The sequence below is a fragment of the Ovis canadensis genome, chromosome 2, assembly GCF_042477335.2.
Source record: "Ovis canadensis isolate MfBH-ARS-UI-01 breed Bighorn chromosome 2, ARS-UI_OviCan_v2, whole genome shotgun sequence".
Lineage (NCBI taxonomy): Eukaryota > Metazoa > Chordata > Mammalia > Artiodactyla > Bovidae > Ovis > Ovis canadensis.
The window spans coordinates 182,297,069-182,369,157 of NC_091246.1; the positions used below are offsets into that span (position 1 = coordinate 182,297,069).

The 72,089-nt window shown below is 42.3% G+C and overlaps 1 long non-coding RNA gene across 2 annotated transcripts; it reads right to left on the minus strand.

Moving 5' to 3' along the window:
* Positions 1-13,368: 13,368 nt before the first annotated feature.
* Positions 13,369-37,351, minus strand: LOC138434013 (uncharacterized). 2 transcript variants are annotated; one of them, XR_011254601.1, is made up of 3 exons: positions 36,791-37,351; positions 27,403-27,488; positions 13,369-13,526 (listed from the first exon to the last, which is right to left on the minus strand). It is a non-coding gene; the product is annotated as an uncharacterized lncRNA (long non-coding RNA). The 2 variants fall into 2 exon arrangements; XR_011254602.1 differs by lacking the exon at positions 27,403-27,488.
* Positions 37,352-72,089: the final 34,738 nt, after the last annotated feature.

A 72,089-nucleotide genomic window follows, 5' to 3' on the forward strand; every position in this document is an offset into this window, starting at 1 on the left:
AACAACAAAAAGACTAAGATCATGGCATTTGGTCCTATCACTTCATGGCAAATAGAAGGGGAAAAAGTGGAAGAAGTGACAGATTTTCTTTTCTTGGGCTCCAAAATCACCGCAGATGGTGACTGCAGCCATAAAATTAAAAGATGTTTGCTCCTTGGAAGGAAAGCTATGACAAACCTAGGAAGCATATTAAAAAGCAGAGACATCCACTTTGCCAACAAAGGTCCATCTAGTCAAAGCTGTGGTTTTTCCAGCAGTCATGTACAAAAGTGAAAGTTGGCCCATGAAGAAGACTGAGTGCCAAAGAATGGATGCTTTCGAATTGTGGTGCTGGAGAAACTATTGAGATTCTCTTGGACTTCAAGGAGATCAAACCAGTGACTATGAAATAAAAAATGGCCTCTATGTTCACACTGACTCAATGGATACGAATTTGAGCAAACTATGGAAGGTAGTGAAAGATAGGGAAGCCTGGCATGCTACAGTCCATGGGGTCGCAAAGAGTTAGATACGACTTAGCAACTGAACAACAACAAAGTTCACAAATTACCTGCTGATGCAATATTTTACCTGCTGATTCATCTGTTAAGATTCTCAAGTACTCTAAACTTCACTCTCTAGATGCTAAGGGAAATTAACTTGCTGTTATTTCTGCAAAGAATGCTGCTCTTAAAAAGACCACCAGCAGCCAAACTGCTACCACAGTCCAAAGGCATATTTTCCCAAATGATAACTTAGAAAAACTGGCTACAGAAGCCCGACAATTGACCTCTGAAAGGTGAAAAACAAGATTGGAAATCCAACAATTGTTGGTTGATAAAAAGAGAAAGCTCTGGTTTGGACAAAATAACACCCCAGTCCTAAAATCCCCACTCCTCACCACTGTACAAGCACTAAACCAGAGATCTACCGACACCATGATAGCCTCCATGAATCAATGCTGGTGGACAACGATAGCCTCCATGAATCAATGCTGGTGGACAACGATAGCCTCCATGAATCAATGCTGGTGGACAACGATAGCCTTCATGAATCAATGCCGGTGGAGACACATAGACAAGACTGTAAAAGTGCGACCACACTTGTTCCAGTTGTCTGAAGAATAACCCAGGGACGAGTGTTCTTACTACTCCCAGATGTTTTAAACTGCCTAATGGGCCATGAAAGTTCTGGAAAATAAAATTCATACCACGTTCTCCATCTTGTGGATATAAATATGTTTTAGTCATGATCTCTATGTTTTCACACTGGACTGAAGCCTTCCCTTGCAGACAGGGTACTGCCTGTTCTGTGGCTAAAGTCCTTTTAGAAAAGATTAGCTCTACGCATGGACCTCCCCTTGAACTTCATAGTGATCAAGGGACCTGTTTTACTAGTCAAGCACTTCAGCAAGTTTGTGCTGTTTGGCCTGTTTTACAATACTTTCACTGCTCTGGTTTAGTCAAATGTACTAATGGCATTGTTAAAACTAAGCTGACAAAATTTGTACAGGCGTTCTAAATGCTCTGACCAAAAGTGTTGTTGTTGATCTTTCTAAATCTTAAATTCACCCTCTTAAAATCTCACTTGATAGTCACAGGGCACCCAATGGACTTTGCTCCTGCCTTTTTTTTTTTTTGACCTAAAACTAATAATAAAAAAAAACAAAAGAGCTATTCCAATATTATATACAGAAGTGAAAGTCACTCAGTTGTGTCCGACTCTTTGCGGCCCCAAGGACTATATATTCTTTGGAATTCTCCAGGCCAAAATACTGGAGTGGGTAGCCTTTCCCTTCTCTAGGGGATCTTTCCAACCCAGGGGTCAAACCCAGGTCTCCCACATTGAGGGCAGATTCTTCACCAGCTGAGCTACATGGGAAGCCCAATATTGCAAAAACCTAATTGTTTCTATTGAAATTAACCATATTTTGATAGAGCACTCTTTACAGTGCATTCTCAGGAGATGAAGACCTGAAGCATCACATCTTGCAATCTGGAGATTTTGTCTTTTGGAAAAGATCTCTCCAAAAGTGTTCTCTTCAACCTCATTTGAGTGGCCACTCTCAGGTACTGCTAATCTATCCTTGGGTCACCAAACTCCAAGAAGCAGACAGATGGATTCACAAGACATGCCTAAAGAAAGCACTGAATCCTGACTGGACTGCATGCCATCTGGTGATTTAAAAGTGAAGTATTTCCTGGAGTTGAAGCAGGTAACATCTGTTAAGATCATTTTCCCTGGAGATCAGAACCAGGCCTGTTGGAAGTTTATCCCCACATCTTTGATGATGACATATTGCTTCAGATGATCTCCAACATCTATGATCTTGAAAATATATGGACTTTAGACTAAAAAGTGCCTGAGAATTCTTCCTTGCACCTTCCCTTTTAACTCAAATGTGACCTTCTTAGGTTTCCAATCTGTTAATTTTCCCTCTGACATGGACACTAACCTATGAAAGATCCCTTCTGACACTGAGGGACAAAAAGCTGCTGAAACTGCAAAAGCTAACTCTTGATAAGTGATGCTTTCAGAGAAAAATCTTAATCAAGAGGAAGAAATGCAAAAAACTAATAACAGAAACCTCAATTAAGCAGAAGGAAGAGCTCTTATGCCCTGCAATGGTAGCAGAACCCAACTGAAAGTACAAAGACTCCTCTTCTTTTCTGGCAACAACTTGGCCAGTGAAAAGTCCTGGAATCTTTGTTTACTACCGCACTCTCAAATTCCTTTCTCCCCTCTATAAAAGAGTTCTGCTTCTCCTGTAGCATGAAGACTTGCATGTGGCTCACCACAGTTGTGGACCTTGAATTGCAATTCTCTGCAAATCCCAAATAAACCCATCTTTGCTGGAGAAACACCTTGCAGACTATTTGTTTTAGGCCAACAGGACATAGAGGGCTCAATTTTCAAAAACTTTCTAAACAGATGAAAGATATTATTTGCAGAGACAGAGAGAAAAAAGAAAGATAGGAAGATAGATACTAAAAAAGAGATATAAAAACCATCTGAGTGTTCACAGTCTCACCACATCTGTCTTATTTTATATTCTCACAACCAGTATGTGAAGTATATGCTATTAGCCTGATCTCCCCTTCATGATCACTACCTTGTCATGGTGAAGGCGTTTGCATAACTCCATGAAGCTATGAGCCATGCCATCCATGTAGGGCCATCCAAGACAGATGAGTCATAGTGAAGAGTTCTGACAAAACGTGATCCGCTGGTGGAGGGAATGGCAAACCATCCCAGTATATTTGTCGTGAGAACCCCACGAACTACGTAAAATGAGAAAAAGATGTGACACTGAGAGACAAGCCCCCTGGGTTGGAAGGAATCCAATATGCTACTGCAGAGAGCAGAGGACAACTACCAATAGCTCCAGAAAGGATGGAGTGGCTGGGCCAAAGTGGAAGCAACACTCAGTTTCACATGTGTCTGGTGATGAAAGTAAAGCCCAGTGCTGTAAAGAACGGTATTGCATAGGAACCTGGCATGTTAGGTCCATGGATCAAGATAAACTGGACACGGTCAAGCAGGAGGTGGCAAGAGTGAACATCAACATCTTAGGACTCAGTGAACTAAAATAGAAGGGAATGAGTGAATTTAATTCAGATGACCATTATATCTACTACTGTGGGCAAGAATTCTGCAGAAGAAATGGAGTAGCCCTCATCATTAACAAAAGAGTTCAAAATGCAGTACTTGGGTACAACCTCAAAAATGACAGAATGATCTCAGTTTACTTCCAAGGCAAACCATTCAACATCACAGTAATCTAAGTCTAGGCCCCAACCACCAATCCCAAAGAAGCTAAAGTTGAATAGTTCTATGAAGACCTAGAAGATCTCCTAGAACTGTAGAAGGTTCTATAGGACTTCCTAATACCAAAAAAAAAAAGATGTCCTATTCATAACAGGGGATTGGAATACAAAAGTAGGAAGTCAAGAGATAACTGGAGTAACAGGCAAGTTTGGCCGTGGAGTACAAAATGAAGCAGGGCAAAGGCTAATATAATTATAGAGAACACACTGATCATTGCAAACACCCTTTTTTCAACAACACAGGAGACAACTTTACACATGGACATCACCAAATGGTCAATATTAAAATCAGATTGATTACATTCTTTGTAGTTGAAGATGCAGAAGCTGTATACAGTCAGCATAAAGCAAGACCTGGAGCTGACTGTGGCTCAGATCATCAGCTCCTCATAGCAAAACTCAGGCTTAAACTAAAGAAAATGGGGAAAACCACTAGCCCAGTCAGGTACAACTTAAATCAAATCCCCTATGAATACACAGTGGAGGTGATGAATAGATTCAAGGGATTAGATCTAGTAAACAGAGTGCCTGAAGGACTATGGACAGAAGCTCATAATATTGTACAGGAGGCAGCGAACAAAACCATCCCAAAGAGAAAGAAATGCAAGACGGCAAAGCAGCTGTCTGAGAAGGCCTCACAAATAAAAAAGAAGCAAAGTGTAAAGGAAGGGAGAGAAAGATACACCCAACTAAATGCAGAGTTCCAGAGAATAGCAAAGAGAGACAAGAAGGCTTTCTTCCATGAATAATGCAGAGAAGTAGAGGGTGACAATAGAAAGGGAAAGACTAAGAGATCTCTTCACAAAGTTGAAGATATCAAAGGAATATTTCATCCAAAGATGGGCACAGTAAAGGACAGAAATGGTAAAGACCTAATACAAGCAGAAGAGATCAAGAAGCAATGGCAAGAACACTCAGAAGAACTACACTGAAAGATCTAATGACCCAGATAACCATGATAGTGTGGCCACTCACCCAGAGCCAGACATTCTGGAGCGTGAAGTCAAGTGGACTTTAGGAAGCACTGCTGCCAATTAAACTAGTGGATGTGATGGAATTCCAGCAGAGCTATTTCAAATTCTAAAACATGATGCTATTAAAACGCTGCACTCAATCTGTCAGCAAATTTGGAAAACCTAGCCGTGGCCACAGGACTGGAAAAGATCAATCCTCATCCCAGTTCCCAAGAAGGGCAGTACTAAAGGATGTTCAAACTACCGGACAATTGAACTCATCTCCCATGCTGGTAAGGTTATGCTCAAAATCCTTCAAGCTAGGCTTCAGCATTACATAAACAGAACTTCCAGATGTTCAAGCTGGGTTTAGAAAAAGCAGAGGAACAAGAGATCATATTGCCAACATTTGCTGGATCATAGACAAAGCAAGGGAATTCCAGAAAAGCATCTACCTCTGTTTCATTGACTGTGCTAAAGCCTTTGAACTGTGTGGATCACAACAAACTGTGGAAACTCTTAAAGAGATGGGAATACCAGACCGTGTTACCTGTCTCCTGAGAAACCTGTATATGGGTCAAGAAGCAACAGTTAGAACCTTGTATGGAAGAACTGACTGGCTCAGAATTGAGAAAGGAGTATGATAAGGCTGTTTATTATCACCTTCTTTATCTAGCTTATACACAGAGCACATCATGTGAAATGCCAGGGTGGATAAGTTACAAGCTGGAATCAAGACTTCTGGGAGATATATCAACAATCTCAGATATGTGGATGATACCACTCTAATGGCAGAAAGTGAAGAGGAACTAAAGAGCCTCTTGATGAGGGTGAAGGAGGAGAGTGAAAAAGCTGGCTTAAAACTCAATATTTAAAAAAACTAAGATCATGCCATCCAGTCCCATCACTTCATGGCAAATAGGATGGGAGAAGGTAGAAGCAGTGACATACTTCCTCTTCTTGGGCTCTAAAATCACTGTGGATGGAGACTGTAGCCATGGAATTAGATGATTGCTTCTTGGCAGGAAAGCTACGACAATCCTAGACAGTGTGTTAAAAAGCAAAGACATCACTTTGCCAATGACAGTGCATATAGTCAAGGCTATAGCCTTCTAGTAGTCATGTATGGATGTGAGAGCTGGACAATAAGGAAGGCAGAGCGCTGAAGAATTGATGTTTTCAAACCGTGGTGCTGGAGAAGACTCTTGAGGGTCCCTTGGACAGCAAGAAGATCAAACCAGTCAATCCTAAAGGAAATTAACCCTGAATATTCATTTGAAGGACTGATGCTGAAGCTGAAGCTCCAGATCTTTGGCTACTTGGTACAAGAGCTTACTCACTGGACAAGTGAGTCTTATTTCCCTAATTCTGGGAAAGATTGAAGGCAGAAGGAGAAGAGGGCGACAGAGAATGAGATGGGTGGATGGCATCACTGATTCAATGGACATGAACTTGGGCAAACCATGAGAGATGGTGAGGGACAGGGAAGCCTGGCATGTTGCAGTCCATGGAGTCATGAAGAGTCAGACGTGACTTGGTGACTGAACAACAACAAGCCCCACTTTAGTACTAAGGAAACGAAAGATCCAAAAGTTTAGATCCTAATGCCACACAGCTGATAATAGAGGAGATCAAAATCTAGTACCCTCCACCTTTAAAGGCCATGCCCTAAAACACCGCCTAGCGGACTTTAACTCTCAGTGCTGGGGCACTGGGTTAATAGGGCAGGAGATATCTCCCTTGGGACAGTGTTTCTCAAACAGTCTTCAATGGGAGCCAATCTGTTTCAGATCAATAAGTGTGTTTATTGCACAGGACCCAATCCCATCTCATGCCACAAATGACTTACTAGCAAATGAATAACGCTCACTCTCACCCTCTGTTTTTACCTTCTTGTGACTTGGTAGCAAACCATTCACAGAAAAGAAGCACTTTGTGAACCACACTCAGTATCAGTGGTGCAGGGCCCAGCTCTTGCAGGGAATCCAGCCCTCCAGCAGGGCCCTGAGGTCAGGGAAGAGACACTGCCCAAGGAGCTCTCATTCTTCCTGCTAGCCACGTAGTAGCAATCTCTAGGCATTTTACAACTCAGCGGATGCACAGCTGGCTCTAGATAAATAATTTGACAATGTCCTCATTCATGGGGAAGAATATCTATGACTCCTTTGAGATGCTAAATGAAATATTTTCAAAGTTTCCTTTGCTCTCCGTGTGATGTTAATTATAGTGTATTTATGGCTGTTGCTATGCGTTTTTGCCTAGGAGGCAGTTGAATCATTTAAGAGCTGCCATTTCAACAAGGACTTGTTAAGGTGTTTGGACATCCTCACTGTTGGTGATTGTGCCTATAATTTTTCTTTTCTTGGAGCACCCGCGGGGATTTCTGTGTGCTCCTGGTAAACACGTGTATTTAAATAGTCTGCTTCTCCCAGGATTATGATTTTTCACTGGAATACAAACATTAGGATTTGCTGCTATCTTTTTCTGTCATCATTCAACACCTGAGGAAACGTGTTTTCCAGCCTGCTTCTTGGACCCTTGGCTTATTTCCTCTGGGCGGCTTTGCTCTCTGTTTGCGTTCGGTTCACCTCCACAAACGCCCCAGAGCAGAAGACCGCTGTACCTGCTGGCTTTTGTCTCAGACGTGCTTTTTTGGTGCCACCTAGTGGCCAGTTGGAGAAGGCAATGGCAACCCCCTCCAGTGTTCTTGCCTGGAGAATCCCAGGGACCGGGGAGCCTGGTGGGCTGCCGTCTAATGGGGTCGCATAGAGTCGGCACGACTGAAGCGACTTAGCAGCAGCAGTGGCCAGTTAGGTTGATTTCAGGCCTTGGAATTGTGACTGGTAAACTTGGCCTCACATTGTTTAAGGAACATCTCAAATGTTTGAAAAATGAACGTCTAGAATTGTCTGGGTCCCCCACCACCACCACCACCACGCCCCCGGCGAAAGACCCTACTGATAGCAAGAGTTTTGAGAACCTGAAACTCATAGTTTTGAGTCAGGTTTGGGTTTGAACACTGACCGAGAGTTGCTACCTGGGTGACACTGAACACATTACTTAACCTCTTTGGTCCTGGCTTACTCATGTATAAAAAGGGGATAATACATGCTGCTGCTGCTGTTGCTAAGTCGCTTCAGTCGTGTCCGACTCTGTGCGACCCCATAGACGGCAGCCCACCAGGCTCCCCCGTCCCTGGGATTCTCCAGGCAAGAACACTGGAGTGGGTTGCCATTTCCTTCTCCAATGCGTGAAAGTGAAAAGTAAAAGTGAAAGTGAAGTCACTCAGTCGTGTCTGACTCTTAGTGACCCCATGGACTATAGCCCACCAGGCTCCTCCATCCATGGGATTTTCCAGGCAAGAGTACTGGAGTGGGGTGCCATTGCCTTCTTGGTAATACATGCTAGTGAGGATTAAACAAATATTTCTGGGATAAATAGTGCTTGGAAGAACAGTCAGACTTGCACCCAGGAGAAGCCTGGAAACTTTGGTAGATGATGCAGATGAGAGCCCTGCTGTCAGAGCTTCAGTCCAATCTAAGAGCAGACCATCTCTGCCCAGGTAACCTCAGGCTCAGTGCATTTAGGTATATAGGGGTTTGTACACACGTCTTCATAAATTCAGGACAGATGCAGAAAAAGGAAGGGCATGGAATTAACTTTCCACACCTGCCTTCAAACTTACCTATTCAATTCTTGCGCAGTGGGGTGGTCAGAGGCAAGGAGGACTCTGCCTATAGACTTAATAAGTTAAGAAAGGGCTGAGGAGTTTCACAGAAGCATCAAGAGAGGTACCTTTGTCTCCCCCATCCCCAGTCCTGACCTCTCTACTTGAGGGGTTCATGTGACCAGAAGGAAGGGGCACTGCCCTAACCCAGGCTCTCCATGCCTCTGCCAAAGGTTCCAAGAATACATAGGAGCAGAAGTCTGTTACACCTGACACTGTGGGCTCCTCTGCAAGGAGAAGGGTGTCTGCAGGCACCAGGGGGGAAGACTCAGTCTCACTCCAGGAGCTGCTCTGAGGGTTCCTCTTCCATATCATTAAAAACAAAGTATGACTTCAGATGTGATGCTATCGGGCGGGGAGTGTACAGCTTCTTGCGTGGCAGAAGCAAGCTGCACTTTAAGGAAAGGACACATGAAACTGGAGATAAATTAAGGACTGGCTCTTTGCTCTATGAAAGGGTGCTTTGATGTAGAAAGAAGATTTGTCATGAAATTTAAGATACTGGATATATGACCTGAGCTACAAAATCTGTTTGTATGTAACATTACAAGAACACATGTCTTTTTTATCTAAAGCTCATCTAAATATTGGAAGCTGAAGAATAAGAGGCCATTAACATAAAATAATAGACACTGAGTCCAGACAGGGAAAAGTCATGGACTTTGGGTCATGCAGAAAGGTACTGAACCCTGTCTCTGCCCTTTACTCTGAGTCAAGTGGTCTTACAGAGGGTGCGCATCTAAAGGTCTTCAATGTGCAGGAAACCACATACCTCTGGGTCTCATAAGGAGTCCACAGCATGTAGCTTTAAACTGGCACTGAGCTGGCTCTTAGCAAAAGTTTATTTTTTTCTGTTCCCCAAGGAGTTGATCAGCATGGTATTCTTACTGCATTTGTGTCTGTGAATGTGACTGTGTATTAGAGTCTGTGTATGTGTCTCTAGACAGACTTGTCTGGTTTCAGAGGGAGCAGGGTAACAGACTGGGCTTTGGTCTATAAGAATCTCCTGTCTTTATTTTACAGCAGAGTGAGGTCAAAGTGAAGGCAATGGCTAAAATTCCCTGCCAGTCCAGTGGTTAGGGCTCCATGCTTCTACAGCAGGGGGCACAGATTCAATCCCTGGTCAGGGAACTAAGATCCCACATGCTGCACAGCACAATAAATAAATAAATGAAATAAAAAGTGAAGGCAATGACTTGGGTTGCTCTTCAGTTGCCTCTAGAAGGGCCCCAAGTTTCTCCCTCTCATGATGTTAGAAAAAAAGTACTATACATAACGTAAAAACATTAGTAGGTTGGCAAGTCCCTAATATTTAGTTACCAGAAATCATGTGAGATTGTACTTTATCCACAAAGTTGACCAGGAAAGTTCCCCTGTTCTAGCCAGGTGGGTGGGAGAGGAAGGGGTCCTAGAAGTAGCATAGCCTTCTACTGCTTCCTTGTCCAGGATCCTGGAGAGCTTGACCTCATCTGACCACATCCATCTGTGAATATGTGCCATAATGTCGTGTCAGACTCTTTGTGACCCAATGGGCAGTAGCCACCAGGCGCCTCTGGAATTTCTGTCCATGGAATTTCTCAGGCAACAATACCATTTCCTACTGCAGGGTATCTTCCTGACCCAGGGATCAAACACACATTTATTGAGTTCCCTGCATTGGCAGGTGGGTTCTTTATCACTCTACCACCTGGAAAGCCCATGTCCATGCTTCCCTAGAAAAAAAGGCTGGGAAACTAGCAGCAGAGTTCTGAACACTCAAATATCATTCTCTGCCAAAGATGCATGAATATGTTTTATTTTCCACCTCCTCTTCTTTAATTTTTTAAACAAATATTATTATTCCTTTTGAAGATTTTAAAAATATTTCAGATATGAATGCACTGATTTATCTCGTCTCCCCTTTGTACCTCTCTGTTCCTGCTCTGTCTCTTTGGGCGACTGACTTGCTCATTCCTGAATTGTGGAGGCCCCTCTCTTTCCCCTTCACACTTTCTCTGCTCTCCCCAGGCAATACAACCTTCACCTGCAGTTTCAGGAGATGCCACCTCAGGCCTCCTAAATTCAAATTTTTGGATGAAACCCATGTCCAGATACCCAATGGGTGTCCTTATGGGGTTGTCCCACTGACATCTTAAGGTCACCATGCCTTGGGCTGAACTTATTTCCTACATGGATCTGAAAGTTGCTCAAGCCAGAGACCTGCATGCCCAATTTTACTGCTTTCTCTCCATCAGCCCTCATAAAAAGTCAATGAGTGTAGCCTTGCTTCTGTCCCTTCTTATGGTCAGTTCAGGCTAGATCAGGCCCCTGCATCATCCTCTTTGACCTTCCATTTTGACCTGCTCCAATTTGTTCTCCAGAGAACCATCAAGTATCTTTTTTAAGAATGCAGGTTGGGATATTTCTTTGCTTAAAAACTTACAGTGGCTCCCACGCCCCATAGAAGAAGCCTCACTCTTCCTTGTAAGCCAGGAAGGGGCTCTGAGGTCTGGTTCATCTCCCTCCACCACCACGCTGTATCAGCATCAGTGGTCTCGCAGCTCCCAAGCTCATCATGCTGCTGCCAAGCTGTGTTCTGTTTCTGGAAAGTCTTTTTTCTGCTGTACACTTGGTGAACCCAAATGCATCCTTAGATGTTAATTTTTCCTCTATAGAGTTGTCTCTGCCTTTCGAAACTGAATTAATCACTCCCCGCTCTGGGCAACTGCTATAACTCACACCATTGTACCCCTATTGTTGCACTTGAAATTGCTTTTGATGAGTTCATTTTTCCCACTAGACTGTGAGTGCTTGAGGGCAGGAACTGAGTCATATTCATCTTTGTGTCATCAACTTCTGGCCCGAGGTCATATTGTCAATATTAAATAGATCACATGGTTCAGACCTTAAGTGTTTCACAGGAGGCTTTCTGTACATTTAGTAGGAAGAGGCACAGGAAAACCATCTGTCCAGCCCTCGTGGCCCTTCCTGCACATCTCCAAGAATTGCCTTGATATCTGAGAGCTGTTCCCTAGCCTCCCCACAGCATTTTTCTCTGGTCTATAAACTTTCTGAACTAGTTTTTCTTCTGAAACTGTGTTCCATTTTGCTTTCCAATATGATGGATAAGCTAACCTGGACAAATTTTCACAAAGGTATTGATGGCTGATAATGACATAAGTACTAACTATAGGCAGTGTTTGTTGCTGTTTAGTCGATAACTTGTATCCAACTCTTTGCAACCCCAGGGATTGTAGCTCGCCAGGCTCCTCTGCCCATGGGATTTCCCAGGTAAGAATACCGGAGTGGCTTGCCACTTCCTTTTCCAGGGGATCATCCTGACCCAGGGATCAAACCCACATCCCCTGCATTGGCAGGCAGATTCTTTACCACTGAACTGCCAGGGAAGCCCCATAGGCAGTATGAATTTACATCATGTAACTGCTCCTTGGGTTATTTATGCTTTAGTAGAGATGGAAACCTTATTTTTCTATTTTAAAGAAAGTTGGCTTTGTATGCATATTATGTCTCCTGCATTGCAGGCAAATTCTTTACCGGCTGAGCCACCAGTGAAGCCCTACTATGGTATTATGGTATGCATATTCCTGGGCTTCCCAGGTGGCTCAGTGGGAAAGAATCTGCCTGCCAGTACAGGAGATGTGAGAGATGCAGCTTCAGCGCCTAGGTTGAGAAGACCCCCTGGAGTAGGAAATGACAACTTGTTCCGATATTCCCTGTCCCATGGACAGAGGAGCCTGGGGGGCTGCAATTCATGGGGCAGCAAAGAGTTGGACATGACTGAATGACTGAATGTAAAGTATGGTTATCAATATGAATATAGAAAAAGAATCTCAAATAATTGCTGAACTTTAGCTAAAAGTTTTTTCTAGCATAAGAGAGAGCAATGTTTTTTAAACTTAAATATTAAAATATTCATAAAGTTATTACATAATGTCAGGAATTAGAGTCAGTATATTTGTTTAATCACCCGTTTCAAATTCAGGCAGTGTCTACTGAGTCCCTTCTTTCTTGCTATAATTTTGTTTAGGTCTCACCCTTGTGAAGTGAAAGTGAAACTTAGTCACTCAGTTGTGTCCAACTCTATTTGATACCATGGACTGTAGAGTCCGCCAGGCTCCTCTGTCCATGGAATTCTCCAGACAAGAATACTGGAATGGGTAGCCATTCCTTTTTCCAGGAAATTTTCCCAACCCAGGGACAGAACTCAGGTCTCCTGATGCAGGCAGATTCTTCATCATATGAGCCACCAAAACTCACCCTCTTACATGTCCTAATTAATTTGTGCCCATCATGATAGTTCCATTCACCTTGTTAGAGAATGAATGAGGACTCAGCTCTGGCAATGAAATGCAGAAGAGGGTCTGCAGGGAAGTCTTGAAAAAAATTTTGGTTTTTTACTCTTCTTTTGGAGACGATCACATCTACACGGATACCTGTAGATATGCCAATCATGGAGAGGGGCAACCAAGGGCCACCCCAAGATGAAGATCACAGGGCGGACACGTGGAAGTGATCTGGATCCTTCATGACGCCACAGCTGCTGAATTAACCTACTTGGAGCCTCGCTACATGTAAGTTTTGCAACGTGAGCAAGTAAATCTTCCTTCTTGCTTACTACAGTGGTTCTTTGAAAAGATCAACAAAATTGACAAACATTTAGCTTGACAGATGAAGAAAATGAGAGAGAAGAATCAAATTAATACAATCAGGAATGAAAGAGGGAGCCCCATTATTGACCTTACAGAAAGAAAAAGGAATATAAGGCCATCAACAATGGCATGCCAACAAATTCGAAAACTATGATGAAGTGGGCAAATTCCCATGAAGAAAAACACTATCAAAAGTGGCTCAAGGAGAAATAAAACATCTGAGTAAACCAATATCAAACAATAAGGTTGAATTAGTAATCAAAAAATTCCCCCAAAGAAAATTCCAGGACCAGGCTTCACTGATGAATTCTTCCAAACACTTAAAAGGGAATTAAAGCCAATTTCCACAGTCTTCAAAAAAAATAGAAGAAGAAATACTTCTCAATTCATCCTAAAACAAGACAAAGACAACATAAAAATCATAGATTAGTATTCCTTATCAATATAGATTAAAAATCCTCCACAAAATACTATCACACTGATACAGCAATATAAAAAAGATTATACACCATGACCAATTGGGATGTTTCCCAAAAATGTAAGGTTTGTTCAAGATACAAAATTTAATCAATACAATATTAATAGAATAATGGACAAAAATACATAATCCTCTCAATAGATGCAGAAAAATCAACACTCCTTTATGTTAAAAACACTCAATAAACTAGGTATTTAATGAAACTTTTTCAACCTGAAGAAGGGTATCTATGAAAAACCTACAGCCAATATCATACCTAATGTTTAAAAACTGAAATCGTTCCCCCTGAGACAGAGAACAAGACAAGGACATCTGCTGTCACCATTTCTATTCAACATTGTACTGAAGGTTCTAATCAGGGCAATTAGATAAATACAGGGCATCCAGGTTAGAAAGAGGAAAAAAAACAACCTATCTTTTTGCAGATAATATGATTATATATATGAAATCTTAAGAAATTCACACCAAAAAGTCATTAGAGCTAATTCATTCAGAAAAGCAGTGGGATAGATGATTGCTATTCAAAAGTCAATTGTATCAATAATTCTACATACTGGCAATGAACAACCCCAAAATGAAATTAAGAAAACAATTTTATCTATAATAGCATCAAAAAAATAAATAAAAAGCATCAAAAAGCACCATAAATCAAATACTTAGGAATACATTTAGCAAAAGGAATGCAAACAGCATATACTGAAAACTACAAAATTCCACTGAAATGAATGTAAAGGCTTCAGTAAATGGGAAGATATCTCATAAACTGGAAAACATAATGTTGTTAAGATGACAAATCTTCCCAAATTGATCTACAGATTCAGTGTAACCCCTATCAATATCCCAAGCAAATTTTTCTTCAGAAACTGATAAGATAATCATAAAATTCGTTTGGAAATGCAAGGGACTCAGAATTGCCAAAACAAATTAAAAAGTTGAAAGAGTCACATCTCCCAATTTCAAAACTTAGGACAAAGCAACAGTAATCAAGACTGTGTAGTACAAGTGTAAAATGGACATGCTGTTACCGTTGTGATTTAGTTGCTAAGTTATATCCAACTCTTTCACAACCCGATGGACTGTAGCCTCTGTCCATGGGATTTTACAGGCAAGAATACTAGATTGGGTTGCCATTTTCATCAAAAGGAGATGCATCAGTTCAGTTCAGTCGCTCAGTCGTGACTGACTCTTTGCAACTCCATGAATCACAGCACACCAGGCCTCCCTGTCCATCACCAACTCCCGGAGTTCACCCAGACTCATGTCCATCGGGTCGGTGATGCCATCCAGCCATCTCATCCTCTGGAGTCCCCTTCTCCTCCTGCCCCCAATCCCTCCCAGCATCAGAGTCTTTCCCAATCAGTCAACTCTTCGCATGAGGTGGCCAAAGTACTGGAGTTTCAGCTTCAGCATCAGTCCTTCCAATGAACACCCAAACTGATCTCCTTTAGGATGGACTGGTTGGATCTCCTTGCAGTCCAAGGGACTCTCAAGAGTCTTCTCCAACACCACAGTTCAAAAGCATCAATTCATCGGCGCTCTGCTTTCTTCACAGTCCAACTCTCACATCCACACATGACCACAGGAAAAACCATAGCCTTGACTAGATGGACCTTTGTTAGCAAAGTAATGTCTCTGCTTTTGAATATGTTGTCTAGGTTGGTCATAACTTTTCTTCCAAGGAGTAAGCATCTTTTAATTTCATGGCTGCAGTCACCATCTGCAGTGATTTCGGAGTCCAAAACAATGTCTGACACTGTTTCCTCTGTTTCCCCATCTATTTCCCATGAATTGATGGGACCAGATGCCATGATCTTCGTTTTCTGAATGTTGAGCTTTAAGCCAACTTTTTCACTCTCTTCTTTCATTTTCATCAAGAGGCTTTTTAGTTTCTCTTCACTTTCTACCATAAGGGTGGTGGTATCTACATATCTGAGGTTATTGATATTTCTCCTGGCAATCTTGATTCCAGCTTGTGCTTCTTCCAGCCCAGCGTTTCTCATGATGTACTCTGCATATAAGTTAAATAAGCAGGGTGACAATATACAGCCTTGACGTACTCCTTTTCCTATTTGGAACCAGTCTGTTGTTCCATGTCCAGTTCTAACTGTTGCTTCCTGACCTGCATATAGGTTTCTCAAGAGGCAGGTCAGGTGGTCTGGTATTCGCATCTCTCTCAGAATTCTCCACAGTTTATTGTGATCCACACAGTCAAAGGCTTTGGCATAGTTAATAAAGCAGAAATAGAAGTTTTTCTGGAAATCTCTTGCTTTTTTCAGTGATCCAGCAGATGTTGGCAATTTGATCTTTGGTTCCTCTGCCTTTTCTAAAACCAGCTTGAACATCTGGTTCACATACTGCTGAAGGCTGGCTTGGAGAATTTTGAGCATTACTTTACTAGCATGTGAGATGAGTGCAATTGTGCAGTAGTTTGAGCATTCTTTGGCATTGCCTTTCTTTGGGATTGGAATGAAAACTGACCTTTTCCAGTCCTGTGGCCACTGCTGAGTTTTCCAAATTTGCTGGCATATTGAGTGCAGCACTTTCACAGCATCATCTTTCAGGATTTGAAAGAGCTCAACTGGAATTCCATCACCTCCACTAAAGCATCATAGTGATGCTTTCTAAGGCCCACTTGACTTCACATTCCAGGATGTCTGCCTCTAGGTGAGTAATCACACCATTGTGATTATCTTGGTTGTGAAGCTCTTTTTTGTACAGTTCTGTGTATTCTTGTCACCTCTTCTTAATATCTTCTGCTTCTGTTAGGTCCATATCATTTCTGTCCTTTATCGAGCCTATCTTTGCATGAAATGTTCCATTGGTATCTCTAATTTTCTTGAAGAGATCTCTAGTGTTTCCCATTCTGTTGTTTTCCTCTATTTCTTTGCATTGATCACTGAGGAAGGCTTTCTTATCTCTTCTTGCTCTTCTTTGGAACTCTGCATTCAGATACTTATATCTTTCCTTTTCTCCTTTGCTTTTCACCTCTCTTCTTTTCACAGCTATTTGTAAGGCCTTCCCAGACAGCCATTTTGCTTTTTTGCATTTCTTTTCCATGGGAGGGTCTTGATCCCTATCTCCTGTAGGAGAACCTCCGTCACAAACCTCCGTCCATAGTTCATCAGGCACTCTACCTATCAGATCTAGTCCCTTAAATCTATTTCTCACTTCCACTGTATAATCATAAGGGATTTGATTTAGGTCATACCTGAACGATCTAGTGGTTTTCCCTACTTTCTTCAATTTAAGTCTGAATTTGGCAATAAGGAGTTCATGATCTGAGCCACAGTCAGCTCCCGGTTATACATTAATGTAAAACAATTGAGAGTCTAGAAATAAACCTTACATTTATGGTCAGTTAATTTTTGACAAGGGTACCAAGATATTTTAATGAGAATAGTCTTTGTAACAAATAGTTCTGGGACAACTGGATAGCCACATGTAAAAGAATGAATCTGGGCCCCTCTGTCATACTACATCAAAAATTAACTCAAAATAGATTATAGACCTAGGTGCAGGAGCTAAAACTATAAAACTCTTAGAAAAAAATATAGGAATAAATCTTTGTGAGCGTGAATAAAATAATGATTTCTTATATATGACACAAAGCATAAGCAACAAAAGAAAAAATAATAAATGGAATTTCATCAAAATTAAAAACTTTTACATTTCAAAGGTTTCCAGCAAGACAGTTAAAACAACCCACAGAATGGGAGAACATATTTGCCAATCATACACCTGATATTGGACTTATGTACAGAATATATAATGAAATTTTATAGCTCAAAAATAAAAAGATACAATTAAAGACAAAATAAAAATTAAAAATGGGCAAAGAATTTGAATAGTCATTTCTCTAAAGAAGATATTGTAACAATCAATAAACACATGAAAAGATGTTGAACATCTTTAGTCATTAGAGAAATGTCTATAAAACCACAATAAGATACCATTTCACACAAACTATGATGGCTAGAATAAAAAAAGACCAACACTAACACATGTTAGCTAGGATGTGGAAAACCTGGAACCCTCAGACATTTCTGCTGGGAATTTAAAATGGTGCAGACTTTTGGAAAGATTTGGGCAGCTCTTCAAACTGCTAAATGCAGAGTTGTCATATGAGCCAGCAATTCAACTCCTAAGTATGTACCCAAGAGAATTCAAGCATATATCCACATATAAACTATTCATAGCAGCATTATATGTAACAGACAAAAAGCTGAAACAACTCAGATGTCAACTGGTGAACAAAAAAATGTAGTATATATCCATGCAATAGAATATTTTCAAACCATAAAAAGGGTCAAGTACAATTCATGCTACAACATCAATGAATTTGAAAAGAGCATATTAAGCGAAAGACACCAGTCACAAAAGGTCACATAATGTATGAATTCATTCATATGTAATGTCCTGAACAGGCACATCTGAAGAGACAGAAGATAGATTAGTGGTTGTCAAGGGCTGGGGGTAAGCATCATAGAATGTGACCAATAATGAACATAGGCTTTCTTTCTGCAGTGAAGAAAATGTTCCGGAATTAGATAGTGTGATGGTCACACAATTTTATGAATGTACAAAAAGTCACTGAATTATATACTTTAAAAAGGTGGATTTTTAAGGATATATCAATATACCTTAATAATTTACATTAAATATAGAGAGAATAGGGATAGTTTATTGGAAGTGTTTCTGTTTCATATTCCTCTCTCCTAGCCCTTCTAAAGAACTAAAATCTGTCTTAATAGAGATGCCCTCTGCCTATTCTATGACTGGCTTTGATCTTGAAGCTTTAATTGAAGTATTAATGGATTTAATGTCATGGACATTGGCTACTGCTTTTATGGTAGTGAACTGTATCTTATTTACCAAAGTATAACACATTCAGAAAATTACACCAACCATAAGTACACAAAGTGAACATACTGTTTAACTGTGAATCAGGTCAAGAGAGAGTATTTCCAGGATCCTAAAAGTAAAATTTGTGTATCTGCCCATTCCATAACCTTTCTATTTTCCCTAAACATAACCACCTGACTTCTAACACCATAGATTAGTTTTATCCATTTTTGAAATTTTATAAACGGAATTACACATTATATACTCTTCTTTCTGACTTCTTTTGCACAGCTTCATGTATGTGAGATTCATCCATGTAGGTTGTTGCATACAACTATAGTTAAGCATTTTTTGCTATACTGATTTCATTGCTTGTATAAATAAAAGAGTTTTTAATTTTTTTCAGCTGTGATGAACATTTGGCTTACTACCATTTGGAGCTGTGACCTTTGCTGCATATAACTTTTGGTGCACATGGGCATGAATTTCTCTTTCCATAACTTTAAAAGATTTTTAAAAATTAAATAATTTCTTGGACACATATATAGGAATTTATGGGTTATTGACCATGTATATATTTAAATTTAGTGGATACTGTCAGACAATTTCCTAAAGCATTTATACAAATGTATATTCCTATCAGCAGTAAGTGAGAGTTTCAGTTGCTTTACATATTTGTTGAACTTAGTTTTGCCAGGCTTTTAAATTGAGGCATCTTAAAAATTATACACTGGTATCTTACTATAGTTTTAATATGTATTTCTTTTAATGAGTCTGGGCACATTTTCCTTTCTTAAAAAACTGTGGTAAGAACAATGAGATCTACCCTTAAATTTGTTTTTCTTTTATTTTTTTGGAGGACAGATGCTCTATAATATTGGGTTGGTTTCTGCCACACATCAATACAAATCAGCCACAGGTTATCCTCAATTTTTTCAAATGTAGACTACACTATTGTTAACTATAGGGATAACGCTGTAAAGAAGATTTCTAGAACTTCTTATCTTGGGTAGTGGGAGACTTTATACTTATTGAACAGCAACTCCCCAACCCCCTTCCCCAACCAGACCCTGGAAATCACCATGGTATTCTCTGCTCCTAAGAGTTTGACTATTTTACATAAAAAAGTGGAGTCATGCAATATTGGCCCTTCTGTGACTGGCTTACTTCACTAAATATAATGTTCTGAATGTCTAATTCATGTTGCTCCATATGGCAGGATTTCCCCCTTTTTAAAGACTGATTAAATTCTATTATATGTATATGCCATGTTTTCTTTCTTTATCCACTCATCTGGTCAATGGACATCTAGATTTTATCTATGTCTTGGCTTCTAGGAATAATACTGCAATGAACATGGGAGTGAAAATATCTCTTTGAGATATTGATTTTAATTTTTTGGGTAAGTAAACAGAAGTGGAATTGTTGCATTTTACTTTTAATTTTTTTTAGGAACTTATATTTTTAATTTTTTAAGGAACTTCCATATTATTTCTGTAGTGGTTGCACCATTGTACATACATCCATATATATTTAATATATATATATACACACAAATATATATACATACATATATGTACGCACATCAAACCCCATTGAATTATACACTCTCTCTCTCTCTCTCTCTCTCTCTCTCTCTATATATATATATATATATATATATATATGTATATGTATATATACATATGGGCTTCCCAGGTGGCGCTAGTGGTAAAGAACCCAACTACCAAGGCAGGAGACAGAAAAGATGAGGGTTCGATCCCTAGGTTGGGAAGATCCCCTGGAGGAAGGCATGGCAGTCCACTCCAGTATTCTTGCCTGTAGAATCCCACGGACAGAGGGGCCTGGTGGGCTACAGTCCATATGGTCACAGAGTCGGACACTACTGAAGCAACTTCACACACATACACACACACACACAATAGCCATCCTAACAGGTGTGGTTTTAATTTGCATTTCCCTAGTGATCAGTGGTTTTGAGCATCTTTTTATGTACCAAAGAAGATATACAAATGGGAACATTTTCACCGCTTGTTGGCCATTTAAATATCATTTTTGTGAAATGCTGCTACTGCTGCTGCTAAGTTGCTTCAGTTGTGTCCGACTCTGTGCGACCCCATAGATGGCAGCCCATGAGCCTCCCCCGTCCCTGGGATTCTCCAGGCAAGAACACTGGAATGGGTTGCCATTTCCTTCTCCAATGCATGAAAGTGAAAAGTGAAAGTGAATTCGCTCAGTCGTGTCTAACTCTTAGCGACCCCATGGACTGCAGCCTGAAATACTCATTCAAATATTTTGTCTGTTTCTATATATATTAAATTGATGGGATTTAAAAATTTATTGGTGGTATTTCTTAATATAGCTTGGATATGTGTCCCTTTTAGCTACATACAGTGTGTAAAATCTCCCATTTTTGTGGCTTGTCTTCTTGCACTCATAGCAAAATCTTTTCATGAACAGTTACTTTTACCTTGCTCTAATTTGTTATCTTTTCCTTTATGGTTAATAGATTTTGCGTTCTTTTCAGAAATCTTTGACAACTCCAAGTTCATAAAAATATTCTATTTTTTCTTGTAGATAGTTTTATATTTACATAAACAATTAATCTGAAATTGATTCTAGGTAGCGATTGGATTTCGTTTCTTTAGATACAGATATCTAACTGATCAGCAAGGCTTAATGACAGAATTGTCTTTTCCCTGCTGCTTTCCATGCCACACTTGTCATAAATCAAGTATAATACTGTGTGGGTCTCTTTCTTGGCTTTCTGTCCAGTTCCATTTTCCTATTTGTGTTTTCTTGCACCAATACCACACTGACTTAATTATTACAACCTTATTATAAGTCCTTGCATCTTTTAGACATCTTTGAATTTATATTGAATATTCTTGGTATTTTCCACTGCCATACCAATTTTAAAGGGAGTTTGTCACATTACATACACTCTAACACACACACCACATCCTGCTGAGATGTTGTCTGGAACTGTGTTGAATCTAGAGATCAATTTGAAGAGAACTGACAGATTTACAGTATTAAAACTTCCAATTCAGGGACATGGTATATATATATATAAATTTATTGTCTTGTTTAACTTCTCTCAATAATGCTTTAGAATTTTCTGTGTAGCCATCTTGTACATCCTCTCTCAGATTTATTTCCTAGGCATTTGATTTTTTAATGTTATTATAAATAGTATAAACATTTTTATTTTAAAATTATTTGCTCCTAGAAACACAATTTGTTTTGTGTATTTACCTTTAATCCAGCATAATTGCTAAGCCCATTTCTTAATAATTTATCTATAGTTTGTGTTTCTAGTTACATAACTATCTCTTATGAAAATTATGACAGTTTTCCTAATTTAAATTTTTTTCCCTTTCTTTGTTAGACTGACTAGGACTTCCAGTACGTTAATTAGAAATTAATGAGTTTCATTATTGTTTCATTTCCAATTTAGAGGGAAGGTGTCCACCATTTCACTAGTAAGCATGACATATACTTTTAGATTACTGAAGATCCCATTTATCAATTAGGAACTTCACTTCTATTCCTAGTGTTCTAAGATTATATCATAAATAAATGTTAAATTTTATCAATATTTTTTCCATGCCTATTGAATAAAATCAAGTACTTTTTCTTTTTTGTAAATGGAATGAATAACTTTGAGCTTCAAAACTTAAACCTCCCTTTTACTTCTGAATTAACTTTTGCACCATTTATTATCTTTCTCATATCTTACTTGATTCTCTTTGACAATATTTTGTTTAGTACTGTTGAATCCTGGTATTGTTTCTGGGATTCAGGTGTTTGAATCATGAATTCATGTTTGGTGTGAATTCTTATTTGATATGTAACTTTCCCTTCTTATAACATCCTGTATCAGGTTTTGGTACTAAGGTTATCCTAGCATCAAAAAATGACTTAGGAAACACTCTTCATTAAAAGAAAAAAAAAGTCCCTGGAAGGGTTTATAGACAAGTACTAGACCTTCTTTTTTAGTGACCCTTGACCTTGGGAAAATCTGAATCTTCCATGAAGCCCGAGGCAGATGCCCTGGCCCTCCCCACATTCCCTCAACCAGACTCAGGTCTTGTAGGGTTTGGTTTACTTATGCTTTGTGCACACATTTGTTTCCTTACTTTATTATTGGTGTTTGATGGTTTCCTTCTCTCTTTTTTTAAAAATATAATTACTTTACAATGTTGAGTTAGTTTCTGTTGTACAACGGAGTGAATCAGTTTTATATATACATATATCTTCTCCCTCTGGAACCTCCCTCCTACCCCTCCTTACTTTATTTAAAGTAGTGTTATTTCTCTATCTTTTGTCTAACTTTTCAGTTTTAATTAATTTTTGCAGAGAGAGTCCAGCAAAAACAGTTGTATTTTTCTACCTCTCAGTGAAAATTCTTCTCCTCTATTTTAATATGGGAATCCTTGCTTTAAGACAAAGAAATGAATATGTCTCTTCTAGACATCTAAGATGGGAGAATGGAGGGATTGTATTTGGAGAAGTGACGCTCTTAAGAGAAAGACCACAACATACAGGAAGAACACTGGATTAGGAGTTAGCAGGCCTCGGTATTTGACTATGTTTCCTCTCTTATTATTTGCATGAGGCACTAAACTTCTTAGAGCTTTCGTTTCTTTTCCTATAAAACACAGAGAATAACACCAGCCTTACAAAATTCAGAGGATTAATGGGAGGATCAATATTATTATCAATAATATTAGAGTAAACAATATTATTCTATTTGCAAAATGCTATAGAAATATAGTATGTTATTTTCATGCCTTCACAGTGAACACTCTGGAAAACTGTCAGGGAACACGAAACAAAAGAATGTCATATCTCCTGTTGCCTTTTCATTCTGTTTTAATGAATATCCCCCAGCTAATCTGTAGTCACAGAGGAGTCACATTAATACGGAACTTACATAAATCATGAACTGATACAACAGCCTAGAAACGCTTTAATCAGTTGCCTTCACTCCAAATTATTTTAAAACTTCAATAATGGCCAAATGAGCTGCATGGCAGTTTAATTAATTTGCATTAAGCCCAGAGGTCCTGAAAGAGTAGTGAGTTTATGAACACAACGCCTCAGGGTTCGGCAGGAATATGTCAAGCCTGAATGGGTATCTGGGCTGGCTCCCTTGCATTTCTCCCAAGCCAAGCTGTGTGTGTGAGTATGTTGCATTCACACAATTTGTCTCCCTGTTTATTACATTAGAATTGGCCTTGAAGCCTCTGAAAATGAGCTCGCTTGCTGTCACTTGCTAAAGAAAAGCTTTAGAATTATCCTTGAATTCCAATTGCCGCTGCTCTCAGTGCTCCAGTTTCTATGCAGCGAGCTGGCTACATGCCATTTTTATTTTTGTGGAGGAGAACTGATGCTTTTTATTCCCTGCCCATCACACTGGCTTGGTCATTAGTATGTTACAATGCAAAAATCCCACTGGGTGATAGTGGCATTCCTGAACTGTTTCCGTCTGAGCCAGATGCTGCACTGAGTTGGCCCTGCTCATTCTCAACCTGGAGGCTGTCTTCTCAGGCATGAGTCTGGGCAGGATTTATCACCCACATTACCATTTCTCTGAGTTTGGAGTCATACCCATTCCATCAAGAGACATTTATATCCACACGGTCAGGAGGGCAAAGAGGAAGAAAAACAAAGTAGGTAAGTAGAGTCATTTATCGGATTCATTGTATTGGTCTTCTATTTTTATATCAAATGCAGCCACCAAGTGTGTGATATTTTGCAATGGCAGCACTAGCAAACTAGTTCAAGGGATAATAATGTATTAATACTACATATATCTCAAATTGTGAAGATTAGTGATGCGCAGTCTGTGAAGCAGGTCCAACAGAATCTGGTGTGTGGTAAAAAGAGTGGTTGCTTACTGAACATTTCCTATCTAAGTGTAAGTCCTCTTGCCGAGATGACTTATCACCCTGGTGTGTGTTCAAACTCTTTGCGACCCCATGGACTGTAGCCCACCAGGCTTCTCTGCCCATGGAATTCTCCAGGCAAAAATACTGGAGTGGGTTGCCATGCCCTTCTCCAGGGGATCTTCTCCCACCTAGGGATTGAACCTGGGTCTCCTGAATTGCAGACAGATTCTTTACTATCTGAGTCACCAGGGAGAGTGAAGTCACTCAGTCGCATCTGACTCTTTGTGACCCCATGAAACCTGCCAGATTCCTCCATCCATGGGATTTTCCAGGCAAGAATACTGGAGTGGGTTGCCATTTCCTTTTCCAGGGGAACTTCTCGACCTAGGGATCGAACCTGAAGTCTACCACACTGCAGGCAGACTCTTTACCATCTGAGCCACCAGGGAAGCCACGCTTATTGAACATTTCCTATCTAAGTGCAAGTCCTCTTGCTGAGATGACTTGGTACTTGTGCAAAGAACCTAGGGTGGTTCTGTTATTTAGATCATTCTGTATCGATAGGGATGTAACATACCACTGTTCAATATGATAGCCATGGGCCACATGCGTCTCAAGCATTTGAAGTGTGACTAGTGAGACTGGGAAACTTAAGTTTTATTGAATGTGAATGTAAATAGCCATAGCTACTGTATGGGAAAGTACAGATCTAGACCGCACTGGAAGAGGCCCATTTAAACTTGAAATAGTTACAATACGATCTCATCCATCAGCATGGGGTGCCACATTCCTTGCAGCCCCCTAGGTTAGTCTAGAGCGCCATCAATGTCACTGTCACCAAGAATTACAGTAAATCCCCTATATATGAACATCTAAGTTGAGAACTTTAAAAGATGTGAACGTGGATCTGGTTCCAGCCCTTCCTGGAACCCGTCCCATCAATGTCAGACATGAATGAAATTGCAGCCTGCCCTCCATCTCCTGTTGCTGATGATCCTTCAGCTCTACCATCTCCTGCCTCCTCTCTTTCCTCCAGTCAATAACTCTTCTTGCCTGTTTACTTGATGCTAGCCACTATATGCCAGCTGTTGTACTGTACTACTGTACTTTTCAAGATAATACTGTAAGATTAAAAATGTTTTATTATTTGTGTTTGTGTTTTATGTGTTACTTGTATGGAAAATATTACAGTGCAGGACTATACAATATTACATGCGTGCATGCTCAGTTGCTGAGTTGTGTCCGACTCTTTGTGACCCCATGGACTGTAGCCCACTAGGCTCCTCTGTCCATGGAATTTTCTAAGCAGAAATACTGGAGTGGGTTGCCATTTCCTCCTTCGGGGGATCTTTCTGACCCACTGATCGAACCCAAGTCTCCTGGGTTTTCTGCACTGGCGGGTGGATTCTTTACCACTTCACCACTTCCAGTACTGTACTATATATAGCTGATTGTGTTAGTTGGGTTCCTAGGCTAGCTTTGTTGGACTCACGAACAAATTGAACTTACGAATGTGTTCTCGGAATGAAATACTCCTTCCTGTGCAGGGCACTTACTGTACACAATGTCAGATCTTAAGTACCCAGCACATAATTTAATTGAATGTGTTGCTGTTTCCATCCAAACATGTTAAAGTCTCCATTGTTGCACATTCTAGTGGTAGAAAATATTATTTTAAAAATGGCCTGAAAGAACCCTAAAAGGCTTTTATTTGCTATTTGAGGGAATTTTCATCTCTGCTCAGGTTTGCTTGGATCTCTGCGGTGTAAGAAGGAAAAGTTGAACGTGGCAAGGAGTTTTCTGAACAGGATTGAAGGTATGAAAGTGAGGTGGAGATGATGAAATGTGGTTTAGAGGTGAGTAAGGATCTGGATTCTCAGTCTTTGCTTTCAAGGGAGAGCCTGGTGGAGAAGCCTCTGCTCTTACCATAGTGGAAAACCATTACCCCATAGCTTCAACATATTCTGTTGTGTCAGAAACACAAGTCCAGCAGGAAGAGCTGATGGTAGGACGAGGAGGAGGTCTTTATTAGTTAAGTCAATATCTGTCTATCACCTGGGCATCAGTCCACTAGGCAGGGAATATAGTGAGCAAAAGTTGATGCTGTCCTTGTCCTCATGGCACTAGCAGGCTAGTGATACAGACAAACATGATTACATAGTGACACAAAAAGCCGTAAAAATGAAAGTCACTCAGTTGTGTCCGACTCTTTGTGACCCCATGGACTATACATCCATGGAATTCTCCAGGCCAGAATACTGGAGTGGGTAGCCTTTCCCTTCTCCAGGGGATCTTTCCAACCTAGGGATCCAACCCAGTTCTCTCACATTGCAGGCGGATTCTTCACCAGCTGAACCACAAGGGAAGCCCCCCAAAACTGTAGTGACAGGCAAAAAAATTTGCTGAGGAAGGAAGGTCTGGGCTGAATTCTACAGGATAGGTCCAGGCTTAGGGAGTGCCTCCTGTGACTGAAGATAAAAGAGCAGAAGATTATAATACTTTTCACTCAGTACCTTAGTATTTGAGGTACTACATTAGCTACTAGTACAAGATGCAAAGATGATTTCTTCCTTTGAAGACCAGGGGAGGACTTGGAATGGGGCAAACTTGAGGAGTAAGTGTGTACAGAATAGATGCCAAGGCAAACACTAGAATGCAGTCAATGTCAAATGGTGGGGGAGGCCAAGAGATGGGGTTCAGAAGAGGCAAAGATCTGTCCTGATGGCAACATTGGGAAGGCCTTGTTGACAATGGGCTTTAGACTGGACTTTGGAAAAAGACAGGAGGGGGTGGAGTTCCCTGCTTCAACTTAACCAGGTGGGCTTGAGCAGTGCACACCATGGCTGATGCCACCCTACTCAAATGACAAGACCATGCTCATGTGCCAGCTTCCCTTTTACACTCAGTATTGTTTCATGGTGCTGGTGGCAGGGCAGATGTGAGAAAGAAACTCACCAGTGGCTGAAATTTAATGTTTCTCCAGCTAGGCAATAGGGATTAGAACTAATTTAAATTGATACAGAAGAAGAATAAAGTGATCTTTGCTGTACCTTCAGTTCAGTTCAGTGCAGTCGCTCAGTCATGCCCAACTCTTTGCGACCCCATGAATCACAGCACACCAGGTCTCCCTGTGGGTCTGCAATGAAAGTCATACTTTTTTTCATACACTGCCTGAAAATGCATGATTCCTACCCTCAGAGAGCTTACTGTCAGGAGGATGGGTGGATTAAAAAAATGTGTTAATATTTTCTACAATGTAATTAGTGCCATAGATGAGGCATCTTATAGGACATTCAGAAGAAGGAAAGGCCACATGGTAGAACAAAAAAAGTTTTAGAGTATGAAATGATATTGGTAATAGCTCAAAGAGAACAGTGGATTTCATAGAGGGGAGGGAATGGAACTCCAGTAGGGAAAAGTGCTTGAACAAAGACTTGTGAAATATCCTTGTTCTAGGGGTAGAGATGAATTTAGTCCTTCTAGGGAAGATTGGCAGAAACATCTTACCTTCCCCTAGCTCAGGGTCTGACCATTCTTTACTGGGACAAATCCCAACTGAAAATCAGTATATTTTTCTTGTATTCCCCCAGATCAGGGATATTTTATTAAGATGTACTTCATGTAGTTTGTATCTAAAAAATGATACAAATACTTATTATTTGAAATACAGTGTAATATTGGACATGCTTTTTATAAAATATAAAGAACCTTTAAGGACCATCCCTTTAGACTCTGACTCATTGTCAATCTTCCTCCTCATTTGAAAATCATCAGAGTTTACTTGGGTTTAAGATATGTGTATGGGGAGCTATGAGAGTTAATATTGGGAAGCTTGGATCAGACTTGGCAGTTAATACTGAGTGGACACAGAAGAAAAGGATAAGATCAGAGGACTCTGATCAGAGTAGGATGAACTTAATCAAGGAAGCCATCTTGGGAATGGTACCATGAACCAGGCATTGATGAGCAAAAAAGAAAAGATGGTGAAAGGATAGTAGGGCAAGGGGTAGGAACACCCACTTAGTGCTGCATTGCAGAATAAGCAGTTAATGATTAAATGAATGAATTAGTGCAGGTGATGTGAAATTATTCAAGTGAAAGATCCTGTGGATAGAATGAGCCACTGAGAGTTTCTTTAAAGATGAATGAGTCAAAAAAAAAAAAAAATGCATGGCTCATATTTGGAACTCTGTAGGTTTACAGCAGATAAAGAAAAAAAAACAGTATTGCTACTATCACATGAGAGGAAAAGGTGTCCTTGGGGCTAATTGAAATTGAGTGCTACCACCAGACTGGTTACATGGAGTCAGCGGGAGCAGCTGTTTGACTGAGGGGTAACCTGGGAATTTTATCTACTCTCAGCTAAAAATCAGAGAGGTCTTCTTTTCATGTGAAATAACCCCTAAAAAATCTTCTGGGTCTACAGTAGATTAACTGGGAGCAAAATTCAGGCAGAAAATAGAGGTGATGGGCTGATGGGCAGGCTGTGGTATTGGCTGTTGAACCCAGGGTATGGAGTTGGATTTAATTAAGCAGAAAATGATTTTTCAGGGTGAGCAGTCCACCCAGTTGGACTCCCAAGACTGAGGCAAGAGTCAGTAATTTTGTGGCCTCCCAGCAGTGGGAAGGAGGATGGAGGAACAAGTGCATTAGTATGTGGAGGGAGGAGAATCTTGCTTTATCTGAGATGTAGGGCCTCCTGCCTGAAAGTCAGTCACATAGAGTCCAACCTAGTGGCCTTTACTGTGGGGATGTAGTCAGAGAACACTTTGTAGGTGGCTCTTGCGCCAGAGTTCTACTACATTTTAAAAGAGAGGGGAAAGCACAGTAATTTTCTAGAAGGTTTGAAACCTGGTCAGCTCCCTTTCTCTGTCCAGGTTCTGAATGGTTTGAAAAGGAAGACAAAAGAGCTGCAGATAGAAGCCAGGATGGTGGGTATGGCTTTGGGTCTGTCAGTGCCTCCAGAATTAGGCACACTTCTCCCTCTCCTCACAACCTGGAGAGGGAAAGATGTTCTGGAGGAGTTCCAGAAGCCGCCTGCTCCCCAAGGGCAGCTTATTCCCCAGAGGAGAGAAGAGGGGCTGAGATTAGCACATCCAGTGGTTCTCAAACCTATCAGTCTGGCCCATGATGGTGTGTGGTGCCAGCAGTAGGAAGAAATAAGACTCTCCTCCAGGATCTGGCTGAACCAAGCAGTTTTCCTGATTCATTTAGAAACTGACTCAGGACTCAGAATATGGCAGCTCCCTCCACCCTTCCCTTCCCCATCCCTTATAGATCTACTATGGACTTTGAAATCAACTGGATTCTCTGGGTACTATATAGCAAAGAAGGCAGCTTTCTTCTATGCTATAGTTCCTTACTATAAAGGGACTGGAATAAAGTGCCAGTTTCCTTGAAAAGGTATCTGAAAGTGTTTCAGAGGTTGAAAGTGAAAGTATTAGTCACTCAGTTGTGTCTGACTCTTTGTGACCCTATGGACTGTAGCCCACCAGGCTCTTCTGTCATGGAATTTTCCAGGCAAGAATACTGGAGTGGGTTGCCATTCCCCTTCTCCAGGGGGTCTTCCCAACCAAGGGATTGAACCCAGGTCTTCTGCATTGCAGGCAGATTCTTTACCATCTGATCCATCAGGGAAGGTTGAGTTTATTCAGTTCAGTGAACTTCTCTCAGATCTACTAGAGAAATTTTGGATTCTGGGTACTGGGAGCTGATGATAAACCTGTACTCAGAATTGGCTATGTAATCTGAAAGGCCTACCATGAAGGGAAAAGCAGGTCCCCGGTTCAAAAGTTATTAAGAACTGTAGGATGGCGACAGCATGGCACTGATCCATGTTTGGGACCTTATCTATACGAGGTCTGGTGCAACTGCAAAGCTCCCACACCATGTGATGTTAGCCCTTGATGCTCCTGGATGTTATTTGTAGCCTGTAGGATAGTTTCTCCCCTGTTTGCTCTCCAGCCAGGAGCATCTCTTTCTCTCTCTGTCTTCATTTTACACATATACACACACAGACTTTAAATGTAATTTATGTTTAACATGTATAAGAGAAATTTTACTTATCAGTAGTGTGCAGCTTGACTGATCTTTCGCAAAATAATCACATCAATGTACCTACACCAGTTCACAGAACATTACCAAAATCTCAGAAATCCCTTTGTGTTCCTTTCTAACCATTACCTGTCTTTTGTGATTGGTTTCTCTCAGTCAGTTCCCTTTTTGAGATTTATCTGTGTTGTTGTACATGGCTGAGTTGGTTCATTTACTTTGCTGTGTTTTAAGTCATTGTACTTATTCACTGATGTATTTATTCTGTCTCTGGTTGATGAACATTTGGGTTGTTTCTAGTATTTATTATACTTAGTGCAGCTGTGAACATTCCAGAGAATCTCTCCTATAGCATACATGCATTTATTTTGTTGGAGTTGCTGGCTCATGGAGTAACCTTATGCTCAACCATAGTGGCTACTGGTATTTCCCCAAAGTGGCTGACTAATTTACCCCCCTATTAGGCTCAGACAGTAAAGAATCTGCTGTTGTGCAGGAGACCCCGGTTCAATCCCTGGGTCAGGAAGATTCCCTGGAGAAGGGAAGGGCTACCCACTCCAGTATTTTTGCCTAGGAAATCCCATGAACAGGGGAGCCTGGCAGGCTACAGGCTATAGGGTTATAAAAAGTGGGACACAACTGAGCAAAACACTTCAGAATATATGAGGGTTCCATTTGCTTAATATTTAATACTCTTGCCAACATAGGTTTGTCTTCTTATAAAACTGTTTTTATTTTGACCATTTTGGTTAGAAGGGTATATAAAATTGATTTATGTCAACATTGCCTAATTCAGAAAGGATGGAAATTTTCTTATACTTGCGCATAAAACATACCTCCTGTCTCAGCTTCTCTCTGTCCAGTGGCTTCACTTTTACATCATTTTTTTTTTCTCCACCTGGTGGCAAACAGAGCCACAGCAAATTTTTATTGCTGTCAGAATTTGGGAGAAGAGAGGCCTATGGACTAAAGGAGTCAAGGGAGACTTTGTAGAAGTTATGAGATTTGAGTTAGATTTCTAAGAACATCAACAAGGTGGCAGGTTGGCAGGGAGGGATTCTTAGGTGGATTAAGGTGGAGAGAGTGGTCACATCAAACCTGCTCAGGCTGAAACGGCAGATTCTGCTTGGGAGCAGTGGTCAGTATGGCTGAGGGGCTACAGGGCCAGAGTGCATGCAATGACTCCCCGTGGCTGAGAAGCTTGGTTGCTATCCCTGGTTTGCTCATGTCTGGTTTAGGAAAATTAACCTGACCAAGGTCCATTCAAGGGAACCCAAGGGGAAAGGCTGGAAGCTGGCTAGGACAAGAGGAAAGGATGATGGTGAGTGGGGGATGGGGAGGGGGTCTGAATTAGGGTTTCCAGTAGTGCCAGAAGACCAAAAAGGAGTTGGATATATTTGGAAGGAAGGATGGATGGTCCTTCATATTCCTTGTTCCTATGCCAACATCATAGGAACAAGGATCATCAGAGGATGCTCAAGTAGATGGCTCATGGAGAGGCGCCATGCTATCTCCTTGTCAGGGTCCCTCCTTCCTTGCCTCCAGTACAGAGCATCAGTATATAGATATGCATATTAGGCACATCTCATGAAACCCTTATCTAACTGACTAACAAAATTGTGGCAGTGCCTCTTCATTCTGAATTAAGAAGAATATGACAGAGATACCTGAAATCATACATTTCAACTGATTTCATGATTTTTCATTAAGGAAAGGAAGGATCGGATTAAAAAAAATTTTTTGTAAGGATATAAAGATTGTTTTGGTAGTTGGAAGTCCCAAATATATGTTGAATATATTTGCATGCAGGACATGACATAGGCTATTTTGTGTAGTTCTTTCTCTCCATGGTTGCAAATGATGTCTTCCTGCCAGTTTCGCTGGAAAAGGTACAGTTACTGCTTCAGTTTCTTTCACATTTTAATACTTGCCTATCATGCTATTTGTATATGAAGTTGATTGCCTCTCTATAGGGGTGTATGCAGTTCTTTTAAATATTTAAAACAATATTTTCCCTAAAGATGCCACACAAAACTACTAGAACCGATAAACGAACTCAGCAAAGTAGCAGTATATAAGATTAACACACAGAAATTGTTTGCATTTGTTTACATGAACAATGAAATATCAGAAGGGGAATGTTAAAATTGCATCAAAAATGTTAGGAATAAAATGGTATTTCATTCTGCCACATTCCCAAATGCCTATTTTAGGATGCAGGATAAATGTACCTAGCTCTCTCTTTTGTGTCCAGAAGGCATGAACTCATATACAGAATGAACTTTCAATGGCTTGTGATGAAGGGAGGTGCTGGTGGTAGGTGAGTGACCAGGGGTCTCCTTCTTTGCCAGGATCTCCAGTCTTTCTCACTTAAAGCCAAATGGTTGTTGTTGACGCATGTGGGTTTCTGTGCATGTGGGCATCTTCAAAATAATCTGTGGTGGGTAAGAATTTGGAGAGTAGTATCCCGAATGAGGGCTCCAATTAGCCAATGACTAGGAATGGCTGTATATTTCTTGAGTGATGGTTTCCTGTCCTTTTTCCCACCATAAATGTTCATAAGCTTTGGGACCTCCTTGGTAGCCCAGAGGCTAAGACTCTTCACTCCCAATGCAGGGAACCTGGGTTCAATCTCTGATCAGGGAACTAGATCCTGCATGCCACAGCTAAAGATCCCACATGTCACAGCTAAGACCAAGCACAGCCAAATAAGTAAATAGTAAAGTGAAAGCCACTCAGTTGTGTCCAACTCTGTGATCCCATGGACTATACAGTCCATGGAATTCTCCTGACCAGAATACTGGATTGGGTAGCCATTCCCTTCTCCAGGAGATTGTCCAAACCCAATGATTGAACCCAAGTCTCCCACACTGGAGGAGGATTCTTTACCAGCTGAGCCACCAGGGAAGATTTTTTTTAAAACTGTCCAGAAGCCTCAAGACAATGACCTACACTCACTGGACCTCAGTTTCCAACTGTCTAGGTTGAAGTTAAGGCCATTTCTCCTACTTTTCTCTCAGCTATATTATAAGCACCCCATACACATGAAAGGTATATGGGAGGCTTACATAAAGGATTTTTGTTATTAATGAAATAAACACTTCAGAAATCCTTCAGAGATTCCCCTGTGAGAGTATTTGACTTTACAGAGTTAGAAAAACAGGAAGAGAGAATATTTATTACCAGTTCTTATTTATGTAGAGTTTGCTTATCCTGTTTATCTAAAATAAGAGGCAACAATCTGGAATGGTTTTGATTGGATCTAAATATTTCTCCACATTTGAATGGACTCCAAGGGTATATTTCAGCATTTGGGCCAAGAGATCTGCACGTTCTGCAGGGGAGCGAGGTTGTCTGTGTGTGCAGTGGTCCTGCTCTGGCTGCACACAGGCGATGATGTCATGTTCCCCCCACCCTAGCTGCACCATCACCTGCCTCCCTCTGCTCTAAGCCAATGGTGGGCTAGGGTCCCTGGAATTATGAGAAGCAACCATCTGCTTGTCGCAACTCAGGACACTCTGGACATTTCAACTCTGAGAAACTGGCCTTTGTTCAGGTACTGTTCATACTTTGGAAGAGAGGAATTATCATAGCTAATATTTATTGAGAATTTATGTACCAGGTATAATTCTAAACACAGTCCTTTTGCTGACTCATTTAATCTTCCTAACACTTGAGGTAGGCAGTGTTACTCTTCCTAGTTTACAGATGAGGAAACTGAGGTGTTCAGTTCAGTTCAGTTGCTCAGTCATGTCTGACTCTTTGCGACCCCAAGAACTGCAGCACTCCAGGCCTCCCTGTCCATCACCAACTCCCAGAGTCCACCCAAACCCATGTCCATTGAGTCGGTGATGCCAGCCAACCATCTCATGCTCTGTCATCCCCTTCTCCTGCTCTTAATCTTTCCCAGCATCAGGGTCTTTTCAAATGAGTCAACTCTTCACATCAGGTGTCCAAAGTATTGGAGTTTCAGCTTCAACATCGGTCCTTCCAATGAACATCCAGGACTGATCCTTTTAGGATGGACTGGTTGGATCTCTTTGCAGTCCAAGGGACTCTCAAGAGTCTTCTCCAACACCACAGTTCAAAATCATCAATTCTTCTGTGCTCAGCTTTCTTTATAGTCCAACTCTCACACCCTTACATGACCACTGGAAAAACCATAGCCTTGACTAGGTGGACCCTTGTTGGCAAAGTAATGTTTCTGCTTTTTAATATGCTGTCTAGGTTGGTCATAACTTTCCTTCGAAGGAGTAAGTGTCTTTTTTAATTTCATGGCTGCAATCACCATCTGCAGTGATTTTGGAGCCCAGAAAAATAAAGTCAGCTACTGTTTCCACTGTTTCCCCATCTATTTCCCATGAAGTGATGGGACTGGATGCCATGATCTTAGTTTTCTGAATGTTGAGCTTTAAGCCAAGATTTTCACTCTCCTCTTTCACTTTCATTAAGAGGCTCTTTAGTTCTTCTTCACTTCCTGCCATAAGGGTGGTGTCATCTGCATATCTGCATAACTGAGGTGTAGAGAGGCTTAATATCTTCAGTCCGCCCTGCAGTAAGGGACAACGTGGGTGATATTCAAAAGCTGTAATGAGTAGGATGATCCAGATATTGGCCAATCAGAGGCAAGACTGTGACCTCAGAACAGATGCTACATGTAAGCAAAGGTGGCATGGCTCCATGGGTCCTACAGGCTGAGCATCACTCCAAGTGGGGGTTCAGACCTGGGCAGGCCATCTACAGGGTCCACATTCTTGCCACTCCCCTATAACAACTCTTTGCTCTGGGAAGATGCTCCATCAACAGTGGGCAAAAGTAAGGTGCTATGATTCAAATGCTCCCTTGCAGGGGGTGGGGGGAGTTCTGTTTTTTCTGTCTCCTGCCCCTCCTCTTGGCGTTTATAACACCAAAAGCATGATCATGCTCTTGTGGAACCATTCCTAAGTGATCTTCTGGTTTCTGCTCCATAGTACTCTTTCTTTCTCCTTGTCAAGATCCAGGGTTCACTAACCTGCTTCCAGTCTTTCCACAAACAAACAACCCTTTACTCTATATGTCAGTACATCCAACAGTTCTGCTTTTGCCCTTCTGTCCTATGCCATATGATGGCTTCCCTAAAGGCACTGAGAATCTGTGGTTTTCAAGAGATGGCCTAGGCTGGTCCTAGAAAATGTGGGGCAGGAAGAAGAGGCCCACGCAAGGGTTTAATGACCAACCCCAGTAAGTCCTTCAAGTTCCCAAGTGTCTTTTAGGGAAAGAAATAGAATATATAGACTGGAATTTCTCCATAGACGGAAAACTGACACAGAGGGCTTCTCTGTTGGCTTGGTGGTAAAGAATTCACCTGTCAATGCAGGAGACACAGGTTTGATCCCTGGCAGGGGAAGATCCTACATGGCATGGAGCAACTAGGGGTGTACTCCAGAACCTGGAAGCTGCAACTACTGAGCCACATGCCTAGAGCCCATGCTCCACAACAAGAGAATTCACTGCAGTGAGAAGCCCTTGCACCACAACCAAAGAGAGCAGCTCCTGCTTGCCAAAACTAGAGAAAAGCCTGAGCAGCAACAAATAAATAAGTAAAACTATATATATATTTAGATATATGGCACAAATAAATAAGTAAAACTATATATATATATATATATATCAGCCGTGTCTGACTCTTTGGGACCCCATAGACACCAGGCTCCTCCGTCCATGGGATTTTCTAGGCAAGAGTACTGGAGTGGGTTGCCTTTTCCTTCTCCAGAGAACTTGCTGACCCAGGGATCGAACCCAGGTCTCCTGCATTGTAGACAGATGCTTTACCATCTGAGCCACCAGGGAAGTACATATATATATTTAGAAAGCTGACACAGACTTTCTGATTCAATAAGTCTGGAGGGAATGCTGAGAATCTGCATTTCTAACAAAATTTCCAGGCAATGCTGCTATTGCTGGTCTGGGTACCACACCTTGAGATCATAGCACATTATTCCTGTCTTTAGAGCCAGCCCACCTTCTTAGTGACTGATTTCACCTAGGAAAGGTTTCCTGGTTCAAGGCTCAGGGCTTGTTCTAGTCATTTCTCAGTAGCATTGGCTGCATCCTCATTAAGGGCACTTGTGTGAAGAGTTTATCCTGACCCATGTCCAATACTTGGGCCTTGCTGGCCTGAAACCAAGGGCTGCTCTGAGTGTGGTGTGGTATGGTGGTGGTCATGGGCAATCAGGAGTGCTTGTGATCAATGTCACTAGGAACCCATCAATCTCCAATTCCACATGCTTGCTACTGTCCCTTTGGGATCCTGATGTCAAAAGGCACAAAAGGGTGCCTAGTGCAAATTGCCCCTCATACCGCTCCCCACCCCCGACCCCCAAGTTTTCCTCCTTAGAACAGTCTTACCTCTTTTCTGGAATCTTATCATTCCTCTGCAGCTTTCGCTTCTGGGATTCCTGAGCACTCCTTCCCATCAGTTTTATGGCACTGATTTGGACTGCAAGCAGCTGGAGGGCATGTCTCGCTGCCTTGTTGATCCTTGTCAAAGGGCAGTGCACACTGTAGGCACTCTCTGAATGTTTGATTATTGTTGTTGTTCAGTCACTCAGTCGTTTCTGACTCTCTGTAAACCCATGGACTGCAGCACGCCAGGCTTCCCTGTCCTTCACTAACGGAGTTTGTTTGAACTCATCTCCATTAAGTCGGTGATGCCATCCAACCATCTCATCCTCTGTCGTCCCCTTCTCCTCATGCCCCCAATGTTTTCTACCACCAGGGTCTTTTCCTGTGAGTCAGCTCTTCACATCATATGGCCAAAGTACTAGAGCTTCAGCTTCGGCATCAGCCCTTCCAATGAATATTCAGGGTTGATTTCCTTTAGGAATGTTTGATAAATGAAACAAAGGCACCAACTAGGAAGATAACGTAACACAACAGAAGTAAGGCAGTCTGACTCTGGAGTCATCTGACCTGAGTGTAGGTTTCAGTTTTGTCATTTGTTAATTGCAAAACCCTGTATAGGAATTACTCAACTTTGTTCTCAGTTCTCTAATCTGCAAAGTAGATACAACAGTATCTTCCTCATGCTGCTGTGGCTCCTGCTAAGTCGCTTCAGTCATGTCTGACTCTGTGCGACCCCATAGACGGCAGCCCACCAGGTTCCCCTGTTCCTGGGATTCTCCAGGCAAGAACACAGGAGTGGGTTGCCATTTCCTTCTCAATGCGTGAAAGTGAAAAGTGAAAGTGAAGTTGCTCAGTCGTGTCCAACTCCTAGTGACCCCATGGACTGCAGCCTGCCAGGCTCCTCTGTCCATGGGATTTTCCAGGCAAGAGTACTGGAGTGGGGTGCCATTGCTTTCTCCCATCTTCCTCATAGAGCTGTTATATTAAGATAATACATATAAAGCTCTTACCACTGGGCACAGAATCGGTTCTCAGACAATGGTATTTATTAGCAAAAGAACCACTTGCTAAACATATGGGAGGTGGGCACAGAAAGAGGAATCTTGGGACCTTTATGCTTCAGGCTTTCACCCAATATCGTATTTTAGCTTGATCTGCTGAAGTGGGATAAAGCAAGACTCTAGAGGGCAGATGTGTCGTGTCTGAAGGGACAGAACAAGGAGAGTGGAAAGAGATAAGACAGACCCAGCAGGCACTTCACAGCCTGTCTGGCCTTTGTTTCCATTTCTGTGTTTGTTTCTAATGGTGTTAATTCTGTCTGCTCTCACAGACACGCTTTCTGTCTGTATTCATCAACAGATACAATAAAACCTGAATCACCCTGTGCTGAGAACTAGGACACCAGAGATCTGTGTTTAATAGGTGTTTGGGAATGCCACTGCTTATTAGTATACACGATATGTCAGGGCTGTTAAAAACACAGCTTGCTCAGTCCTCCAAGCTGCGCTTGACTCTTGCATTTGCTAACTTCCCTTTGGTGCTGTGGAGAGGCACACCATGTAACATGGCAGACATCCTGGGTGCCAACGTCACACTAGTATCATGTCCAGCTTTCCTTCCCTTCCAGGCACGTGGATGACAGGCCCCCTGTAGTTGAGCAGGGCCCTGAGCCTGGTCCTGGGTGGCTTGTGAGCAGAGGCAGTGAAAACCCCCCACAGCTCTCTTTCTGAGGGCATGTGATCCTGCAGGAGGCCTTGTTTTAGGGGCAGAGCTTCAAGATTGAAACAACCTGGACCCTGGGCTGCACCAGTAGGAAAGCTGCCTTAAAGAGGTATTTGCATCATCCCAAATCATTTGATGCATGAAGGCATTGAAATTTTGAGGTTGTTTGTGGCTGTCAGATACCCTGGCTCATTCTAATTTTTAAAAATCAATAAGAAAATATTACAAGTCTTTCCACACTTTTCCCATCATCAGTAGGTTATCTGCTTGTGCTTTTCATATAGTAGCCCAGGCATGTCAGTTTATAATGTTCTTGACAATTCTCTTTTTGGCCAGGAGCCTTCTCTTCATTCTCCACTACCCACTCCACCCCCCAGTTTTGTAGGCCAGGTGGCACTAGTGGTAAATAACCTGCCTGCAATGCAAGAGACATAAGAGATGCAGATTCAGTTCCTGGGGTGGGAAGATCCCCTGGAGAAGGAAATGGCAACTCACTCCAGTATCCTTGCCTAGAGAATCCCACGGACAGAGAAGCCTGGTAGGCTGCAGCCCTTAGGGTCGCCAAAAGTTGGACATGACTGAAGTGACTTAGCCTGCTCATTGCACACATATTTGCCAAAACTCTTCAAGAAAGATCTAGATGCGATCCTGGTTGGATCAAACCTATCCTTCTCCTGCTGAAAAATATTTATATTTTACTTGTGATGAGAAAAGAGTGCCAGCTGCTTTGTAAACAGAATCAGATCTCCAGATGGATCTTTTAGTGATAGAGTCTAGAGAAATACATGAACCAATAATTTACTTTATTTTTGTTTCTTGTGTGTGTGACCCCAAGTAAGAAGTAGCGTAGCATGGATATCTAGATGAGGGACTGTGAAACTGGGTTTATAGAGGAGACTTGACTGGAGTCAGCAGTGTGGTTGAATGTCATCGTATGTCCTGGGTCCCTGCTCATGGGTCTGAAAGACACTTCCTATTGTGTGTGATAGAACTGGGGCCTCTGGGCTCAAGGAGCACAGGTGGACTGCACAGCACGGTGGGCCCTAAATATGTCCCATCTGCACCTCTGTTTCCTCACTGTGGAATGGGACTGTTACATACTTCCCAGGCCTTTGGAAAAGACACAGTGCTTGGTACTGTACTGTATAGCTTTGCTTTTTCTTTTTTACTATGGGTAAATTTCTAAAAAATACCCACAAACAAAAAGGATTTCCAAAGAACCTAGGATCAGAAACATGGATGAAATAAAAATTCTGACTGATTAAACTATATAAAACTCTCAGGGGTATATCAGGATAGAGTAGGTTGAAGGGCTAGCCTACTCTCCCTAACTCACACCCTGGGACCAGATCTGGACTCCTGATTATTTCTGTAAATAAAGTCTCATTAAAACACAATCAGGGTTTCCCAGGTGGCTCAGTGGCAAAGAATCTGCGTGCCAATGAGGGAAACACAGGAGATACGGGTTTGATCCCTGGGTCAGGAAGATTCCCTGGAGGAGGGCATGGCTACCCACTCCAGTATTCTGGTCTGGAAAATCCCATGGACAGAGGAGCCTGGTGGGCTACAGTCCAGGAGGTCGCAAAGAGTCGGACGCGACTGAGTACGCACTCCCACACAAAACAAACTCAAGCTCATCCACCTTACACAATGCTCGTGGCTGTTTTCATAGTACGATGGCAGAGGTAAATAGTTGTGACAGGAATTTATGGCTCACAAAGCTTAACATATGTAGGATTTCATCCCTTCTTCCAAGACTACAACAGTGGTTCTCAAACTTGAGCAAGCATCTTAGAATCACACGGTGGACTTACTAAAATACAGATTTCTGAGCCCTACCTCTAGTTCAGTAGGTCTGGGGTAGGGCCCATGAATCTGTATCTATCAAGGTCCCATCCAGTGATGCTAATGTTGCTTCTCTGGGGACCACATTTTGAGCACCATAGGACTAGAGATTATAGCTGGCAAGCTCTAATGATGAGACAAATCCTAATAGAACAGAATGGGCACCAGCCATGTTTGGCACACTTCTCCAATTTCCAGAACAGAGTGGAGGAAGAAGGGGGTGCCTCTTTCTCTAGGACTCCTGGACTGATTATCGTTGCTTGGCTTCATCTCCCAAAAGCTACTTCCCAGAGCTCAGCAGTTGATGCCTATCAGAAAGAAGTGATACTGGATGAACAAACAAACAAAATGGGATATTCCAGGGCTGCACAGAAGTTACTGCGCATATATTTGGGGAACTCCATGAATAAGGCTGTCTATAAAACAACTCCTTTATTTGTGGGTGTGTGGGAATACTGAAGATCTGCAGAGCCTGAGGCAAAATGCTTCTTATGTACAATCAGCAGGTACCAACTTGTAGCTATATAATTACTGAATTCCAGATGAACATGTCGAAATTCACCAGGTATCACTTCTCTCTGAGGGTTGTCAACTGCCAAGCTCTGGGAAGTAGCCTTTGGGATATAAAGCCAAGCAGTGATAACCAGGATTTTTAAAATATTTACTTATCTTAGCCCCCATACCCCCTTTGGAACATTAGTTCATTGGTATAGGGATTGAGAGGAAGCCACTTGTTATAAAAAAGGAAGAAGATGGGTGGCAAAGTCAGTCCCAGAATAGGGAATGAAATGGAGGTTGCCCACAACAATTCTTGTGCTGGAAATTCAGCTGTAAAGGAAGAAGGCTAGAGTCTTCTTACCTGTGGGGATTCAGAAATGAGATCCTGTTTTTATCACTTGCTTCTGAAAATTCTCTCCACATAGCCACGCAGCAAGGAGGATGAAGAGGGAGGTTTCTGGTCCTTAGTGTTCCATACAAATAGGACTTAATTGCCTTTCAGGCTGAGCTAGGGTTCTTTGGGAAGGAGCACTCAGAGATAGCAGAGGAAAGCTGGAATTCACCCAGAGCCTCCTCTGCCCCATTCCCTCCACACGCTGCTGCTTGCCTCTTCATCTCTTTAATGTGGGGCCCTCCAGGCGCAGGGAAAACACAGCTTTTGTGATGGCCCCACATGGAATCACTGTGGCAGCCCCACTGCAGGTAGTTTAAATTAGCCCAATCACGATGGTCCCAAATGGAGAATGATGGCAGTTAGGAGCCTGGCTGACCATTTAGCCAAGGGCTGATGAATTAGGTATCAGGTTTGCAAAGCAAAACTCCCAAGTGCACCTTTTACAGACCAGCCAAGGGGCACTTCTTGCTCTGGGGCTTGTCTCTTCCATGCAGGCTCAGAAGACACAAGACCAATTAAGAAGGGCAACTGAGATGCATGGATGTTCCAGGGCCTCTGCATCCTCCTTTGTCTCCCTGGAGGCCTCCTTCTCATTCTGTAGATTCAGTGGTAGGATCACCCTTCAGTCCTGCAGAAGCAGGCTGGCTTTCCGCTTGTGCTAACTAACTCTCTGCAAAGGCACACTCTTGCTTCCATCAGTAATGTGCACAGGGACCAGGCCATGGGCTGAGGGGTTTGTGGAAAGGCATGCAGAGTATTGGGATGCCTACAGGTGAGGCATCCCCAGTGGCTCACAAGAGGCCTTTCAGTGGAGTCTCTGATGTGGTTAGTAGGATCTGTGTTCCTTTGATGAATTCTGTTCTGAGCCTGGGCTGATATTCTTTTAGTTGCTCACCACTCCCCGGCATGCGATTGGCAATTCAGCATTCTGAGTGGAAAGCGAAAGCAAAAGTCGCTTTGTCCTGTCCGACCCTTTGGGACTTCACGGACTATGCAGACTTTGGAATTCTCCAGGCCAGAATACTAGAGTGGGTAGCCTTTCCCTTCTCCAGGGAATCTTGCCAACCCAGGAATTGAACCCAGGTATCCCACATTGCAGGCAGATTCTTTATCGACTGAGCTATCTGGGAAGCCTATTCTGAGAGGGGTGAGAGGCAAGTGTCCTTCTCTGGCAGTGACCAGCACAGTTGTGGAAGTCGGGAGTTTCCTTACATACTCTCACTCTCCCCATGGGAGGAGTCATGGGCTGATTCCTTGTCACTGTCCTGTCCAGCGATCTGTCTTGTCCCTGAGCTGTGCCTCTTGGGGGAAGGAGTTAACACAGGTAAAGTGAAGCTATTCCTTTCATCCTCTTCAGTGTGTAAAATCTTGGATTTTGTTTTGTTTGTTTCTTTCTGCTTTTGCTCCAGCAGTGTGCTGGAACCTCTCTGCTGGAATCCCAGGCTTCTGCAATGCCCTTCTTGTCCTTTGGTGACTGTCAACATTGGTATTCTTTGAGCAGAAGGTGGTAGAAAACTTGCATTTTGCCATGTTGATGATATCACTTTCCTCATTTAATCTCCATAACAGCACTGTGAAGTAGGTATTATTATTATGCCCATTTTATAGATGAGAAGACTGAGGCAGAAGGAGTTTATAATTGCTCATGATCGCACATCTCATAAGTGACAGAGCTGGTATTCATAACTAGGCAGTCTGACTCGAGTCTTAATTACAGTGCTATACCACTTCCCCTTATGGGAACCATTTATTCTTTCTTTCATCCTTTATTTCTAGCTTCTAACACCGAGCCAGGAATAAGGAAAAACTAACAAATGTTTTTGAAAGAAATAATAGAGCACTTATTTGCTAGGAAGACAGAGGACTGAATACTTTTTTGGAATCAGTACATACATATTGCACTTAATGGAATCCACACTGTGCTAGTTTATTATGTTATTTGTCTCTGGAATTATTTTCCTAACAAAAATATGTGTGTGTGTGTATGAAAAATCCCTTGTAGATTTCTGTTACATATTTTCCAAATGTGCCTTTGTATATTTTCAAATAAAAAGAAAGTGAGAGTGCAGACTTAGAGAATAAATAGACTTGTGGTTGCCAAGGGGGAGGCAGAAGAGGAGGGGGGAGGGCAGAGGGCTGTACTGAGTTTGGGATTAGCAGATGTAAACTATTCTATATAGAATGGATAAACAAGATGTTACTGTATAACAGGGAACTACACTCCGTATCCTGTGATACATCACAATGGAAAAGAATAAGAAAAATAATATGTATAAGAAATATGTATAAATAATATGTATAAGAAAATAATATGTATATACATATATACATATATGTATGTTTACATATGTATATATGTTTTTATATATAAACATATATATGTTTATATATGTGTGTGTATGTATATATATATATAAAACTGAATCACTTTGCTGTATAGCAGAAATTATCACAACATTGTAAATCAACTATTGTTGTTTAGTTGCTAAATCACTTCTGCCTCTATGATACACTTCAATAAAATAAATTTTAAAAAGGCAAGAGTGGAAACTGTCCTCAGTTCAGTTCAGTTCAGTCACTCAGTCGTGTCCAACTCTTTGTGACCCCATGAATCGCAGCACGCCAGGCCTCTCTGTCCATCACCATCTCCTGGAGTTAACGCAACCTCATGTCCATCGAGTCCGTGATGCCATCCAGCCATCTCATCCTCTGTCGTCCCCTCTTCCTCCTGCCCCCAATCCCTCCCAGCATCAGAGTCTTTTCCAATGAGTCAACTCTTCGCATGAGGTGGCCAAAGTACCGGAGTTTCAGCTTAGCATCATTCCTTCCAAAGAAATCCCAGGGCTGATCTCCTTCAGAATGGACTGGTTGGATCTCCTTGCAGTCCAAGGGACTCTCAAGAGTCTTCTCCAATACCACAGTCCAAAAGCATCAATTCTTCAGTGCTCAGCTTTCTTCACAGTCCAACTCTCACATCCATACATGACCACTGGAAAAACCATAGCCTTGACTAGATGGAACTTTGTTGGCAAAGTAATGTCTCTGCTTTTGAATATACTATCTAGTTTGGTCATCACTTTTCTTCCAAGGAGTAAGCGTCTTTTAATTTCATGGCTGCAGTCACCATCTGCAGTGATTTTGGAGCCCCCCAAAATAAAGTCTGACACTGTTTCCCCTGTTTCCCCATCTATTTCCCATGAAGTGATGGGACCTGATGCTATGATCTTAGTTTTCTGAATGTTGAGCTTTAGGCCAACTTTTTCACTCTCTTCTTTCACTTTCATCAAGAGGCTTTTTAGTTCTTCTTCACTTTCTGCCATAAGGGTGGTGTCATCTGCATATCTGAGGTTATTGATATTTCTCCTGGCAATCTTGATTCCAGCTTGTGCTTCTTCCAGCCCAGTGTTTCTCATAATGTCCTCTGCACATATCCTGGACACTCTTAAGTAATGAGTATTGGCATCCTCTGATGAAAACCCTCTATGCCAGTGAACCCTCTACACTCACTCTTTTTCTTTTTGTTTTTTGGCCACTGCATGGCTTGTGGGATCTCAGTTCCCTGACCAGGGACTGAATCCAGGCCATAGTAGTAAAAGCCTGGAATCCTAACCACTAGGCAACCAGGGGACTCTTAGGCCCTTATTCTCTTGAGTATATTCCATAAAGAGGGCTGTTAATGCTTCTATAACCTCTCTTTCTGCTATGTACTTTGTATCCCAGTAGATTATTTTAATCTATAGTTACTGACCAAGGAAATGTGTAAATTAAGGGTCTGAGCCTGTATCAAAGAAACAGGCAGAGGATTGAGTTGGATCTTAAAAGACAGGCAAGGTTGTACTCTAGATCTGGCAAAGCTGACCACTAGCACAGCTCTGAAGTATAATATTCTATAAGCAGCTCTTCATCCAAGAGAAATTAGAGAACCTCTTTAATCACCTCTAAAGCGCAAAGCAAAGAGCCGTGAACAAAAATACCTGGAGGCAGACCTAGATGATGGGACAGATTCAAACACTGTAGAAACCTACAAGGGTAAAATCTTTAAGGAGGGAGCCAGTATTGACCAGCAAGCTGCGTTTGGATTCCCCAGTACTCCAAGGACTTCACAAGCCTGATATTAACCCACTCAGCCTGTCTTCCTTGTGGATAAACCTGGCCTTTATTGAAAGCATGTGTTATTAAGTCACTTGACTCTTGAGAAAAGAACAATGCATTAGGTTGTAAAGTCACCAAAGATAACCTCACATTCTTGCTGGGGACCATGCTTTGGCAGAGTCTGACCTGAGCTCCATGACTGTCCATTATTAAACGTGAGCCAACACTTTATCTTCATGTGGCTGCATTTGTTATACTGGGGCTGTGCTGTTACCAGACATGTACATAACTTCCTGAATATTGTTTTCTTTTATTCATATGCATTTTATAATATGCAATGTTTTAATTAATCTGCTTACTACTTGTACTACAGTTTAAATAATCAAATCCATGATTCTTAGTAATAAAAAGTTTGGGTGGTAGGAACACATCTCCATTGGGACTATTATAAAATGTCCCTTTACTAAGCACTTAGTCAAGGTTCAAGTTTTCAGAAGTATTCACAGTACCAAATGCTATGTGCCATGTTCTGTGCTAAGCTTTTTACATATTTTATCTCATTCAGTAGTTAAGATACAAACTTAGGAACTGCAAGGTTGAAATTGCAACCAGGTAATAAAATGCAGATATTATCCAATGCAGATATTATTGCGTGTGTTTGTGAATTGGTAGGCAGATATTGAGTGCCTCTTTAGTACTGAACCCTCTTACTGAGTACCTGCAATTATACTAATTAAGAAAAACATCTTTCCTTCCTTCATGACTAACTAGGCAGTTGGTTATTCAATAATAATTGTCCTGTATCACTTAGGGCTTACATTTAGCAGCAAATATCAGATATTAAAGAATAGTGACTTATTCCACTGAAGAGTTTTATTTTCCTAAGTATGGATGTAGTCAGTTCAGGACTGGAAGGGCGACTCCATAATGTAATCAGACTCCATAATGTAATCAAAGATTCTAAAATCTTTCTGCTCCATCATCTTTAGTACATGCTTGTCTCATGGCCACAAAACGACTGCCATCCTCCAGCCAGCTTATTTGCATTCTTGGCAGGCAAAAGACAATGCTGCTGCTGCTGCTGCTAAGTCACTTCAGTTGTGTCTGACTCTGTGTGACCCCATAGACGGCAGCCCAGCAGGCTCCCCTGTCCCTGGGATTCTCCAGGCAAGAACACGGGAGCAGGGGTTAAAAGGAACATGCCAGCTGAGTCAGCTTTCCTTTAATGCGGCTTTCCCAGATTTCTTATCTGTGAACTTCCTCTTGCTTCTCACTGGCCAGCTTTGTGGGTCATATTCACTCCTAAATGAAAAGGTGGCTGAGAAAATTAGTTACCTTTTTGAAAGGGACGTATAAACCTGCCATGCATCTTTGAGCTTTGGTTTACTGTTTCCAGCTTATGTAGGGACAGGGTGGGTACAGACACAAGCAGACTCGCAGCCACCTACATGGTGTGGATTAAGGAACACTGCGTAGGCTCAGAAGCCAAGTCATATTGCCAGGTAGTGACAGAAGCTGGAACCAGCACCTTTGTGCCTCTCATGACCTTGCCAGTCTTATCATACTTGACCCAAGAACTCAAATTCCTGTAAACTGACAGCCCACTGAGTAGCTGAGTGAATGGCTCCAGGCAATAAAGGTTCTTTCTAAGCCATATGACCTCTAAGTGGCCAGTAGGACATTTACAACCCTAGGGTATCAGTTAAGAATGGAAAATGTCCAGATGGTGCTCTTTACTTTCCAGCCTCGGGGCAAAAGCAAAAGAGGATGGATAATTCTAGAGACAATTGAGCCATTGTCTGTCTTTACTACAACCATAGACTGAGGTTGGAATACAGGAGGAGGGGAAATTCTTTATATTGTAAAGACACAATTACAGGACAGAAAAAAGAAAGTGAACTACATTTGTAGTTAAAGTCATTTTTGAAGTGTTAGGAGCCTCATAGTAGCCAGATTTTAGACAGAATTTAATAAAATCATGAATGACATAGTCATACAATTGATTTTATCCCATCTTTCGGGCCGACTACACTCAGGAGCTCTATACTCATTAACACATTTAATTCAGACTGTGTGGATCACAATAAACTGTGGAAAATTCTAAAAGAGATGGGAATACCAGACCACCTAACCTGCCTCTTGAGAAATGTGTATGCAGGTCAGGAAGCAACAGTTAGAACTGGACTGTTTTGCCCAAGGTCCCAATCCCCAGAACTGAGAGAACAAGACATCCACAGCAATGCAAACGCAAAAAGGGAATTTATTGCTAGCTTGAGCCAGGACCCAAGTTTCATCCAACGCAGTGGAGTGGAACAAGGGCCTCGAGCCCCGAATTACAGCAGTATTTATAGGGTTAAGACAAAGACAGGGAGTTGGCAGGGGCGGATTGGTTGCAAGGGCTCCTTAGCATCTGCTAATTGGCTAGAGTTTTGCACGCGCGGGCTTTCTCAGGGGGTTTTCATCCTCGTCCTGATAAGCTTGAACCAGGCTACAGGGAGTATACTGATTGGTTGAGTCCTGGCACCTGCAGAGGATGATCTCAGCTCCTCCTTGGCAATAACTCAGCCCCTCTGTAAAGGAGACTTAGGCCTACCTTGGCCCCTTGAAGCCTGTCATGGCGCCTGTTTGGTCCTAACAGACATGGAACAACAGACTGGTTCCAAATTGGAAAAGGAGTATGTCAAGGCTCTATATTGTCACCCTGCTTATTAAACTTACGTGCAGAGTACATCATGAGAAACGCTGGACTGGAAGAAACACAAGGTGGAATCAAGATTGCTGGGAGAAATATCAATAACCTCAGATATGCAGATGACACCACCCTTATGGCAGAAAGTGAAGAGGAGCTAAAAAGCCTCTTGATGAAAGTGAAAGAGGAGAGTGAAAAAGTTGGCTTAAAGCTCAACATTCAGAGAATGAAGATCATAGCATCTGGTCCCATCACTTCATGGGAAATAGATGGGGAAACAGTGGAAACAGTGTCAGACTTTATTTTGGGGGGCTCCAAAATCACTGCAGATGGTGACTGCAGCCATGAAATTAAAAGATGCTTACTCCTTGGAAGAAAAGTGATGACCAACCTAGATAGTATATTCAAAAGCAGAGACATTACTTTGCCAACAAAGGTCCGTCTAGTCAAGGCTATGGTTTTTCCAGTGGTCATGTATGGATGTGAGAGTTGGACTGTGAAGAAAGCTGAGCACTGAAGAATTGATGCTTTTGGACTGTGGTGTTGGAGAAGACTCTTGAGAGTCCCTTGGACTGCAAGGAGATCCAACCAGTCCATTCTGAAGGAGATCAACCCTGGGAATTCTTTGGAAGGAATGATGCTAACGCTGAAACTCCAGTACTTTGGCCACCTCATGTGAAGAGTTGACTCATTGGAAAAGACTCTGATGCTGGGAGGGATTGAGGGCAGGAGGAGAAGGGGACGACCAAGGATGAGATGGCTGGATGGCATCACGGACTCGATGGACGTGAGTCTGAGTGAACTCTGGGAGATGGTGATGAACAGGGAGGCCTGGCGTTCTGCGATTCATGGGGTCGCAAAGAGTCGGACATGACTGAGCGACTGAACTGAACTGAAGAGTTCTTCAAAGCAGTTATTTATCACCCTTGCGCAACTGAGAAGTCACTAAGGTTTAGCTGGTAAGCAGCTTGCCCTGGGACATATAGAGTGGCTGGGTTCAATTTAGCTGTTCCTAATCTGGTGTTCGGAAAAGGCAATGGCAGCCCACTCCAGTACTCTTGCCTGGAGAATCCCAAGGACGGGGGAGCCTGGTGGGCTGCCGTCTCTGGGGTCGTACAGAGTCAGACACAACTGAAGTGACTTAGCAGCAGTTGCAGCAATCTTGTGTTCTCACCACCGTATGCAGACCTTACAAGGCACTGATAACATTTTCCATGCAAAAGGGAATAGATTTCTTTTCTCAAGTATCACAGTGTTTATTGATAGATACACATCTATAAATCAGGACATGAACATGACTTGATACATTAAGCAGACTTAATTTCAATATAATAACAAGAGGGACAAGTGGAGCCCTGTATCAAGATCACAGGATAAAAATCTCTGGAACTGACCAAGCCCATATCAACAGTCGCCATGAGCCTCTGGATCTAAACTGGCCAGTTTCCTGACCCATATTAGGTAAAATACCCACCCTATAGCATCCTAACCAATCACCTAATGCCACCATTCCAGTGGGAATTTTCTCTGTCTTAAAGCTATAAAAATTGGTTACTAGCCTGAGAAAGAGGTCAGCTCTCCCTTGAGCTGGCCTGCTGTTCTAACAGCATCTCCTACTCTAATAAACTTTATCCTCCTCCCTTCTGCCTCATGGCTGGAAATTCTTTTCCAACCCATGCAGGGAAGAAAACAGGACAAATTCAATTTCTCACCAACTGTTTTATGTCTATGAAAGCCACTTTAAAGGCATTGACAATTTCTCAAAACTCATCAGTTTTGTGCAAGTAAACCATGTTTCTTCTAAAAAGACTTGTGTACCTGCCCAGGCTCATGGATATTAAGTATTAGGAGATTGGAATTAACACATACACATTAATATATATAAAACAGATAACAACCAAGGACCTATTGCATAGTACAGGTGAATAAAAAGAAATATCTGAATCACTTTGCTGTATACTTGTGAGACAGGAGGGAAGGGGGCAAGACGCAACCTTTGAAAGAATCACATGGGCACAGGACATGACAAAAACTGGTTAGAACCAAGGAAGATACCACTTCCACTAGACTTTGAGCTTCATTATACACTCATTATAATACATTGTTGTTGCTGTTTAGTTGCTAAGTCATGTCCAACTCTTTGTGACTCCATGGACTGTAGCCCACCATGCTTCTTTGTCCATGGGATTTCCCAGGTAAGAATATTAGAGTGGGTTGCCATTTCCTTCTCCAGGAGATCTTCCCAACCAAGGGATCGAACCATACTGTATTGCAGGCAGATTTGTTGCAGGAAGGGGGACCCCTTCCAGGGCCCGAAACTGGGTTCTTGACTATCACTCAGAAATGAGTTGTCCGAGGAGACACATGTGGTAACAAAGCAAGAGATTTGATTGGGAAAGGGCGCCTTGGCGGAGAGCAATAGGGTAAGGGAACCCAGGAGAACTGCTCTCTGCAGTCTTGGGTTTTATGGTGATGGGATTGTCTTTAGCCAATCATTCTGAGTCCTTCCTGGTGGTGCACACCTTGTTTAGCCAAGATGGATGCCAGCGAGAAGGATTCTGGGAGGTGGTCGGATATGTGGTGTCTCTTTTTGACCTTTCTCGAACTCTTCTGGTTGGTGGTGGCTTATTAGTTCTGTGCAGGACCTCCTGTCATAAAATAGCTCATGAAAATGGTTACTATGGTGCCTAGCCAGGGTGGATGGCTTCAGTCAGTGTGCTTCCCCTGACAGATTTCTTTAGGACTGAGGCACCAGAGAAGCCCTATAATCCTTTAGCGTATGCTAAATGACACACCCACCAGCACCAGGACAGTTGTGAGGTAACCATAAACAACCCAAAAGTGGGTGGTGGCCCAGTTCCTAAAAATCCTTGCCTTTTCCCCTGAAACATTTGGAATAATCCTTCCAATCCCCAGCCTATGAAATTACTCAGCCCATAAAAACTAACCACCCCATATATTGGCCCTCTCTCTCTCAGAGGCGAGTTGTGCCTTTTAAGAGGGCCCACACTCTGCCAGTGGAGTGTGTATCTCTCTAAATGCATCCACTTCTTACCTATCACTTCGTCTCTGAATTCTTTCTTGACAAAGCGAGACCTAGAATTCACCAGGAGCATATTGGCAAAGCCAGCCAGAAGAATTCAGGAAGCCTCAGCCTCTCAGCTCCCTTGTGTTTCCGTCGCTGCCTCGCTTTCCGCCATTACTCTCCCGCTCTCCGTTGCTCCCTTCCTACCTCACTCTTACTTTCCACTCTTATCTCTTACTCTGCTGGAAAACCAGGAAAAGAAGCCTTCCAGACATTTTCCACCCTTCCTGCCAGGTCTTCCCCTTCTGTACACATGCACAGGGAATGTCAGGGAAAGTTTCCAGCCATCCTCACAGGCAGCTTGATACATGAACCATAGGCTCTTTGCCCTCTGGGTTTGCCTCATCTACCATTTAATTAACTGTTAACAGGTCCAGTTGTGTAAAAACATGAAATACAGCTTCATTTAGAGTCTATGCCACTGTTACGGTGGCGACAGCAGTCCCTTCTGGAGCGCCCTCGAATTGCAGGCAGGTAGTCTGCGCGCGCATGCTCCCAGGTGTTAGGAGTGGGGGATGGTCCTGTGCCACCTGGTTGGGACTTCCGGTGGTGGGGCCGTCAATCCCAACGTGCTGGTTTTGGCCAGCCCTTGCAGGATCTTCCCTGATCCCACCTCCAACTCCCTCCCTCTTAGGGCGGGGCTGGCTACTTAGGCTGGGTTGGAGGTACACTTGGCACAGCCCTGGAGATACACTCCTGGGCAGTGGTTCACATTTACCGTGCTTACCTCCTCCGGGTCTTACAATTGCGAGTGTCTTTCCGAGGCCCTGGGGTCCTCCATCCCCGTAACTGTAGTCACAGTGCCTCCTCCTGGGCTGCCATATCTGCCTCTGAATCCAGCCCCACTGCCCCACTGGCCAGAGCACGTGTGGGGAGAGGGGAGAGAGAGGATGACAACGCGGTCCCAGGGGTGCCTTCCACAAAAGGGGAAGGAAAAGAAAGGTGTCCCACCCCCCCACAAACCCTCTTCCTAATAGCCACTGCCTGATATTTGCCTGATATTTGAAACTTACCGCCTTTTAAGAGAAAAAGACGGGGGCTTAAATAGGTCTCAGAACAATGCGGATGTCTGTTCCAGGGGAACATATCCTGGAACACAGGGATTAATCTACAGAATCTGTAGGAAAACCTTCAGGAAGACCATCATGCATCATGGGTACCTCAGTTAGTCAGTTCAGTCGCTCAGTTCAGTTCAGTTCAGTTCAGTGGCTCAGTCGTGTCCGACTCTTTGTGACCCCATGAATTGCAGCAGGCCAGGCCTCCCTGTCCATCACCATCTCCCGGAGTTCACTCAGACTCACGTCCATCGAGTCAGTGATGCCATCCAGCCATCTCATCCTCTGGCGTCCCCTTCTCCTCTTGCCCCCAATCCCTCCCAGCATCAGTCTTTTCCAATGAGTCAGCTCTTCGCATGAGGTGGCCAAAGTACTGGAGTTTCAGCTTTAGCATCATTCCTTCCAAAGAAATCCCAGGGCCGATCTCCTTTAGAATGGACTGGTTGGATCTCCTTGCAGTCCAAGGGACTCTCAAGAGTCTTCTCCAACACCACAGTTCAAAACACAGTTGTGTCCAACTCTGTGCACCCCATGGACTGCAGCACACCAGGCTTTCCTGTCCATCAGCAACTCCTGGAGCTTGCTCAAACTCATTTCCATAAAGTCGATGATGGCATCCAACCGTCTCATTCTCTGTCGACCCCTTCTCCTCCTGCCTTCAATCTTTCCCAGCATCAGGGTCTTTTCAAATGACTCAGTTCTTCACATCAGGTGGCCAAAGTATTGGAGTTCCTGCTTCAGCATCAATCCTTCCAATGGCTATTCAGGACTGATCTCCTTTAGGATTGAGTGGTTTGATCTCCTTGCAGTCCAAGGGACTCTCAAGAGTCTTCTCCAACACCACAGTTCAAAAGCATCAATTCTTCAGCACTCAGCTTTCTTTATTGTCCAACTCTCACATCCATACATGACTACTGGAAAAACCATAGCTTTGACTAGACGGACCTTTGTGGGCAAAGTAATGTCTCTGTTGTTTAATATACTGTCTAGGTTGGTCATAACTTTTCTTCCAAGGAGCATGAGTCGGACACGACTGAGCGACTGAATAACAACAAATACTTCAATTAAAAAATAGCACATAGATCTCATTCCTATAAATGGAAGTAGAAGGACTATAATACTGCAACAACAATTATCAAATGATCTGGATATTCTCTTCTTCAAGGCGACTCATGGGGAAATCTGTCCTTTCTCCATGTTTACAGTTCTCCAGCAGATGGCACCAGATAGCTTAGAATCAGTTGTAGAGAGAGTTAAACTGGGTTAAAGTGAACCTAGCAGACAGCGCAGGTGCCTGTCAGAGGGGAAGAATCTCAGCACAGACTTGGCACCACCAGCATTTAAGCATTCTCCATCTATTCAGGGAACTCTGGGCTGTTTCTGAGGTGGTTGAGACATGCAGCTCTCCGAGAATCAAGATGACTCATAACGTGAGAGGTGTTTGGGAGGAGGGCAGACTATCTGAAGGTGAGGCTGGCTTCTGAAAATGGAGATGTTGACTTCTGTGTAGCTGGAAAGAAACAATAGAACAACCAACTTCATTCTGTAAGGAAATGGACCACTCGGTGAAATCTCCCCAGGGATCTCATCATGTCACCTAAATATTTATTCTGTACAAAGAGAAATGGGTTGTCTAGGAACTACAGAAGGTGGTGCTAGTGGTAAAGAACCCAGCTGCCAATGCAGGAGATGCAAGAGTTGTGGGTTCAATCCTTGGGTTGGGAAGATCCCCTGGAGAAAAGCATGATAACCCGCTCTAGTATTCTTGCCTGGAGAATCCCATGCACAGAGGTGCCTGAAAGGCTACAGTCTATGGGGTTGCAAAGAGCTGGACACAACTGAAGTGACTTAGCATGCCCACACAGAAGCCATAGGACAGGAAACAAGTATTGCCTCCAAGGGGTTTTCTTCTTGAGCAAAACTGGAGAAAAAAAAAGAGAAGAAAACCAAAACCCAACCCCAAACATTTTTGGGGGGTCCAATTCCATGAAGGTTTGTCTACTAAAATGGCTATCTGCAAAAATAGAGGTGACCCCTCACCATTTCCCCTCGTTGCCATTAAGTTGAGAGCAGCCAGCTACATGCAGCACAAGGTAGGCCTGTGTCAGCCCTGAGGTGGGCTTCTCTGAGCTGCAAGGTGATGTCAGTCGCCTGCCCTTATCTCTGGAGCCCTTTCAGGTTCAATTTCACATCCAAAAGTCAATTTTACCTGCAGCCTAGAGTCACTGGGAATTTACCTGGGGGCCCAAAGTGAATGTTCTCTCCTTCTGATGTTTCTATCTTTCCCTATTAAATGCATTTTGAATTTGCCACGGATATAAAATTTTTTTTAGAACAGGCATTTATAGATATTATTAAAATGTTAACACCTTGAAGCCATCTGGAGGCAGAGACCTTGAAAGCAGCCCAGTTCAGAAACAGACCAACAGAGCACATTTTGAGGGTTTCCCTTTACCCTGCTGTTGTTTGCCTTAGAGAGCCCACGTGTGAATACATGCATTGGAAACTCAGAGTTGTATATTTCCTTCATCCTTGCTACTTGAAATGTAGTTCATGGACCAGTAGTATGGACACCGTCAAGGAGCTAGTTAGACATGCACCCTTTTGGAATCCAGTTGCATCAGAAAGTGCATTTTAACAAGATCTCTAGGATTTTGTATGTTCTTTAGAGTCTGAGAAATGCAGCCCTATGATGCTCTTTTTAAAACTAGGAGCTAATAAGTCCAACAGGGTTGGGGAGGATCCCAGAGCTGGGCTCTGCCTCCTGGGGCGGGTGTACTGTATTATTATTAATCACCAGGTACTGTATTTTCTTCCTCATTGCCCTCTTTGAGGAAAGAGGGCTGATTGATAGGTATCAGCACATTGCATTAGATAATAATAGGCAGGGGCTACATATCTGTGCCGCTTCCAGGCATGGGACATGGATGAGTGATACACAGAGAAAGACAGCTCTTCCGATGAGCAAGTGATAGGTATGGAGTGTCATGGAGGGAGAGGTGTCAGGAAGCGGCCAGAAAACAATGGAATCTCAGCACAGATATGTTCATTCAGGCTGCCAAAGATCACCTGGAATCATAAGGTGTCTCCTGAGATGAGAGTGGGATGGGCAGTCTGAGCTGGAAGACTTCAACCTTCTCAGGCAACATTCACAAAGATCAAGAGATTTTCCATGGCCAAAGGATTCCTGGTCTTGTCTCAGACTGTGCCCGGGGACTGTCCCCAGCAAACTCTCTGTGCTAAATGAGACGATTTGGCTGTCTGGTTAGGTGGCAGATGGAGATAGAGTAGAGGTGCACAGCTCTCATAGTTAAGAGATTTTTGTGCCCATTAAATAAGAATATTAGTGGCCCAAAGGGGCCATTCCCATTCTTTTCCTGACCATCACAACTGCCTGTCTTGTAGCAGAGATCAGATCAATATCTGTGTCTATGCAAGTATTACAAGTACTTTAAAATAGGATCTAACTTTTGTCTGGGATGAAGACAAACTCTTCCTATGATATTCTCAGACTAGTGGATATAATCTAATCTGATTTTTCTTTTGAAATGAAAACAATATTAACTGCCACTGTTAAGGGAATAACTGGAGTGAGAAAGGAGGTGTAACCCACCAGAAAGGCAGGTTCACCTAGATTGTTTTGGGAAGGGAAGTGCTGGTGAGTGGTGGAGGGTAGAAGCAATGCCCCACTCATTTTTCATATCTGCAAATGTCGTTAGAAGTCAAGCTGCCCTTTCAGAGCATGCTTCATGTCCTGACCTACTCTTGAATCTCCAAGGCCACCCAAGTGTTTGGAATTTCATCTTGAGAAGAAGTAATATTTCTCTCTCTCTCATTGGTTTCTTTTTCCTCCTCGGGGGCCTCAGTTACTCATCAGGCTTTAGTTTCTATCTACAGAATATTACACAGAGAGAAATACAGCCCAGAGGGAAAATGGCAGCAGATCACATGGGGCCTCTGCTTGGCATGTTGGGCCTTGAAATTTGGTCAGAATCCTAAATCTATGAATTAAGGTCCCTGGCAGGCTGAAGTCTCCTCTGTGTGCCTCTGAGTTTCTCAGGCACCACCTGACACTTCAGAAGCAGTCAGCCATCGTTTCTGGTTTCCCCTCGCCTGGAGTGTTGGTCCCTGTAGGACAGGGACTTGGTAATGACTTTGACCCTGCAGCCCAGTGGGTTGGTTCAGCTTGTTCTCTGGGGGCATCTGAACCATTGATGGTTAGGGCCAGCCAACTGTGTTAAGTGTGTTTTTATTCTGATATTTGGACATCTGGTACCTTGCAGACTCTGGAGAGACTGCTTCCCAATGTTAGCTAATTCTTACAGACACTAAACCACCTTCCTGGAAGTGCATTCTTCATATGCAAATCAGCCAATCCAGAACCCACAGCCACCCCCTCTGCATCTGGCTTTTGGCTTTTATGACAACTAGAGACAGTCTCACAGCCTGCCCCAAACATTCAAATTAGCCGATCCTTGGCTGTTTACCTGCTTCTCCAAGGCCTTCCCATGGAAACCACAATGAAGCCTTTTGCCAACATCTTTTCACTCTCTCTGCCTCCTGCCTGCCTCTGGTGCTGTCCTGTGTGGCGCTGCCTCCTGTTTCTAGAGAACTTTGAGTAGAAAAGCTTCTTCCTCCGTGCCAACCATTTGCATGTCTCACCAAACCTAATTAAAAGGAATTCTGGACAACATTTCAAACACCATCCCTCCTACCCCTAGATTGAGATTGGGTCCTTCACGGTGTTTCCTGTACTGGATGGGTCTACCTCCTGCCTTTTTTACTTCCAACGTGAAATTATTTCCTTCCACATACTTTATTCGATAGCCTAGGGCCAGCAACATCTGGAAAGTAGGAATATGACTATCATGCATACCTCAAACACTGTACCTGACCCACTGAAATGCATTTTCCCAAACTGGTGCTGTTATTTCTGTGGAATGGATTCCAGGAGTAAAACTTCTGGGCTGGAGGATATGTTAATACAGTCAATTTTGATAGATGTTTCCAGATTGCGTTATAAAAACAAAGCTGTCAAAATTTATATTTCCACCAGCAAGAGATGAAATGAACCCTTTCCCAGAAGCTCCTTGACATTCCTAGAATCTAGCCCGTCAGCATCCCAGGTGGTAAACACTCTCTGCTGCCAAGAGGGTGGGGCTCCCAAGGGAGTGGGTGAGGCTGTTGGCAGCTCACAGATGTTAAAGCCACTTAAGGACCCAGGCTGACTGATGAAGGCAGGGGTGCCTCCCACTGGCCTGCCCATAGTGGGTACTGCTTCTCTGAACTGAGATCATGCAGGCGACATTGTTTATGGGCCCCCCTCCCTTCAGTTGGGACCCCCAGGCTCAGATCACTCTGCAGGAGAGTCAGTTATTGCTCTTTTGTATCAATTTAAGGGAGCAAGAGAGAAGCTTCCTCTCAAATAGCTCCTGCCAAATTTGCTTTCATAATTATTGAATAACAAGGATTTTATGGTTCCTGGGTTGATTTTTTTTTTTTTTTAATCTTTTTCAAACCATTTTGACTTCCAAGTCAGGACTGGTCTTAGTGGCAATTAGCTGCTGGGGGTGGTGGGATTTCCTGGTGAAACCCAGGACACAGGGCTTGCTGCTTATCTTCAAGACCATCCTAGTGACTCCCTCTTTTTATGCTCTAGGGCTCCCTATTAGGAACGTATTTTGTCTTTTTAGAAAATTGCACGATTGTTATTTCATAGGAGAAAAAACAACTAATAAACAGATAAAATTTTATTTAAATATGACTAACCAGAACAAACTGTGGAAAATTCTTTAAGAGATGGAAATACCAGACCACCTTACCTGCCTCCTGAGAAATCTGTATGTAGGTCAAGAAGCAATAGTTAGAATCAGAAAGAGAACAATGAACTGATTCCAAACTGGGAAAGGAGTATGTCAAGGCTGTATATTGTCACCAGCTTATTTAAATTATATGCAGAGTAAATGATGCAAAATGCTGGGCTGGATGAAGCACAAGCTGGAATCAAGATTGCTGGGAGAAATATCAATAACCTCAGATATGCAAATGATACCACCGTTGTGGCAGAAGCAAAGAGGAATTAAAGAGCCTCCTGATGAAAATGAAAGAGGAGAGTGAAAAAGTTGGCTTAAAATATTCTTTGCAGCCAAAGATGGAGAAGCTCTATACAGTCAGCAAAAATAAGACTGGGAGCTGACTGTGGCTCAGATCATGAACTCCTTATTGCCAAATTCAGACTTAAATTGAAGAAAGTAGGGAAAACCACTAGATCATTCAGGTATGACCTAAATAAAATCCCTTATGATTATATGGTGGAAGTGAGAAATAGATTCAAGGGATTAGATCTGATAGACAGAGTGCCTGGTGAACTGTGTATGGAGGTTCGTGACATTGTATAGGAGTCAGGGATCAAGACCATCCACAAGAAAAAGAAATGCAAAAAGCAAAATAGTTTTCTGAGGAGGGCTTACAAATAGATGTGAAAAGAAGAGAAGTGAAAGGCAAAGGAGAAAAGGAAAGATATACCCATTTGAACACAGAGTTTCAAAGAATAGCAAGGAGAGATAAGAAGCCTTCCTCAGTGATCACTGCAAAGAAAGAGAGGAAAACAATAGAATGGAAAAGACTAGAGATCTCTTCAAGAAAATTAGAGATACCAAGGGAACATTTCATGCAAAGATGGGCACAATAAAGGACAGAAGATATTAAGAAGAGGTGGCAAGAACACACAGAAAAACCATACAAAAAAATCTTCATGACCCAGATAATCATGACGGTGGGATCACTCACCTAGAGCCAGACCTTCTGGAGTGCGAAGTCGAGCTGGCCTTAGAAATCATCACTACAAAAAAAGCTTGTGGAGGTGATGGAATTCCAGTTGAGCTATTTCAGATCCAAAAAGATGATGCTGTGAAAATGCTGCATTCAATATGCCAGCAAATTTGGAAAACTCAACAGTGGCCACAGGACTGGAAAAGGTCAGGTTTCATTCCAATCCCAAAGAAAGGCAATGCCAAAGAGTGCTCAAAATACTGCACAATTGCACTCATCTCACACACTAGCAAAGTAATACTCAAAATTCTCCAAGCCAGGCTTCAACAGTACGTGAACAGAGAACTTCCAGATGTTCAAGGTGGATTTAGAAAAGGCAGAGGAACAAGAGGTTAAATTGCCAACATCCGTTGGATTATTGAAAAAGCAAGAGAGTTCCAGAAAAACACCTACTTCTGCTTTACTGACTATACGAAAACCTTTGACTGTGTGGATCACAATAAACTGCGGAAAATTCTTAAAGAGATGGGAATATCAGACCACCTGACCTGCCTCCTGAGAAATCTGTATGCAGGTCAAGAAGCAACAGTTAGAACTGCATGTGGAACAAAGGACTGTTTTCAAATTGGGAAAGGAATACATCAAGGCTGCATATTGTCACCCTGCTTATTCAGCTTATATGCAGAGTACATCATGTGAAATGCCAGGCTGGATGAAGCTCAAGCTGGAATCAAGATTGCCAGGAGGAATATCAATAACCTTAGATATGCAAATAACACCACCCTTATGGCAGAAAGTGAAGAACTAAAGAGCTTCTTGATGAAAGTGAAAGATGAGAGTGAAAATCTTGGCTTAAAATTCAACATTCAGAAAACTAAGATCATGATATTCAGTCACACCGCTTCATGGCAAATAGATGCGGAAACAGTGAGAGACTTTATTTTTTGGGGTTCCTAAATCACTGCAGATGGTGACTGTAGCCATGAAATTAAAAGGTGCTTGCTTCTTGGAAGATAAATTATGACCAACCTAGACAGCATATTAAAAAGCAGAGACATTACTTTGCCAACAAAGGTCCATCTAGTCAAAGCTATGGTATTTCCAGTAGTCATGTATGGATGTGAGAGTTGGACAATAAAGAAAGCTGAGTGCTGAAGAATTGATGCTTTTGAACTGTGGTGTTGGAGAAGGCTCTTGAGAGTCCCTTGGACTGCAAGGAGATCAAACCAGTTAATCCTACAGGAGATCAGTCCTGAATAGCCATTGGAAGGACTGATGCTAAAGCCAAAACTCCAATACTTTGGCCACCTGATGTGAAGAACTGAGTCATTTGAAAAGATCCTGATGCAGGGAACAATTGAAGGCAGGAGGAGAAGGGGTTGACAGAGGATGAAATGGTTGGAGGCATCACCAACTCTATGAAAATGAGTTTGAGCAAGCTCCAGGAGTTGCTGGTGGACAGGGAGAACTGGTGTGCTGCACTCCACGAGGTTGCAAAGATTCGGACATGACTGTGCGACTGAACTGAAAACTCAACATTCAAAATACTAAGATCATGGCTTCTGGTCCCATCACTTAATGGCAAATTGTTGAGGAAACAATGGAAATGGTGATAGACTTTATTTTCTTGGCTCCAAAATTACTGTAGATGGTGACTGCAGCCATGAAATTAACAGACGTTTGCTCCTTGGAAGAAAAGTTATGACAAAACTAGACAGCATATTAAAAAGCAGAGACAGTATTTTAACAACAAAGTTCCATCTAGTCAAAGGTATGGTTTTTCCAGTAGTCATGTATGGATGGCAGAGTTGGACCATAAAGAAAGCTGTGTGCCAAAGAATTGATGCTTTTGAATTGTGGTGTTGGAGAAGACTCTTGAGAGTACCTTGGACTGCAAGGAGATCAGACCAGTCAATCTTACAGGAGATCAGTCCTGAATATTCATTGGAGACACTGTTGCTGAAATTGAAGCTCCAAATCTTTGGCCACCTGATGTGAAAGTGAAAGTGAAGTTGCTCAGTCGTTTCCGACTCTTTGCGGCCCCATGGACTGTAGCCTACCAGGCTCCTATGTCCATGGGATTTTCCAGGTAATAGTACTGGAGTGGATTGCCATTTCCTTCTCCAGTGGATCTTCCCAACCCAGAGATCGAACCCAGGTCTCCCTCATTGTAGACAGGCGCTTTACCGTCTGAGCCACCAGGGAAGTCCTCACCTGTTGTGAAGCTCCAACTAACTGGAAAAGTCCCTGATGCTGAGAAAGAGTGAAGGCAGGAGGAGAAGGGGTCGACAGAGGATGAGATGGTTGGAATGCATCACCGCCTCTATGGAAATAAGTTTGAGCAGGCTCCGGGAGTTGTTGATGGACAGGGAAGCCTGGTGTGCTGCAGTCCATGGGGTCGTCAACAGTCAGACATGACTGAGCGATTGAACTGACTGAACCAGAAATAATTGTTACTAGCATTTTGGGTAGATTGTTTTCCAGACTTCTTTCTTGAAAAGATTATTATTTTTGTTTTGTCACCTGCATAAGACAACCTAAAATATCATATGCGTCATTCTTTGTCAGTATATTGGTTTACAGCAGCACTTTCCATGGGTGCATGAGTATTTTGTCATGCATTATATTGTTTAAACAATTCTGTATTGTTTGATTTTCTCAGATTTTTGGTATTGTAATAACTTCTATAATAAACAGCTTTGCACATATGCTTGTATAATTGCCCAATTATATTCTTAGGCAAAATGCCTAGAATTGAGATTACAGAATTAAAGCATAGCTACTTTTTAAGAGCTTTGAGTTGAATTGTATGCTAGAAATTGTGTACCAATTTACTTTCTCCCAAGAGGTATTTGAGTAACTATTTCCCCAAACTCTCCTCAATAGTTAAGATTTGTAAAAAAATTTTGGCCAATTGATATGTACATTGAATATATTTACCAGCAAGGGCAGTAACCCCCTATCCTCAATTCTAATAAAGCCTTATCCTTTACCACCTCACCATCTAACATGAAAGGCTAAGAACTTGGGGTCTGCAGTCAGAAAGACCATATTTTTAGGACCCTGGTTTAGTCACTTAATTCTTACATTTCAGTTTCCTCAACTCTAAAATGGTGCAATAAAAAAACTTTATACCACTGATTATTGAGTGTTTAAGTGAAGTAATGCAGAAAGAGTGCTTACCCATGCTTGAAACAACATGTACTTTTAATAAATATCTTTTTAGAGAATCCTCACAAATGTCCCATGGAGGATGCTGGAGGAAGAACCTTGGGTACTTGGCTGCACACATAGAGGAGTAGTGAATGAGGAGACATGTCTGTGTGCTGTCTTTCAATAAAGAAGAAGGGTAGGGAAGGGAGAGATTTTATACAGCTTGTTTTTTATTTTGGCCTCCACTCCACCATCCCAGCCTCTCCCGTCCCTCTGGCCACCCTGTGAGACCCAAGCAGGTCTAGAACTCTCACCACAACCTCAGAACATTTCTCAGAATCTTTTGATTTTCAGTTTATTCTAGCAGCTTTGGTTGGCCCCACAGGGCCGGTCATGGTGGAGAGGTCTGACAGAATGTGGTCCACTGGAGAAGGGAATGGCAAACCGCTTCAGTATTCTTGCCTTGAGAACCCCATGAACAGTATGAAAAGGCAAAATGATAGGATATCAAAAGAGGAACTCACCGGGTCGGTAGGTGCCCAATATGCTACTGGAGATCAGTGGAGAAATAACTCCAGAAAGAATGAAGGGATGGAGCCAAAGCAAATACTATACCCAATTGTGGATGTGACTGGTGATAGAAGCAAGGTCTGATGCTGTAAAGAGCAATATCGCATAGGAACCTGGAATGTTAGGTCCATGAATCAAGGCAAATTGGAAGTAGTCAAACAGGAGATGGCAAGAGTAAACATCGACAATCTAGGAATCAGCGAACTAAAATGGACTGGAATGGGTGAATTTAACTCAGATGACCATTATATCTACTACTGTGGGAAGGAAGCCCTTAAAAGAAATGGAGTAGCCATGGTGGTCAACAAAAGAGTCCAAAATGCAGTACTTGGATGCAATCTCAAATATGACAGAATGATCTCTGTTCATTTCCAAGGCAAACCACTCAGTATCACAGTAATCCAACCAGTAATGCTGAAGAAGTTGAAGTTGAACAGTTCTATGAAGACCTACAAGACCTTTTAGAAATAACACCCCAAAAAGATGTCCTTTTCATTATCAGTTCAGTTCAGTTCAGTCATTCAGTTGTGTCCGACTCTTTGCGACCCAATGAATTGCAGCACGCCAGGCCTCCCTGTCCATCACCATCTCCCAGAGTTCACTCAGACTCACATCCATCAAGTCCGTGATGCCATCCAGCCATCTCATCCTCGGTCGTCCCCTTCTCCTCCTGCCCCCAGTCCCTCCCAGCATCAGAGTCTTTTCCAAGGAGTCAACTCTTCGCATGAGGTGGCCAAAGTACTGGAGTTTCAGCTTTAGCATCATTCCTTCCAAAGAAATCCCAGGGTTGATCTCCTTCAGAATGGACTGGTTGGATCTCCTTGCAGTCCAAGGGACTCTCAAGAGTCTTTTCCAACACCACAGTTCAAAAGCATCAATTCTTCGGTGCTCAGCCTTCTTCACAGTCCAATTCTCACATCCATACAAGACCACAGGAAAAACCATAGCCTTGACTAGACGGACCTTAGTCGGCAAAGTAATGTCTCTGCTTTTGAATATACTATCTAGGTTGGTCGTAATGTTCCTTCCAAGGAGTAAGCATCTTTTAATTTCATGGCTGCAGTCACCATCTGCAGTGATTTTGGAGTCCAAAAAAATAAAGTCTGACACTGTTTCCATTGTTTCCCCATCTATTTCCCTTGAAGTGATGGGACCAGATGCCATGATCTTCGTTTTCTGAATGTTGAGCTTTAAGCCAACTTTTTCGCTCTCCTCTTTCACTTTCATCAAGAGGCTTTTTAGCTCCTCCTCACTTTCTGCCATAAGGATGGTGTCATCTGCATATCTGAGGTTATTGATATTTCTCCCGGAAATCTTGATTCCAGCTTGTGTTTCTTCCAGTCCAGCATTTCTCATGATGTACTCTGCATAGAAGTTAAATAAGCAGGGTGACAATATAGAGCTTTGATGTACTCCTTTTCCTATTTGGAACCAGTCTGTTGTTGCATGACCAGTTCTAACTGTTGATTCCTGACCTGCATACAGATTTCTCAAGAGGCAGGTCAGGTGGTCTGGTATTCCCATCTCTTTCAGAATTTTCCACAGTTGATTGTGATCCACACAGTCAAAGGCTTTGGCCTAGTCAATAAAGCAGAAATAGATGTGTTTCTGGAACTCTCTTGCTTTTTCCTGATCCAGAGGATGTTGGCAATTTGATCTCTGGTTCCTTTGCCTTTTCTAAAACCAGCTTGAACATCAGGGAGTTCACGGTTCTGAAGCCTGGCTTGGAGAATCTTGAGCATTACTTTACTAGCATGTGAGATGAGTACAATTGTGCAGTAGTTTGAGCATTCTTTGGCACTGCCTTTCTTTGGGATTGGAATGAAAACTGACCTTTTCCAGTCCTGTGGCCACTGCTGAGTTTTCCAAATTTGCTGGCATATTGAGTGCAGCACTTTCACAGCATCATCTTTCAGGATTTGAAAGAGCTCAACTGGAATTCCATCACCTCAACTATCTTTGTTCGTAGTGATGCTTTCTAAGGCCCACTTGACTTCACTTTCCAAGATGTCTGGCTCTAGATTAGTGATCACATCATCATGATTATCTGGGTCGTGAAGATCTTTTTTGTATAGTTCTTCTGTGTATTCTTGCCACCTCTTCTTAACATCTGCTGCTTCTGTTATGTCCATACCATTTCTGTCCTTTATCAAGCCCACCTTTGCATGAAATGTTCCCTTGGTATCTCTAATGTTCTTAAAGACATTTCTAGTCTTTCCCATTCTGTTGTTTTCCTTGATTTCTTTGCATTGATCACTGAGGAAGGCTTTCTTATCTCTTCTTGCTATTCTTTGGAACTCTGCATTCAGATGCTTATATCTTTCCTTTTCTCCTTTGCTTTTCACCTCTCTTCTTTTCACAGCTATTTGTAAGGCCTTCCCAGACAGCCATTTTGCTGTTTTGCATTTCTTTTCCATGGGGATGGTCTTGATCCCTGTCTCCTGTACAATGTCACAAACCTCTGTCCATAGTTCATCAGGCACTCTATCTATCAGATCTAGGCCCTTTAATCTATTTCTCACTTTCACTGTATAATCATAAGGGATTTGATTTAGGTCATAGTTGGATGGTCTAGCGGTGTTCCTTACTTCTTCAATTTGAGTCTGAATTTGGTAATAAGGAGTTCATGATCTGAGCCACAGTCAGCTCCTGGTCTTGTTTTTGTTGACTGTATAAAGCTTCTTCATTTTTGGCTGCAAAGAATATAATCAATCTGATTTCAGTATTGACCATTTGGTGATGTCCATGTGTAGAGTCTTCTCTTGTGTTGTTGGAAGAGGGTGTTTGCCTTTTCTTGGCAAAACTCTATTAGTCTTTGCCCTGATTCGTTCCACATTCCAAGGCCAAATTTGGTTGTTACTCCAGGTGTTTCTTGACTTCCTACTTTTGCATTCCAGTCCCCTATAATGAAAAGGACATCTTTTTTGGGTGTTAGTTCTAAAAGGCCTTATAGGTCTTCATAAAACCGTTCACCTTCAGCTTCTTCAGCATTACTGGTTGGGGCATAGACTTGGATACTGTGATATTGAATGGTTTGCCTTGAAGACGACCAGAGATCATTCTGTCGTTTTTGAGATTGCATCCAAGTACTGCATTTCAGACTCTTTTGTTGACCTTGATGGCTACTCCATTTCTTCTGAGGGATTCCTGCCCACAGTAGTAGATATAGTGGTCATCTGAGTTAAATTCACCTATTCCAGTCCATTTTAGTTTGCTGATTCTTAGAATGTCGACGTTCACCCTTGCCATCTCTTGTTTGACCACTTCCAATTTGCCTTGATTCATGGACCTCACATTCCAGTTTCCTATGCAATATTGCTCTTTACAGCATCGGATCTTGCTTCTATCACCAGTCACATCCACAATTGGGTATAGTTTTTGCTTGGCTCCATCCCTTCATTCTTTCTAGAGTTATTTCTCCACTGATCTCCAGTAGCATGTTGGGCACCTAATGACCTGGGGAGTTCCTCTTTTGATATCCTATCATTTTGCCTTTTCATACTGTTCATAGGAGTCTCAAGGCAAGAATACTGAAGTGGCTTGTCATTCCCTTCTCCAGTGGACCACGCTCTGTCAGACCTTTCCACCATGACCCGCCCATCTTGGGTTGCCCCACAGGCATGGCTTGGTTTCATTGAGTTAGACAAGGCTGTGGTTCTAGTGTGATTAGATTGACTAGTTTTCTGTGAGCGTGGTTTCAGTGTGTCTACCCTCTGATGCTGTCTTGCAACACCTACCATCTTACTTGGGTTTCTCGTACCTTGGGCATGGGGTATCTCTTCAGGGCTGCTCCAGCAAAGCATAGCCTCTGCTCCTGACCTTGGAGAGGGGTATCTCCTTACCACCACTGTTCCTGACCTTCAGCAGGATGGACTGGAATGCAAAAGTAGGAAGTCAAGAAACACCTGGAGTAACAACCAAATTTGGCCTTGGAATACAGACTGAAGCAGGGCAAAGGCTAATAGAGTTTTGCCAAGAGAACGCACTGGTCATAGCAAACACCCCCTTCCAACAACACAAGAGAAGACTCTGCCCACGGACGTCACCAGATGGTCAATACTGAAATCAGATTGATTATATTCTTTGCAGCCAAAGATGGAGAAGCTCTATACAGTCAGCAAAAACAAGACCAGGAGCTGACTGTGGCTCAGATCATGAACTCTTTATTGCCAAATTCAAACTTAAATTGAAGAAAGTAGGGAAAACCACTAGACCATTCAGTTCAGTTCATTCCCTCAGTCGTGTCCAACTCTTTGTGACCCCATGTATCACAGCACAGGAGGCCTCCCTGTCCATCACCAACTCCCAGAGTTCACTTAGATTCATGTCCATCGAGTCAGTGATGCCATCCAGCCATCTCATCCTCTGTCATCCCCTTCTCCTCCTGCCCCCAATCCCTCCCAGCATCAGAGTCTTTTCCAATGAGTAAACTCTTTGCATGAGGTGGCCAAAGTACTGGAGTTTCAGCTTTAGAATCATTCCTTCCAAAGAACACCCAGGGCTGATCTCCTTTAGAATGGACAGGTTGGATCTCCTTGCAGGTATGACCTAAATCAATTCCCTTATGATTATACAGTGGAAGTGAGAAATAGATTTAAGGGCCTAGATCTGATAGATAGAATGCCTGATGAACTATGGATGGAGGTTTGTGACATTGTACAGGAGACAGGGATCAAAACCATCCCCATGGAAAAGAAATGCAAAACAGCAAAATGGCTGTCTGAGGAGGGCTTACAATTAGCTGTGAAAAGAAGGGAAGTTAAAGGCAAAGGAGAAAAGGAAAGATATAAGCATCTGAATGCAGAGTTCCAAAGAATAGCAAGAAGAGATAAGAAAGCCTTCCTCAGTGATCAATGCAAAGAAATAGAGGAAAAGAACAGAATGGGAAAGACTAGAGATCTCTCAAGAAAATTAGAGATACCAAGGGAACATTTCATACAAAGATGGGCTCAATAAAGGACAGAAATGGTCTGGACCTAACAGAAGCAGAAGATTTTAAGAAGAGGTGGCAAGAATACACAGAAGAACTGTACAAAAAAGATCTTCATGACCCAGATAATCACGATGGTGTGATCACTCACCTAGAGGCAGACATCCTGGAATGTGAAGTCAAGTGGGCCTTAGAAAGCACCACTACGAACAAAGATGGTTGAGGTGATGGAATTCCAGTTGAGCTCTTTCAAATCCTGAAAGATGATGCTGTGAAAGTGCTGCACTCAATATGCCAGCAAATTTGGAAAACTCAGCAGTGGCCACAGGACTGGAAAAGGTCAGTTTTCATTCCAATCCCAAAGAAAGGCAGTGCCAAAGAATGCTCAAACTACTGCACAATTGCACTCATCTCACATGCTAGTAAAGTAATGCTCAAAATTCTCCAAGCCAGGCTTCAGCAGTACGTGAACTGTGAACTTCCAGATGTTCAAGCTGGTTTTAAAAAAGGCAGAGAAACCAGAGATCAAATTGCCAACATCCGCTGGATCAGAAAAAAGCAAGAGAGTTCCAGAAAAACATCTATTTGTGCTTTATTGACTAGGCCAAAGTCTTTGACTGTGTGGATCACAATCAACTGTGGAAAATTCTGAAAGAGATGGGAATACCAGACCACCTGATCTGCCTCTTGAGAAATCTGTATGCAGGTCAAGAAGCAACAGTTAGAACTGGACATGGAACAAAGACTGGTTTCAAATAGGAAAAGAAGTACGTCAAGGCTGTATATTGTCACCCTGCTGATTTAACTTCTATGCAGAGTACATCATGAGAAACGCTGGACTGGAAGAAGCACAAGCTGGAATAAAGATTGCTGGGGGAAATATCAATAACCTCAGATATGCAGATGACATCCATCCCTTATTGCAGAAAGTGAAGAGGAACTAAAAAGCCTCTTGCTGAAAGTGAAAGAGGAGAGTGAAAAGTTGGCTTAAAGCTCAACATTCAGCAAATGAAGATCATGGCATCTGGTCCCATCACTTCATGAGAAATAGATGGGGAAACCGTGGAAATAGTGTCAGACTTTATTTTTGGGGGCTCCAAAATCACTGCAGATGGTGACTGCAGCCATGAAATTAAAAGATGCTCACTCCTTGGAAGGAACATTATGACCAACCTAGATAGCATATTCAAAAGCAGAGACATTACTTTGCCGACTAAGGTCCGTCTAGTCAAGGCTATGGTTTTTCCTGTGGTCTTGTATGGATGTGAGAGTTGGACTGTGAAGAAAGCTGAGCTCCAAAGAATTGATGGTTTTGGACTGTGGTGTTGGAGAAGACTCTTGCAAGTCCCTTGGACTGCAAGGAGATCCAACCAGTCCATTCTAAAAGAGATCAGTCCTGGGTGTTCTTTGGAAGGAATGATGCTAAAGCTGAAACTCTAGTACTTTGGCCAGCTCACACGAAGAGTTGACTTATTGGAAAAGGCTCCGATGCTGGGAGGGATTGGGCGCAGGAGGAGAAGGGGACGACCGAGGATGAGATGGCTGGATGGCCAACTCAATGGACATGAGTTTGAGTGAACTCCGGGAGTTGGTGATGAACAGGGAGGCCTGGAGTGTCATAATTCATGTGGCCACAAAGATTTGGACATGACTGAGCGACTGAACTGAACTGAACTGAACTAGCAGCTTTAGTTATCAGACTCAGCCAGTAACAGATGAAAAACAAAGAATTGTAAAGCAGAACAGAAGGTATCCAGAAGGAAAAGGGATAGTCGACAAGAAGGCAGAAAAAAGACCACTGACACACTTTGGGATTGAGTCATAAGCTGTGTGCACCCAGCTAAGAGGCTGCCCGGAGCCCCTTGGATGGGCTGTCAGTGTGAGCCCACCTGTCAGTGAAGATTCTGTTCTAGCAGGAGTGGGATGCCTGTTATCCAGGCAGGTGCCTGGTGGTGCGCTTGACTAAGAGGCTCACGGAGCTTAGACTTGCATCCCATGTCTGGCACCAATTAATCAGATTCCTTATTGTGAGGACACATCTATCAGCCTGTCTGTGTCTGGTGGACGCCATTTGGAAACCAAACACAATGCCAGGTACATATTAGGCCTTTTGGTTCCCTTTCTCCCTGCCTGAGTTTTTTGAGGAGGGGTTTGGACCTGGGGCAAGAGGAACTGGGCTGTATACTGAAAAGTTTTAGTTTCATAGCTAATCACTTCTATTTCTTAAGATCCACTGTAAGATGTGCCTGAATTTTGGATGTGTTAAAAAGGAAAAAAAAAATGTATCTTAGAATTGATGACTATTATTGGTTTGGGAAATTCTTGCCTTTTGGAGATTTAGCCAGCTTATCAGTGTGGTAACAGCTCAAGAAGTCCTGGAGTAAAGGCACCTGCTTAACTTTGAGTTCTCTTCTCAAAGAGAAGGGTTCTTTTCTCTGAGTCTGTCAGATAACCCTCTCTGTATGGCTCCAATCAGCATTCTTTGGAACTTGCACTTCATGGGACATATCTTAGGTTGCCTTAAGTCACTTAGAAAAGTTTAAAGTTTATTCAATATACCTTCTTCATTGACCTTAGTTCTGTGATATGATACGTTTTAGGAAGATTTTTGTTAAACATGCTTAAAGACATGTCAATTTTAGCTGCAGATTTGCATAAGCGCTTCAGGGAGCTTGGGACACTCTTGGCTTGCTCCAGGGGCTGATTTGCATAAAGTATTCTAGGCTTTGGGAAAATTGCTGCCCAGGCCTTCCTACGTTTAGGTTAAGACTCTTCCCTCCAAAAGGGGGTGAAACAGAACATGTGGCCATCCCAGGACCACCAAAAGCCAGAAGTACCTTCTGTCCCACTGTCTTCCCATAGCCAGTGATTGGTGCTCAGCTGTAAAAAGTCTTGTCTGACAGTGAAACAAACACTGTAGTAAAATAACCACATTAGGTCACCCTACAGAATCAGGCTTAGGCTGTGATTTTGCCTCAAGTTTCCACCTTGCCAAAATTTTCTCTTCCCCTACCTTCTTCCCTGATTCACTTACCAGGTTTTCCTGGTGTCACCTCTTTGATGAAGCACTGGCATGTAAGTTTTATCTCAGAGTTTGCATCCACGGATCCTAAACCCAGACAGACCCTAAAAACGTAATACTTCTTAAGCATTTAACACATTCAATTTGCATAAAATTTTCACCAGTGTTTCATTTATTTCTTTTACTAGTTTGTTTTTTTGCATCAGAATCCAAATATGATCCACATATATCAATAGGGAGACTTTTTAAATCCCTTTTAGTCTTTAGGTTCCCTCTATTTTCTTTTCCATTGCAGTTTTTGTTTGTTTGTTTGTTTGTTTTGTTTTTGAGAAATGATCCTGCTTTCCTGAGAGTTTTCCACAGACTGGATTTGAATGCTGGCATTATCTTGGTCTTATTTAATGTTTTCCCCTGTCTTTGCTTTTCCTATATATTGGAAGTCACCTCTACATGCAGTATTTGATTCAGATTTTATTTTTGACAAGACTCTTTCTTAAGAAGTAGTGTACTCTTCCATCAAAAAGTATCTAATTTATGGTTATTTTTCTCTTTGTGATATTGGTATCATCACAATTGAATACTGATGCTCGATACTCAGATATGTTAATTCACTGGGGGTTGCCAAATGGTGATATTCAAATTCTAATATCTCTTCTTCATTAGTACAAATATCTTGAGAAACTTTCCTTTATCAGCTATTTGGTTATGTTGAAGTACAGTTTGTACAGGGAATTTGAAGAAGAAATATTTGATTTTTATCCTTTAATAGCCTATTTTCAAAAATAATGAGTTGGTCTCCTAGCATGCTTGAAAGTTTTCTTACCTTACTAGATTTCCTTTTGTATCATGATGAGCTCAGGGATTTATCCATAGAGCATGTTTTTCAATCTACTGTAGCAGTATGAATTTTCAGAAGAAAATGTTATCTTCCTGTATATTTCACTTTATAGTTTCCATTTAAAAACCTTTGAAGTACAACTGGCAGGTCTTTTCAGGCTTGTGTGAAGATCTACCTCATTCTTTTCTGCCGGGAGCCAGCACAAGGAGTCCCGCCTGTGGCAAAGCTCATGAGGTTAAGGGGTTCGACAGGCAAAGGCGAGGCCGGCCTTAAGGGAGCCTCGCTGAATTGGCTCATGCATCTGCCCCCAAACCAGAGTCTGCCTGCCTTTACTGCATTGTGCTTTTTGCCTACTTTTCTGACATTAACAGGGGGCTGTCCCTCCACTACCTTTTTCTGGAAAAAGTTAATTTAGAGCTTTTAGATAATAAGTCTCCTGGGTGCAATACGAGTGTTTCAATCCAAAAACCCCTCTGATGGCTTTCTAGCCTCCCTACAGGACTCTTAAAGCTGCACATGTGATTGTTTGCGGCCTTCCAACTGCAAGAGGCACAGGAAGCTCAAAACATCCTAGGAATGTAGGGACTTCTGAGAAGTCAAAATCGTTAGAAAAGGACTGATTAAAGGTTTCATTTGTT